Raw genomic sequence first — 72,089 nt, forward strand, 5'->3', positions numbered from 1 at the left:
CGCGGGTGGGGCAAAAACTAGTTAACTATAAAACTCTCGAATTATATTATATTATATGGGTGGAGATACAATAGGAAGTTTATTTGGCTAGGAAGGATAGGAAGTGATCTTGACCATCCATTAAGTTAATCAAGGGCTAAGATTAAATCAGGGAAATTGAAAGGAAGAAAAGAGGCGCGTGAGTTTGTTCAAGGGCATTCTAGTCAATCCAAGCCAATAGTTTCTCTCTCCTCCAATTCCCCCCCATTTTTTAAACGTTAATAACTCTTTCATACGACATTATTTTTTTATAAAAATTGCACCAAAAAACGAGCGTTTTTTTATCTTTAAAACGAGTATACTATTGCTATATTAAAAAAAAAAAAATTAAAACCCAGTTGCGTAAAACGCAATAGAAAACCACCAGTTACGTAAAACGCAATGAAAAAAAAAACCTAAAAAATGACATTTTTCTAAAACACAATGCACCAAAAACACAAAGAAATGACTTATTTGTAAAACGCAATGGCCAGAAAACACATAAAATGTGTTTTACCTAAAACGCAATGCACCAAAAACACAAAGAAATGACTTATTTGTAAAACGCAATGACCAGAATACACACAGAAATGTCTTATTTGTAAAACGCAATGGCCAGAAAACACATAAAAAAGTGTTTTACCTAAAATGCAATGCACCAAAAACACAAAGAAATGTCTTATATGTAAAACGCAATGGCCAGAAAACACTTAAAAATGACTCATTCTAAAACGCAATGGACTGAAAACACCTAAAAAATGTGTTTTACCTAAACGAGCCAATTTATGGAAAATTAATTTTTCTGATGCGTTTTTAGTACGGCTCTGCCCCTGGGACCCCGCCAGGGGCTGCCGCCCCCGGACCCCCGCAAAGATGGTAAAACGCAATGACTAAATCAAAAACCCAGATCATGAAAATGAAATTAAAGAATTTCTTACATGGATCGAAGCCGATTTCTTCATCAATTGACAAAATTTGAATGATAGAAACACTTATCAATGCTCGAATCGAACGAATCGAGTGATTATCTCCAAAATCATCGGAAAAAACGAGATTTTTTTATGAAATTAAACTGGGTTTTCTTCAAAAAAAGCTGAAGAACACGTTGATCGGATTCTGAATCATTGATTGGTGATGAAAATCGCACTATAATGTAGTGATTATTGAGATAGAAAGTGAAGAAATAGTTGAAGATGGTGAGTTTTGAAAATGGTGGGTTTTTGAATTTACTAGATTTTGAAAAAGGAAGAAGAAGGAGTTGGATTAACTAAAATACCCTTTCTCTTTATTTTAAAATTTGGCACATGTCATAATTCTATGGCTTCCTATCCTTCCTAGCAAAAATTAACTTTCCCTATATTATATTATATTATAAAAAAAGAACAATTGAAAGTTGGTATAACCGAAAAGAAAATGAATTTGCGTGTAGCTCTGAAAATGAATTGGTGAGTGAAACTTAAAAGAAAAAGAGATTACAAACAAGAAATGATGCAAAATGTACAAGCAATTGGCAACCGGGAAAAGAAAGAATGAAGACGACACACTTCCAGCTCCCTCCAACTACTACCACGTGCCGGAGGTCTCTGCGGGCCCCATCATCATCAAGACTCCACTATAAACAACAACACAGATCTCACCACTCCAATATCACTGTTGTTCACAACATGGACGCCGGCGATGCAGCAGCAGCAGCAGCAGCTAAACTCCGTTCTCAGTTCCTTCAACTTCTTTCCACTCGCCGTTCTGCTCAAGGTACTCGCTTCTTCAGTTACATTTCATACCCCTAACTCAGTTTGTTTGTGCAATCAACTCAATTACTATCAATCTAGTTTTAAACATTAAAGCAACTGCAATTCGTTTGATATAAAAAAAGACGCAAATCAAATGTGGATAATAGACTTTTGAAACTAAAAAAAAATTAGTTTGAACCCTAGAGTTATGTTGCTGTCTTGACATTATGATTAATTAATTGCCAGAAATCCCTATTATTATGAATTTATTAGTTAGGGTTTATTGTAATCTTGTTATCATAATTAGGCTAAAAATCATTTTGTTAGGATTCCTTCCTCTGTAATTATCATCATTGTACTTTATACACAATACCTTATGGGGTTTTAATTGTTCTATGGATTTGTGATATGATCATCGTTGTAAAAATCGCTAGGCGCACTAGCGCTTAACCGGGATTAATATGATTGGAATTTAAAATGTATCGTTTAAAAATTAAATATATATTTTTTCATAATTTATTAATTAGATTGGATTAATAAGTATAATTTTTCAAATACTTCAAAGATTTTGACAAGGTTTGACCGATTTTAACTGAAAGTTGACTGCCATTGACCGACGACTAGGTGAAATTGAATCTGTAAACTACTGATTGCTGATTAATCACGATTTTTACAACACTTAATATGAAGATTTCATTGAAGATTTGAAATGTGATTTCATCTCTTTGTTTGTCAAATTATTTGTTCATGGTCATCATATATATTATTGTTTTTAGTTCCACTTGAGGTGAAACCTGCAAAGCCTGTAAAGGAACCCTTATATCAGGGAACACCACCACCGCCATCTAGTGAGGTCAGCATAACGACGGTTATAAGGCATGTTTTACCTTAGTGTTTGTAATCTTTGTCAGAAGTTATCTTATTTGAACGTTATTCATAGGCAATGGAAGCATGTCCTAAAGCCGATATTCCCAACTTCGAACAACTCCTTAACGAAGAAAACTTGTACTTAACCACCGAGGTAAACCACTTTCTCACCTCAATCTGATGAAGAAATTAAGTTTACACGACGTAACTTGTTATTGTATTCAAATTAGGAAGGAGAGCAAGGGCATTTGCCTGTGCTCATCTTGAGTATGAAAGAAAGTACACGTTCAAGACGGCCAGCTACCGTTTTTCTTCATAGCACAAATAAGTGCAAAGAGTGGGTACGCCCGTTACTTGAGGCGTATGCTTCACGTGGATATATTGCAGTTGCCATTGATTCTCGTTACCATGGAGAACGAGCCAAAAACCAAACTACATATGAAGATGTGAGCATTAAATTTCTTTTTAATCTTAATTGAAACTGTAATTAAATTCTGTATATTCTGGATGCAGGCTCTTGTTTCATCATGGAAAAATGGAGATACAATGCCATTCATATTTGACACGGCGTGGGATCTTGTAAAGTTGGCTGATTATCTTACGGCTAGAGACGATATAGACCATTCCAAGATAGGAATTACCGGGGAATCACTTGGAGGAATGCATGCATGGTTTGGTGCTTTTCTTGACACGCGTTATTCGGTGGTTGTCCCCATAATTGGTATTCAGGTATGTCAGAAGGGTGGGTCCATTCGTGTATGTTTTCTAATAGGTCAAATGGGTTTGTGAAATGGGACGCACAATGTTTATTTAGTTAGTTAGTGCATGAGATTATTTTTAATAAAAATATAATTCATTATTGTTATATCATGAGTTTGTGATTATATTTTAGCAAACTAATTATTCATAAATAAATAAATTGTTATGGGTCAACTCAATACACCTTTTGCAAGATTTTACTCTCTTGACCCGTTTTCCGCCTATTGTGAAAAGCATTCAGTTGATGAGATGAGAATGATACTAAAGGAAGCTGAATGTGATGTGGTTGTGTAGGGGTTTCGCTGGGCCATAGATAATGATCGATGGCAAGCTAGAGTGGACAGTATCAGGTCTGTATTTGAAGGTAAGAAGCCATGCTTTCTAAAAGAAAGATAATTTTTTTTTTTTTTTAATATTTCCACTTCCATGTTTGATAAATTGCTTCTTCCGTTTATGCCACGGTTTTTTCTTTCTTAATTTGATTCAAGTCTCTTTACAAATGAGGGCTTATGCATTTTAGCGTTGGCTTGTTGTTTCAGAAGCACGGATTGACTTAGGGAAGAGTATCATCGACAAAGAAGTAGTGGAAAAGGTGTGTTTCCATCCTAATATTTTTTTCAATATAAATGGTTATCATAGCTTCAAAACGTATCATTAAAATTAAATTTCTTGGATAAAGAGTTATTTCTCAAGTACTTTTGTGACCAGGTTTGGGACAGGATAGCTCCTGGGTTGGCAAGGGAGTTTGATTCAAATTATACAGTCCCACTCATTGCGTCACGCCCTTTATTGATTTTGAATGGTGAAATGACTGATCTACCCTTCATATTCATGCGAAATGTATTTTCTGTTGATTCGTATTTTGTTTTGAGTTGACATGGGTAAACTGTGTAAAACACACGCAGGTGCAGAAGATCCTCGTTGCCCAATGACAGGTTTGGATGTTACCATATTAAATACATGCAAGGCTTATGAAGAAGCCAATTGCTCAGATAACTTCAAGGTATACTTGACCAGCAATTCTTGTTTACAAGATAAGAAACATGGGCGGGTTAGGTAATGAGTCAAAATGGGCAACTTCGTTGTTAAACGAATACAAAAACTTTAATATTTTGAAATAAAATGATTTAAGTGGTTCTATACATTATAAATACACTCATTTGACCTGTTTATTTTTGCCCCTTTGACTGATTATGAATGTGTTAACCAAACCGAAACAGTAAAGTGTTTATGGTTAGTTGGGTTAACTTAATGTATTGTTGTGAGATGCAGGTGATAGCAGAAGTAGGAATTGGGCATCAGATGACATCGGCAATGGTTAAGGAAGCTAGCAATTGGTTTGACAAGTATCTCAAACCATAGAAATGAATTTGTTATGCCGATTAAATAAAATAAATGTGCATTTGATTTGTGTATGCTTTGTTGTTATGTATCATATGTTTTGTGCATGCTTCACTAAAGCTGTATCAACTTATTTGTATTTATAAAACTTTGTTATGACACCCACCAAAATGCCTTGGATTAACACTAAATCACTATGACCAATAAAAAAGTAAATAGCAAGGCTATGGGGTGTCGAGGGAATGAGTTTAGACAATATTTGTCACATAGGATCATTAATCAAATGTTACACCATCTCCTTCTTGATTGATGGTGGTTATTTGATGATTTTGAGACAAAAATATATTAAAAAAATAAAGGGATACTGGGTTGGGGTCATGACCCCACACCCTTAGACCACACGGTATGGGAGGACATAAAGAATGGGCGTGAAATGCCATGTGGCAACCAAGTCAACATTGTGGTGTGGAGAAAAAAGCAAAGGGTGGGAAATGGCGTGGAAGAGGAAAAAAAATAATAATAAACATCAACTAATCAAAACAAAACCAAACTACACCCATCAATCAAAAGGCTCCATCTCACCTACACAATTGCCCCAACGCCGGTGGAATTCCTCTCGCCCCTTTCCCTACGCCAGCCACAACGCCATCTACGGGGTGGTGTTCCGGCGTGGTTGTGGCTTCCACGCCCACACCGTATGGTCTTAGAGTAGTGGTTTTTGATGGTGGATTAGAGGTGGGTAACATAACACCTATGTGGAGGATCATGGTGATCATGAGGGTCATGACCTCACGTCCTCACCCTTTAGCCTAATAGAAAGAAGCCAACTAGTTGTCATGATTCATGGGGTCGTCTTAAGAGGTCATGCGTGGCGCCCTTGTCTTTCGAGAGCAATCAATTCCGTCTCATTTATTGATATGGGTTAGTAGGATATTTATTTTAAACTATCATCGACTCATGAGGGGAGTGGTACTAGAGGTGCACAAAAAACCCGTACCCGAACTGGACCCGAGAAAAAAAACCAGATTGCCTATTTTTGTACCCATGTATTCTATACCTGTAACTGAACCCGACCCTACCCGCAGGGTATGGATAGGGTATACATTTTGAACTTAATACCCGTATCCGAAATCATACTAGTTTTGAGCTTAAAACTAGTAAATAGCCTCGCGTGTTGCTACGACGTTCTGAAAAAATACATCAAAACGTAGGCTAGCTGAAAACGTACATAAAATAATACAAAAACATATTATATTTGACCCAACCCATTTTCAAAAAAATGAAATTTACATCAAAACATAGAACAGCCGAAAACAGACATAATAATAACATAAGAACATATTATATTTGATCCGACTCATTTTCGGGAAAAATTTACGTCAAAAGGTAAATCAACTTGAATTTATACCCATATATGTACATAAAAAAAACACTTAAACTCGATTATAAAGTCTTTAGAAAGTTAAGTTGTAGTTAGTGTCAGTACGAAAAAGTTGAGGGGTAAAAATATAAATAAATCAAAAACACCAAAAAAAAAAGCAAAAGAACAAAAAAGAAAAAAAAAAACAAATCTCTTTTCAAGCCAAGTTGACAAAACGTAAATCAACTTAAATTTATATTCACATGTACATAAAAATAAACACTTTAGACTCGATTACAAAGTCTATGAAAAGTTAAGGTGTTATAAGTGTCAGGGTAAAAGTATAAAAGATACAAGAAGACAAAAAAAAAAAAAAACAAAACCACAAAAGAGAGAAAAAAACAAATCATTGTTCACACCAAGTTGATAATTGTATTATATATATATAATATATAATAATAACTAGGTTATCCCCCATAAACTTTATGGGGTTGAACCATTTAAATTACATATACAACAAATATAAAATAAAAGGCTACTTGAACTTCCCGGGCGGCAAAAATTAGTTTATATTAATCTATTTATGTCGTTAAATAAAATAAAACAAAATGTTTCACCTTTGCCACCACTGTCACGAAGATGTGGTTATTTAATTAGGCTTAAAAATTTTTTTGATAGGTTACATAGGGTTAGTTGGGTTAATAAAAAATGAGTTTAAATTGGCCAAAACTAAATAGGTTAATGAATTAAAAATCATATCGGGTTGTAAATAATATATTATTGGGTTTTAAATTTTATAGGCTTTTGTTTGATTTTTGTTATATAAAATATATAACAAACTAAAATTTTTGGGCTCACAGGAAAGTGGGACCTTGTCGATACTTCCAGAGAGTTCTTGAAGCTGACTTGACTGAAGACAATATAGTTACCAAAATCTGAACGACGACCATCCAACGAACAAGGGAATTTGTGACAACAGATTGATGAAGGTGTAAAGGCGCCGATGGTTTTTGAAATTAGGGCGACGACATGAAATTACGGTAGAGATATTGATGAGTTTAAATTTGACATTTTTTAAGAGTAAACTGCCATTTTGGTCCCTGTGGTTTGGCCAGTTTTGTCACTTTAGTCCAAATCTCAAACTTATTACATCCAGGGCCCTGTGGTTTGCATTTTGTTGCCATTTTGGTCCAAATTTCAAATTTGACCAGATTCTCCTACTTAAACCCTTCTATTTTGTCTTTACTCTCAGGGGCATTTTGGGTATTTTAAAAATTATTATATTTAATTGTATATATTTAATACCTAAAACAATTATATATAATATATATACACTCACACATACTGAAGTCAGAACTCTCTCTCTCACTCATCTTTCTCACTCTGCTCTCTCTCTCTCTCTGAACTACCACCACCACACCACCACAACCACCATCCCCACCACCGTATCATCACCACCACCATCTCTGCTCTCTCTCTCTATCTGAACTACCACCACCACACCACCACCACCACCACCCCCACCACCGTATCGTCACCACCGTACCTACCACCACCACCACCACCTCCTCCACCGTTCTCAACTACCAGCACCACACCATCACCACCCTCTCTCTTTTTTTCTCTCTCTCTCTCTCTCCTCCTGCCGCCACAAACCACCACCACCGTCTCCAGATTCAATCGATTGATTATCAGAGGAATCGAACCAGTCATCTGTACCGGAATCACCCACCACCACCGTCTCCAGATTCAATCGATTGATTATCAGAGGTGGTTTCTTTGATACAGCGGCGACGGAAGCGGATGGTTGAGGGTTTCTTTTTGGGTGGTGAGTTGAGGCAGTAGCTGCCATATGAATTGAAAGGGGGGGGGGGGGTGGGTGGGTTTTTTTTTGTTTTCGTTAATTTGGTATCAAAGTTGTACAGATTCGTCAGATGGTGTTGCAGGTTTAGGTGATGGTGGAGGCGGTGGCTTTTGATTTAGGGAAGGGTGGGGATGGTGGTGGTTGAGAGGAATCCAGGGGAGTGGATGTGGTGGTAGTAGGTGGGGGTAGCAGTGGTGCTGATGAAGGAGGTTTTGTTGATGAAAATGGTGCTGATGAACTGCAGATTGAAGATGGTGCTGATGAACTGCAGGTTTTGTTGATGAAAATGGTTTTGTTGATTGCAGGTTTTGTTGATGATTGCAGATTTTGTTGATGAAAATGGTTTTGTTGATTGCATGTTTTGTTGATGAACTGCAGGTTTTGTTGATGATTGCAGATTGAAGATGGTGCTGATGAACTGCAGATTGAAGAAGGTGCTGATGAACTGTAGGTTTTGTTGATGAAAATGGTGCTGATGAACTGCAGATTGAAGATTGAAGATGAAGAATCGATGAAAATGATGATGATTTGACTTTGTATGGTGCTGATGAACTGCAGATTGAAGATGAAGATTGAAGGGGTTGAAGATGAAGAACCGATGATGATGATGATTATTGATATGGCGGTGGTGGCATTCGATCGGAACCGATGAAGATGATGATTATTGATTTTGTGAATGTCTGTATGTATATATATATATATATATAATATATAATTAATTTTGTGTTAATTTATTAAAAAAAGTAAAGGAGGGTGGGGTGGGGTGGGGTGGGGTGGGGTGGGGTGGGGTGGGTAGTTGGGCATGCAAAATGACCAAAATGCCCCTTTAGAAAAGGACAAAAAAACAGGTTGCAACAGTGAAAAATTAGGGTTTTTGAAATTTGGACCAAAATGTCAACAAAATGCAAACCACAGGGCCCTGAATGTAATAAGTTTGAGATTCGGACTAAAGTGGCAAAACTGGCCAAACCACAGAGATCAAAATGGCAGTTTACTCTTTTTTTTAATGAAAAATATGAAATTTGTGGGCTTTTTTTTTTTTTTTTTAACATAAGTACATGTTCTATTATTTATAAAGTAAAGGACATCCACTTAAAAATAGTACAAACATAAAAGATGAAAACTGAAAATTACTCCAAAAATTAAAAAAAAAAACATCAATGAAAACAGATTGATATTCTCAAAATATCAAACACCACTAGCGCGCTGACTCTCGTCACCTTTTCCTTTCTCTCTTTAAAAAACCCACAACCTACGCCTCCGACAACGATCACCGCAACCACCACGGCAACCATCCTCACTATCTGCTACATCATCGACCAGCATCACTCTTTATTTTCTCTCCCTCTAAAAACCCTAATTTCCACATTCTCTCTCTAAAAACTACCTTTATTTATCAGATTCAGTCTCCAGTGATGGTGGGTCCCTATGTTTGTACTCTCTGCAACCATCGTTGTACCCACTAATGCTTTGTATACACTAATTTTGAAAAGAAAAAAAAAAACCTATATTTGTACTCTCTGTTTCCATGTTTGTACCATAATTTTGGGAAAAAAAGTTACGAACCAATAATGTACTACATAATACCATTATTGATATTGAGTTAAATGTAAAATCGAAGAATACCGTATCATATATGTTCGGTTAGTACTATTAAGGTACAATGGTGTTAAAAGTCACGAACCAATAATGTACTACATAATACCATTAATGATATTGAGCTAAATTTAAAATCGAATACCGTACTATATATGTCTGGCCAATACTACGGTACTAGTACTGTAGAGGTGTTTTTTTTTTTTTTTTTTTTTTTATTTCTGTATCCCTGGTAAGGTGTGGTTGGGAAGTTGTGGGCATGACACGTGTAAAGAAACAAAATTCTGTTACAATGTTATTATAAAACGTAGAGAAAATATAAAATTTTCTAGAATATTTGGCAATTGTTATCTGGTTGTGTTTATATATGAGCTTCTTGCACAAGTTTTGGCGCTTACCTTACCTTGTTAACAGTAGTTAAGCTCTGATCTACTCAAAATTAGTGGGTTTCTTTCAGGTATTTATTTTCTCTTTCCGTTTTAAGTAAAAAATATTTTGATGATTATTGTGTTCTAGATTATGTTTCTGGTTACTCAAAAAGGGGAAACTTTAATCGATTAATGAATGTTGTTGGGTTTGACTGCTCTGCCGGCTCTGGGTTTAATTTATTTATGTTGAAATTGGTACATGATCATCTAATTATCTGTTAATCTCATTTAAAGTCCTGATTTTATTGTTTATGAATAATGTGTGGATTGAAGATGGGTAGCTATTATGGTTCATCAACTACTAGAGGTTTAACGAAAAATCAACTTGGTGGTGTAATTTTCGGTACCAATAAAACAACAATCAAAGAATGCCTTTGCAAGAAACTCTTCGGTCAGTATTTGGATTCGAATTCGAATTACTTTTTTTTTTCTTGTGTAAATAAATAATATAAGTTACCACATTGTGGCAGGTTTACCAAGTTCCCACTTTGTGTATGTGAAAAAAATCGACCCCGGTCTACCTGTGTTTCTTTTCAACTATAGCGATAGAACACTATCTGGGATCTTTGAAGCTGTAAGCTCGGGTCAAATGAACATTGACCCGTGTGCTTGGACTTGTGAAGGTTACAAAACACCATTCCCGGCTCAGGTACACCACAAGTCTCTTGTGACATGATTGACTTTTCATTTTGTTTTGACTAAAATTCATGATTTGCCACTCACATTGACTCCTAGGCTGCGTGAATACGCATTTAGAACTCATAATCTTATAATTAGGCTAATTGGATAGACAACATTTCGTTCTAACTATATAATTTTTTGTCAAATAATTGGTTTTGGATAATAAGCTCGATATAAGCTGCCACAAAATTGATTATGTACATTAACTAAAGAAGTAAGAACTACTCATTTACTCCTTTTAACCTAATTATAGAGACTTGCACTCTCATTTGGCCATTTTCCAAAATGTCCTGTTTCTCAGTAATCATATTTTTCAAACACTCAAAACACTAATTTCACCACCCAATTTATTTTCTGATTATTTAATTAATATTGTATAATAACTTTCAAAACATAAATCCAAACCAAACACACTTAAGGTATGGTGCTTAAGAGACAACTTATATCTTTGGAACTCTTGACTTCTTAAAATAGGTTCAAATACGAGTGAAGCTGCAATGTAAAGCATTAACCGAGAATCAATTTAGGCCCCTAATTAACGACAACTATCATACTTCGAATCATTTCTGGTTTGAGTTAGACCATGCCCAAACAAATAGTCTGTTGTTCTTATTGGCATCTCAAGCATTGTCTTGTCCACGCACAACACTTACTGCTGAATGTAAAGATAAGCTTGTTGTGAACAACAACACTATGGAGAAGAAGAAGAAGGGCCCCAGAAACTACCCCATGATAGATAAGGTTATATAAACTTATAAATATGAGTGTTTTGCGCTATGTATGGGTGGCAATTTGGACCTATGAGTGAGTTGATTAGTGTTGCATTTCCTTCTCAAGGGAGTTGAATAGAAAAGTAGCTAAAAGGAATGGGTTAAACAGGTTGAAGGTTGCCAAAAGTTTACTATTATGCATACAATAACCTAAATCATTTATTCAAGATTCTAATTAATATTCTTTATCAAAATAAAAATGAACAAAAAGTGATTGCCGGTCAACCCATTTCAACCTGTACTAAAAGCAACCCAAGTTTACTCCTTAATCATCCTTTCCTGGCCTTATTGCCATCTTTCATATTATGTATTTTCCTTAATCTTTGTATTAATATATTCTGTGTTCTAGCTAATTGAAAAACTTGAAGAGTTGATGGCATTTAAAGTGGCGCAGAAGGACACGAATAATCATGTGGAACAGAAGATCAATTTTTTGGAGCAGAATTTGGTATGATTTTCTATAGTCAATGTTTTGATTTTTTTTTTTTTTTTTGGACTGTAGTTTTTGATCTATGTTTATATAAAGCTAAAGTGCATACTTGGTGTCATTGTGTGTGCTGCTCTTGGGTCTTACCGTCGGATAATACTGATCCAGTTTTGTTGAGTCAATGGGCAGAATAAGCCTACGTCTTGCTAGACGTTGAGCCCAATCTCGAGTATATAAGTCATTAGTATGCTATTATGGATCTAAACTTGCCAATAATCGATGAAACCACGGAAGTGTATTTTCAACCAAACTTATAAAAAATACTGCAATAATATAATTTTTCTGATAAAATCTAATGCATTATTTATTTTTAAAAAGTAGTAAAAAATTTGACCAGAAAAAGTTGGTTGGGTCTACCCAACCTGAACTAAACCCGCATTAAGAAACTACCCATTTGGATCGGTTATCTAACTTACAGACCCACCTATATTGTCACATGTAGTTTGGTTATATTAACAATTTTTATTTTGGCTTTTCAGGCTAAAGCACAAGCAAACATCAAGAACCTACAAGGCCTGTGTATCGTGCCAGAGTTAGAAACTTGTGTGGGCCCATATGAAAACAAGGATATAAAATCAAATGAAACTTGTTTAGATGATGATCAGATACTTTTGGTGGGAGGATATGATGGAGGATCATGGTTGTCATCATTGGATTGTTACTTGCCTTCACAGAATCTCACTAAATCTCTTAGTTCCATGAGTACTGAAAGATGCTATGGAGCCGTTTCAAAGTTAGATGATGAGCTTTTCGTGTTTGGTGGTGGGACCTGTGGTCAATGGTTCGATACAGGTAGTCCCTTGTCATTTTTGTTTCATACCAGCTGCAACAAAACTGATCGTGTAAGGGTTAAACAAATATACCAAGTTATCCTTTCGTTAAACCTATTTCGAGACTTGTACTCCCTTTTTATATAACATCTCTTTCTAAAAAATGTTTTTATTGGTCATTTTACATATTTATTATTCTATAAACAAATAGAATGTGTCAAAACTCATAAACATTTAATTATATCGAGTAGAAACAACATAACTATATCCAAACAGTAGTTTCAATAGTCTATTAATGTTGCAGCCAGTTAACTCTCAATGGTTATCTCAATTTTTTAGTGTATCACATAAATAATTTCCAAACACCCTTTTAAGTAACATTTGTTTCTTTTTTTTTTTTCTTTTGTGAAGTTGAATCTTATAATCCAGCAGCGGATCAGTGGACAACTTGCCCTCCTCTAAACAGGAAAAATGGGAACCTTGCAGGAGCCACGGTGAATGATAAAATTTATGCACTCGGTGGTGGGAATGATGCAGATTGCTATTCAACTGTAGAGATGTTGGATTTTGATGTTGGCGCGTGGATTCCAGCACGCTCCATGCTTGAAAAGGTTAAATGCCCTATTTAAAGCTAGAATATTTGGCTTCACATATAATGTCTAAAATACCCTTCACTAACTACATTAGAGGAATATATGTAATTTTTTTATGGTTTGTGTTGTGGCAGCGGTTTGCTTTAGGTGCAGCTGAGCTCAATGGGGCACTTTATGCTGTTGGTGGCTTTGACGGGACATACTATCTGCGGTATTTGATCATTGGCCTTATATTATATATGATCTTAAAGCTTGTCGAAGTGTCGTATGACATCATCCCTTTAACTTGATGCTGATATGGAAATCATGTTATTGTCACAGGACTGCTGAACGATTTGATCCAAGAGAAGGTTTCTGGAAGAAAACTGAGAGCATGAGTACAATGAGGGGATGTTCATCAATGGTCGTTTTGAATGAAAAACTGTAAGCGTAATATCTATACTATATAATAAAAGAAACCACTTTTTGGACACTTGTCATCATATTAGGGCATCTCTTATAAATAATTATTATTTTAATTTAATATTTTCTAATTAATTATAGATAATCCTTCTACTAAATATTATTTAGTTTAATATCTTATGGATAATTATTATTTAGTTTAATATTCTTTTCATTTATAATATTTAGAGTAAATTACGCTTTTGGCACCTATGGTTATATCACTTTTATCCTTTTAGCTCAAAAAAGAATTTTTTAACATCTGAGCCCCCAACATCTTCTTTTCTAACATTTTTTGCCTCTAACACTAACCTCATCCATTAAATGTTATTTTTAACATCTGAGCCCCCAACGTCTTCTTTTTTAACCCTTTTGGCCCTTAACACTAACCTCATCCATTAAATGTTAGGGGCCAAGAGGGTTAGAAAAAAAGACGTTAGGGGCCAAAAAGTTTAGGAAAAAAAAGACGTTGGTGGTTTAGATGTTAAAAAATTATTTTTCGGGCTAAAAGGGTAACGAAAACCAAACTTTGTGTAAATATATTAAATTTTTTTATTTTCACTCTACAAAATTACATTTACTCGACCCATGTAATACATGAGGTTTTTTAAGATGTAACTTTTATTATTTGATATATAAAATTAGATTTATTTAATTCGTACAATACACGGGGTTTTTTAAGGATATATATTTTTTTATTATTTATTACAGAAAATTACATTTGTTCAAACCGTGTAATACGCATATTAAATATTATTTAGTTTAATATCTTATGGATAATTATTATTTAGTTTAATATTCTTCTCATTTATAATATTTAGAGTAAATTACGCTTTTGGCACCTATGGTTATATCACTTTTACCCTTTTAGCTCAAAAAAGAATTTTTTAACATCTGAGCCCCCAACATCTTCTTTTCTAACATTTTTTGCCTCTAACACTAACCTCATCCATTAAATGTTATTTTTAACATCTGAGCCCCCAACGTCTTCTTTTTTAACCCTTTTGGCCCTTAACACTAACCTCATCCATTAAATGTTAGGGGCCAAGAGGGTTAGAAAAAAAGACGTTAGGGGCCAAAAAGTTTAGGAAAAAAAAGACGTTGGTGGTTTAGATGTTAAAAAATTATTTTTCGGGCGAAAAGGGTAACGAAAACCAAACTTTGTGTAAATATATTAAATTTTTTGATTTTCACTCTACAAAATTACATTTACTCGACCCATGTAATACATGAGGTTTTTTAAGATGTAACTTTTATTATTTGATATATAAAATTAGATTTATTTAATTCGTACAATACACGGGGTTTTTTAAGGATATATATTTTTTTATTATTTATTACAGAAAATTACATTTGTTCAAACCGTGTAATACACATATTTTTTAAGATGTAATTTTTTTATTATTTGGTATATAAAATTATATTTATTCAACCCGTGTAATAAATGAGGTTTTTAAAGATGTATTATTCTTATTATTTGGTAAACAATATTACATTTATTCAACTCGTGTAATACATGTGTTTTAAAGATATAACTTTTTTATTTGGTATATAAAATTACATTTATTCAATCTGTACAATATTATTCTTATAGATAGAACTTTTTATTATTTAATATATAAAATTATATTTATTTAACCCATGCAATAAAGAAGGTTTTTAAAGATATACTGTTTTATTATTCAGTATATAAAATTTATTTATTCAACCCGTGTAATACACGGGGTTATAACCTAGTTCTAATCATATATAAAAAGAGCTAGTACTTTAAGGCTGAAAGATTGTTGATTTGCAGGTATGTTTTAGGAGGCTATGACGGTAACGCAATGGTTTCAACCGTAGAAATATATGATCCACGACGTGGATCATGGGTGTTTGGAGAGCCAATGAACATTCCTCGGGGATATTCGGCTGCAGCAGTGGCTAAAGATTCGATTTACATTATTGGAGGGCTCAAAAGTGGTGATGAAATTAATGATACTGTAAGTGGCATAAAGGTTACTCTTTAATACTCATTTGAAACTCTAGATAATTATTCCAATTCTACCATTTCCGTGAACATATTTTCATTAACAATAGTTTGACAAAAGTGTGGGTTAACACAAATGAGCCTGGTCCGTTTTGCATGTACTAAATGATTGCTCGTTTGACCCATCACCCACCCACTCACATTGCCACATCCATTATTGATTTTAGTTCTCAACTTGATCTTCATTCTTTTAATCATTTATTTAACTCACAATATCATTTTGTTAATGATAGGTTGAATGCTATAAGGAAGGTCGAGGCTGGGAAATGACAAAAACCAATGATGCGTATCGAAGGTGCTTTTTATCCGCTATGGCTCTATGAACAAGTGAAGGCTAAATGTCAATAAATATTATGAAAAATTATTTTCAAGTTATTGTATGCGAATTATTGAATGAATCTTTTTTACTAGAGTAACATGTTGCAAACAGTTTACCGTATTATGTTCTAATATGATCAGCTACTCGCTATTTTAACTTTCACTTTGGACATATTAGTGATACTCGGTGACTTAGTTAAACCATTATGAAACTTGATTACCGTTAACAATCATTTTCGAAATGAATTTAGGACTGAACAAGATCACCACCTGGAGTTGAATTTCAAAGGGACAAGTTTACAAACACGGAATTCACATAATATATACATGTCAAAATCAATTATTTTCCATTAATAAGATCTGGTTCATGATACGAACTCAGATTGATCGCTTCTTCTGAGGCCGACTTGGCTAGCAATCGGCTTTCTCTTTAAAAATCATAAAACAAAAGTTGCAATCATCGATTTTCAAAGCCGTGATAGGGTTTCGCAAGAAGCTAGAGGAGGACGGAAGGTTACGTAAATTTCTGGATGTTTGTTTCCAGAGATTCATTCACAATAAATAACATAATCCAAACCAAAGTTCCAAAACAAACCCACAAAAACATAAAAAGGCCATAATGGTCCCTGTTACAAGCAAACTAAAATTAAAACATAAACTTAAAACTTGAATCGTATCAAGGCTCCCTCCTTAGCCACTTTTGTCCTCAAAAGTGAGGTCGTTGAAATCCGGGAAACGCAGCTTCAAATCATCCAAGAACTCCCAGGTAGCGTCTTGAGTTGCTTGATCCTTCCATTGCACTAAAACCTTCACCGCCGCCCGATTACCACGTTTAACCATCTTCTTATCTAGCACGGCCACTGGTTGCAAATTAAATCGAGCTTCATTAGGTAGAGGAATAACCTTCTCTGGCGGTCCACACGGTCCTTTCAGCAACGAAACATGGAAGACCGGGTGGATATGAGCTTCCTCCGGTAAATCGAGCCGATACGCCACCATCCCAATCTTTTCTGTAATAAAAAACGGCCCAAAATATTTAGGAGTAAGTTTGGAATGCCGATGTACCCGTAACAAATTCTGCATGTATGGCTGGAGCTTGAGATACACCCACTGACCCGCTTCGAACTCCCTTTCAGATCTCCGTTTATCGGCCTGCTGCTTCATCCTATTTTGGGCCTTCAACAGTGACTGTCTAAGCACCCCAATAGCCGCCTCCCGATCCCGCATCACCTCATCCACCTCGTTATCAGCGGCGTCCCTTGGAATGTACGGAATGTGGAGTGGGGGTCGGTAGCCATATAAAGCTTCAAAGGGGGTACGTTCCAACGATGAATGAAACGAGGTATTATACCACCATTCCGCCGTCGCTATCCATTTAACCCATGTGTGAGGCCGCTCCATAACCATACATCTCAAATAACCCTCCAAGCATCGATTCACCACTTCCGTCTGGCCGTCCGTTTGCGGATGGTAAGCCGTGGACAACTTAGCCTCTATACCTTGGAGATGCAAGAACTCCTTCCAAAAAGAACTCAAGAAAATCGGATCACGGTCGGACACAATGGAACTCGGGCACCCATGCAACTTGAACACGTTGTCAAAAAACACTTGTGCGACCTCCTTAGCCGAATAAGGATGGCCCAATAACATAAAATGCCCATACTTCGTGAGCCTGTCAACAACCACGAATACGGTGTCCTTGCCCTTAACTCTCGGTAACCCCCCAATAAAATCCACCGAGATATCCGAAAAAATCATCTGCGGAATCGGTAACGGTTGCATCATACCTGGTGACGCCACGTTCTCAGTTTTAGCCCTCATGCATACGTCGCACCTACGGACAATTCGCCTCACCATTTTATTAATTCCCTTCCAAAAAAATAATTCCTTTACCCTTTGCGCTGTAGCTCGGACTCCCGAATGGCCCCCTACCGGTGACTCGTGACACAGTTTAACCATTTCCTCCCTTAATGCGCTGTCGTTACCCACCACCATCCGATTTTCACGAGACAACCACCTGCCGTTCCACTTGTATTTGGGCTGCCCTTCACCCGTTGCCATCTTGCTCGCTATCTGTTGGAGGTCGATATCATTTTTTTGGCTTTCGATTATCTTCTCTAACAGCAACGGTTCGAGCTGCGAGACGGCTGACACAAATAATTCTGATCCTTCCACTCTTGATAGCGCATCGGCTACCACATTCTCACGGCCCTGTTTGTACTCAATGGCATAATTATATCCCATAAGCTTCGCTAACCATTTGTGTTGTAAGGGGGTGGTAACCTTTTGTGTGAGGAGGTGTTTGAGGCTTTTCTGGTCCGTGCGAATGATGAAGGGTCCGGTGATAAGGTAGTAATGCCACTGTTTTACCGCTAGCATGATTGCCAATAACTCCTTCTCATAAACGGAGAGTGCATTCTGTCTTGGTGACAATGCTCGTGATAAAAAAGAAACCAGGTGTCGCTCTTGCATCAAAACCGCACCTATTCCTCCGGCCGAGGCATCGGTCTCAATCACAAATTGTTTGGCGGGGTCGGGCAATGTCAAAACCGGTGCTGACGTGAGCGCACCTTTGAGACGTTCGAATGCATTTTGTGCTTCCTCACCCCATTTAAACGCATCCTTTTTTAGCAAGTCGGTGAGTGGTCGTGCAATCATGCCGAATGAACGTATGAACCGACGATAATACCCCGCCAGTCCCAAAAAACCGCGAAGTTGCTTGACCGTTTTCGGAATGGGCCATTGTTGGACCGCTTCTATTTTTTTCGGATCCGTACTAACTCCCCCTTCGGTTATGATATGGCCCAAGTACTCAATTGCTCGGCCTCCGAATACACATTTTGACTCTTTAGCGAATAACTGGTTATCTTGCATTATTGAGAGGACTTGTTCCAAGTGTTTCCGGTGGTCCCCCTCGCTTCGGCTATACACTAGTATATCGTCAAAAAACACCAAGACTCCCTTCCGTAACATCGGTTTAAAAACATGGTTCATGAGGGCTTGGAATGTAGCGGGGGCGTTGGTTAAGCCAAAGGGCATGACGAGGAACTCGTAATGACCCTCGTGTGTACGAAAGGCTGTTTTTGGGACGTCCGCGGCTGCCATTCGCACTTGGTGGTACCCCGATCTCAAATCCAACTTGGAAAAAAAAGATGCACCCGCTAATTCGTCTAAAAGTTCATCAATGAGCGGAATCGGGAACTTATCTTTAACTGTCGCTTCGTTTAGACGCCTATAATCCATGCACATTCTCCATTGGCCATCTTTTTTTTTAACGAGGACTACCGGTGCCGCGAATGAGCTTTGACTGTTCTGAATGACTCCCGAATCCAACAGTTCGCGTGTGGTTTTCTCGATGACGTCTTTTTGGACAGCCGGGTACCGATACGGGCGCACGCTAATCGGGGCGGTACCCTCCTTTAATACTATTTTATGATCGAAGGCCCGGTTCGGCGGTAGCCCCGTGGGTACTCGAAAAACATTCGGAAACCGAGCCACAACCTCTCTCCAACGTGCTGCCCCCTCCTGGTCGTACGGAGCGCCTACCACCCGAGTATGGTAGTTGTCCTGTTGCTCGTTGTTGGTCAAGTATAAACTGAATAGTTGGAGATCCCCCGTTCGAGCATGTTTACCCATCTTCTCGAGAGAGCACACCGCAAACAAGTTATTTTGCAACCCTTTTAATTCGTACTGCTTACCTGCTAGCTCAAATTTCATAGTCATGTTTTGAAAATTCCATAAGATATCGTTCAACGGTAACAACCATTGGACCCCCAAAATCATGTCGTAGTTCTCGAGTGGCAGCAATAAGACTTCCGTTTTAAACCAGTTTCCCTGCATATTCCACTGAAAATCCCGGCAGACCTGAGTACTAGTTAATTTCTTTCCATCCGCTACCCCCACAGTGACCGGCGCCATACTCACGGCTTCACAACCCAACTTTTTTGCCAATTTTTCTTTAAGGAAATTATGAGTCGACCCGGAGTCAATAAGTATGTGTAGTTGACGAGTCCCCATCGACCCGCTCACCCGCATAGTGGAGTAAGACGGAATACCTGTTAACGCGTGAATTGAAATCTGGTGTTCTGTGGCCTCGTCTTTGTCGGACTCTTCGTCGTCCCCCGGTCTCTCATCCTCGTCTTCGGCCTCAATAATATATAGTTGCTTCCGGGGTTTCGCACACACATGGCCCGGCACAAACTTCTCCGTACACCAAAAACACTCGCCCTTCGCCCTTTTTTGTTCCAGTTCCTTACTTGTCAAACGTCGTCTCTCGGTGGATGGTTTATTCAAGGTGGCCACGGTTTTGGTAGGGGTGGGCAGTAGGGGAAGTTTGGCTGCATTAGAGGGTGGTGTAATTTTCGTGTTAGCAAGTTTAGAGGCTCCCCCGTTCCATTTTCCCCCGGCAAATTTTTCTTCCAGGTGCTCGTTGTTAAGGGCTTGAGTTTTGGCCAGACCATATGCTTCATGCAACGTTCGTGGTTTAAACATCTTAACCGGTCCACGGATGTCCGGTTTGAGAGCCTTGAGGTAGAGGCTCACAGCTTGTGGTTCACTTAGGTTAACCTTATTCAACAGGGAGTCAAAAGCCGTGTTAAGTTCCTGTAACGAACCTGTCTGAGTTAACGAAGCCATCTCTTCCAATGGATCTTCAAATAGGGCATCCGAAAAACGGGCAGAGATCGAACGGACATAGTCCGCCCACGGAACCTCGGCTACCGTGGCATTCCGGGTCTTCATATAGGCTCGGTGCCACTGAAGGGCATCGCCTTCCAGGTGAACAGCAGCACATCGGAGCTTCAAGTCATCGGGTGTGTCATCCATGGAAAAAAAATGTTCACAACGGTAAACCCATCCCTCAACATCGTCCCCCGAAAACTTAGGGAACTCGATCTTACCGATGCGGAATGGTCTGGACGATTTGGGGTCCCCATCTGGGCCGGAGAAGGACCCGAAGGAACTATCACTCGAATGCACGCCTTTGTCGCGCACGACCTTCAAGAGTTCATCCTGTTGCTTCGCCGACTGTTCCTGTTGTTTCAGTATCGCGGCGAGGGCGGCTTGGATGTCCGAGATCGCCTTACCGTGGGCCTTGAGGGTGTTGTCGACTTCGGTGTTGCGAGTGTTCGTCATGGCAGCTGCAGCAAGGTGTTCCGATGAGGAGTCGGAACGGCTCTGATACCCTTGATAGGGTTTCGCAAGAAGCTAGAGGAGGACGGAAGGTTACGTAAATTTCTGGATGTTTGTTTCCAGAGATTCATTCACAATAAATAACATAATCCAAACCAAAGTTCCAAAACAAACCCACAAAAACATAAAAAGGCCATAATGGTCCCTGTTACAAGCAAACTAAAATTAAAACATAAACTTAAAACTTGAATCGTATCAAGCCGGGTACCTGTGTCTCCAAGCTATCACTGCATAATCAACTACAAATCTTGCTGCCATTGATCTCTTTTTCACTGACCCAACAATATATCCTCACCACTTCAACATTTATAAGCACACCCCACACCTAAGTAAAGACAAAACAATTTTAAAACAGTATTCTAAAAGTATTCTTGATATCTAAAACAGATATTGACTAAGAGATCTTACTCCATCAGACATCAGTTGCTAAGACCACAATTCATCTTGGTCTGTAAGTTTACCATAATATACATTCAGAGTCTATACAAGTCCACAATTCACCCCCCGAAAATATTTGACATTGCAAGTCTAGAGCAATCTGTAATTTGTTATAATTGCTTGAATATTATTGATAATCCCAATGGTTTAAATACACATTTACAAGCAATACAGAAGGAAACAAGATCTCCTTAAAAGAGGGAATATTCACAAAATAAATACAAATAATATGGTCCGCTAATAGACCCCCACAGTCGAAGCAGTAGCCGGCCGAATGCAAACACTGGACTTGAAACGATCTAACAATAGACGTTGTAACCCCTTAGTGAAGTTGTTATTCTGTTGGAACGTGCAAAACGCGAACAACACCGAGTCGAACTTTCTCACGAACAAAGTGAATGTCAATCTCCACATGTTTGGTGCGCTGATGCTGCACCGGATTCTGAGATAAGTACATGGCTGAAATATTATCACAATAGATGATAGACGCTTGGCAAATTGGAACCTGCAACTCAAGTAGAAGATTACGTCCATGAGAGCTCGGTAGTAGTATTGGCAACCGCTCGATATTCTGCTTCAACACTTGAGCGGGAGATGGTAGGATGTCGTTTTGAGGACCAGGAGACTAAGTTATCACCAAGAAAAACACAATAACCCAAGGTCGAATTACGCGTATCTGGGCATCCCCCCAGTCAGCATCAAAATATGCAGTAAGTTGAGCTGATTTAAAGGGAGAAAGGTGAAGACTGTGATCAGCAGGACCCTTGAGATAGCGCAGAATGCACTTAAGATAATTAAAATGAGATTCTCGGGGGGCATGCATGAAGAGACATACTTGATGAACAACAAACGAGATGTCAGGTCGAGTAAATGTTAGGTACTGTAGAGCACCTGCAAGGTTGCGATAGAGAGTACCAACAGGAAGTAGATCACCTGCTGTAGCACTGAGCTTGGAAGTAGTATCAGTAGGCGTGTTGCAGGGCTTGCAGTTATCCATCTTAGCACGAGTGAGTATGTCGTGAACATAAGAGCGCTGGGAGAGAAATAGGCCGCCATTCTGATGTTTAACTTCAACGCCCAAAAACTGATGTAATCTGCAAAGGTCAGACATAGCAAATTCCCTAGACATAGCGGAGATAAAGAGTAAATTGCCATTTTAGTCCCTGAGTTTTGTTCAAATTTGCCATTTTAGTCCAAATAGTTTTTTTTTGCCTCTAGGTCCCTGACTTTTCCCTTTTGTTGCCATTTTGATCACATACACTAACTCCATCCAAAAACTCCATCTTTAACCAGGGGTATTTTGGGGATTTTCATTTTAAATGTTTTCAATTGCCATTTTGATCCAATTCCAAAAAATCAAAAACAATCCACAAAATCAAAAAAAATCCAAAAAATTCTTAAAAATAATAAAAATTCTAAAAAATAATAAAAATTCTAAAAAAATACAAAAAATCCGTTTCGGCGCGAACCGTTTCGAACCCGAAACGTTTCGAGATGAACCGTTTCGACGCGAACCGTTTCAACCCGTACCGTTTCGACCCGAACCGTTTCGAGCTGAGCCGTTTCGACGCGAACCGATTCGACCCGTACCGTTTTGACCCGAACCGTTTCGACCCGAACCGTTTCGACGCGAACCGTTTCGACCCGTACCGTTTCGACGCGAACCGTTTCGACGCGAACCGTTTCGACGCGAACCGTTTCGACCCGTACCGTTTCGAGCTGAACCGTTTCGAGCTGAACCGTTTCGAGCCGAACCGTTTCGAACCAAACCGAACCGTTTCGAACCGAACCGAACCGTTTCGAGCTGAACCGTTTCGACGCGAACCGTTTCGACCCGTACCGTTTCGACCCGAACCGTTTCGAGCTGAACCGTTTCGACCCGTACCGTTTCGAGCTGAACCGATTCATCTCGAAACGGTTCGGGTTCGAAACGGTTCGCGTCGAAACGGTTCATCTCGAAACGGTTCGGGTTCGAAACGGTTCGCGCCGAAACGGATTTTTTGTATTTTTTTAGATTTTTTTAGAATTTTTATGATTTTTTAGAATTTTTATTATTTTTTAGATTTTTTTGGAATTTTTTTGATTTTTTGGAATTTTTTTTATTTTTTGGAATTGGATCAAAATGGCAATTGAAAACATTTAAAATGAAAATCCCCAAAATACCCCTGGTTAAAGATGGAGTTTTTGGATGGAGTTAGTGTATGTGATCAAAATGGCAACAAAAGGGAAAAGTCAGGGACCCAGAGGCAAAAAAAAACTATTTGGACTAAAATGGCAAATTTGAACAAAACTCAGGGACTAAAATGGCAATTTACTCGGAGATAAAATACTGTAACAGTGCATCCGAAGATGCTGTAAGGATGATGTAATCTGCAAAGGTCAGACATAGCAAATTCCATAAAGGGATTTCTTTAACCTACACACAAACTTCGAGTTCTGCTGATTCACAAAACCTAGTGATTGAAACATATAAACGGTTTCATGTAAGTCACCATGTAAAAAAGCATTTTTAACATCCATTTGGTTAAGCGGCCAAGACCGAGACAACGCCAAACTCAATACTGTGCGAATAGTGGTGGGTTTAACCATGGGACTGAATGTCTCATTGCAATCAACGCCAACCTGTTGAGATTTACCATTAACCACAAGGCGAGCCTTGTAGTGTTCGAGGGACCCATCTACACGAAACTTATGGCGAAATAGCCACATACACCGAATAACGTGTGCATCATGCGGCCGAGGCACGAGATCCCACATGTTATTATCCATTAAAGCTGTGTATTCGTTTTTCATGGAACCTGACCAGTGCGGATCGTACAGGGCATCAAGGTGGGATTTAGGTACGGGTGAGATGGTGTCGACATTGAGGTTAAAAGGTGTTTTTGGTTTGGACGTCCTGTTATGAGACCGAGTAACCATGGGGTGTCGTGGGGGAGCCGGGTGAGGTACGGGTGTGGCAAGAGGGATGGCTGAAGGTGGGTGAGGAACGGTGGGAGGAGGGTTGGCTGGGGCTAGTGGACGTATTTGAAAGGTGGGCTTTTGTGGTCTGGGCCGTAGGCATAGGAGGAGGTATGGGTCGTGTGGTACGTCTGGAATAGGTTATTGGAGGCTGAGGTGGTTGGGCAGAAGGTTGGGAGTTAGTTTGAGGGGAAGTAGAGTGGGTGGGACGGTGGGAGGTGAAGGTGCGGATATAGTAGGCATAGGTTGCGTAAAAAGGAGGGGTGAGGGTTCGGAGTCAAGGAAAGTATAGGAGGATTGGTCAGGTTTAAAGGTTTCGGATAGGGGAAAGTCAACCTCATTGAAGGTGACATGGCGAGATAAAATAATTTTCGCAGATGAAAGGTCTAGGCGTCTATAGCCACGATGATCAGAAGGATACCCAAGAAATACACAAGGGGAGGATCGAGGGGCGAGTTTGTGTGGACGGGTGTCAGATTGATTAGGAAAGCAGGCACATCCGAACACACGAAGGTGTTCATAGTCTGGGTTTTTAAGATAGAGGGCAGCAGTGGGGGTGCGAAACCCAATCGGTTTGGCAGGGAGTAAGTTATGTAAGTATACTGAGGTATGGAGGGCTTCCACCCAGTAGTGAGGTGGAAGAGAGGCATATGTGAGGAGAAACAACATGATTTCGTTAAGACGACAAATCATGCGCTCGGCAGTCCCGTTTAGTTGGGAAGTATGAGGGCACGAAAAACAAAATTGTAAACCATGTGTGGTGGCAAATTGCTTAAATTGAAAGTAGTCGAATTCTCCACCCATGTCACATTATGTTTTTATATTTAAGTGGAATCGGGTGGAAACAAATTTATGAAATTAGGCAAATTTGGTGTAAGTTTCGGATTTGAATTTTAGCAGGTATACCTGTCACACCCCAACCGATGGCGGAATCATCGGGGCATGGCACTGAGCGAAACAGATTGTCCAGAGGTTTCCACAACAACTATCATTACTACTTAGTTTAATTAACACGTCCCATACCGTATCCCAAATAGTAAAACAAATTATTACAAATAATCAACTAGTCAAATGTTCTGTTCCGACAACTCAGATTCAAATATAAATGTTGATCAAATACTTCTAGAGACTCGATCTGCAAGATCTACAGACAACTATGCTCTAGACGCTTATTCTAAGCTCGCCTTCCTAGCAGTTAAGCATCCTAATTGCCTGTCACATACGTTAAAATAAAGTCAATACATAAAATGTAAAGGTGAGCATACAAGTTTGATATAGCATATAGAGTTCGAAATAGTTTACGCATAACCAGCACGTACACAGAGGAAAACGAAGCATGTTAATTACCGACATGGATCTATCGATACCGAATGTTAATTACCGACATGGATCTATCGATACCGATGACTGCGGGTTGACTGCCCGAGGCAGTTTGCAATACATGATCACCACCGTAATCCATGCAAGTAATTGTCCTTAACAACTCCCGTGTGAACGGGTGCTGAGTCCAAACTATAGTACTATCGTCGTTAAGGTAGGTAGACAACATTCCATGTGTAAACATAACAACAAGCATTCATTTAGTCACGTAATACATGCAGAACGGTTAGCGTTTAAAGTAATTGAGTAGTGTGTTCGATTGTGATTTAGATAAATAACGTATGTAACACCCAAAAGTGCTAAAGCAAAAAGGGTTCGAGTATACTCACAGTGATTGATTAATGGATTGAAGGGAGCGCTTGAGAGTAGGGCCCCATGAGATTGAACTTTAATCCATTTGATTGAACTTTAATATTGTGTGTTACAATATTAAATATCCTTTTTAGTACAAGATTAATGAGAAATTAAACCCTATTCATTACAAGGTTTATTATCTTGTTTAATTGTCTAAATTATGAAAAAATTGATTGGGTTTTAGTTAGCTCTTTATGTGTATGACTATAAAAAGAATGAATACTCATTCTAAAAAATGAGAGATATACACACAAAAGAGGTCCTTTGTTCCATCAAATTTTAGAGAGGAGCACTCTCTAAATTATCCTTTTATCAACTTCATCATTTTCCTAATTTTATAAACACCAAATTATACCCGGTGTAATCTCGGGCATGAGAGCCATCTCCGGCAGTACAACTACTGCTTCGGTTGTTGTATCCTGGAAACAGACCGTCTGAGAGGAGGCGTAATCTGTTTTAAGGGCCCCATGTCAAACACGATCCTCAACCAAAACCATCAACGTTATTTTGCTTGTCTTGCAGGGGAGTTTCGTACAAGAAGGTGCGGTTGAAGTTTTCCAAATATGTCGACTTGAATCAAGATTGATACAATGTATTTGTATTTTATTTATTTTTCATATAGTTTTGTAACCGGATTGTACTATCATATTTATATTTCCTACGAATAACGAGAGTCTCGTTATCATATATATTGTAATATATTTTAATAAAAAGTGAACCTAGTTACTACAATAAAACTTGCATGTCTATAATACAATACTTTTGTGATATATGTTTTGTAGTTAGAAGGGTTATATTCTTATAATATAACCGTTCAATTATATTATATTATAAAACATGTAACACAAACTCAAGCATTATTCTCTGCAATACTCATATGGTGGGAAACTACTTTTGGCGAGTGCAGAAATAGGAGATCCTGGAAGGTGCTCGTTGTGTGGTGAAGCACTATGAACTATAGCTCATGCCTTCGTTGTTGTATTATTTACTGAAAACACCTAACAACTGCTCCCTTAAAAACTGTAACCAGATGATAGTAATAGAATATGGTTTTAACTACAACTTTCATAGCACATGATACAAATGAGTCAATGACTACAACATTACTCCACAACAAGGTTCACCCAAGTGTAAAACACTAGAAAACACAAAATCCATTGTTAGAAACATGTACTTTGGTGGTGAGGGCCGAAACTTCGCGTAAAAACTACTCAAACTTCTTAATTAACGACATCATTCAACATTTTGTAATTCCATCGTGGGAGCCCTTAATTAGTTTTTAATTTATATTTGGTTATTGGATTTTAATAATCCAATGTTTCACCCATTGGTCGCTAATAATTCCAACTTCAAAAATTCCCTGTGACAATCCCAACTTGTAAGATTTTGGCCCCCAATGATCCTTTGCTAACTGGGTTATAACCCAGTTAGTTTTTTGCTGATGTGGCTGATGACGTGGACACAACTTTGTTATTTGTTGACTTGGCTGCTTATGTGGCACCATCGCCACCTCCACCTCCTCCACTGCCACCACCATCACCTCTGACCACCACCATCTTCTACCACCATTACCTCCGACCACCTCCACCTCCATCTCCACCGCCACCCACAGTCTTCCAGCACCAAAAAAACACTATCACCTCCGACCACCTCTATCATCTGCCACCGGAAACCTCTGTCACCATCACCACATCCACTCTATCATCATTAAGCTTTACCACTAATTTATATTGATGAATTCTTCAATCCACCCATGGTCCTGCTTCATGATAATTTCTTAACCTGTGCTAATTTATGTTTTGTTTTCTGGTTCATTCAAATACAACAGGTGCAACATCCTTCTTATTCACAGAGTATCAATACGTAGGCATTTTCATGGTTGTTTTCGCAATCTTGATCTTTCTATTTCTGGGTTATGTTGAGGGACTCAACACAAAAACTCAACAATGCACCTACGATGTTCACCGAATGTGCAAACCTGCACTCGCTACCGCTTTATTCAGCACTGTATCCTTCTTACTAGGAGCCATTACATCCGTCCTCTCAGGTTTTCTCGGTATAAAAACCACCACATATGCAAACACAAGAACGACGCTAGAAGCAAGAAAAAGTGTCGGGAAAGCGTTTATTACCGCGTTTAGATCCGATGCTGTTATGGGTTCACTATTATTCGGTTCGGTTCATTGGTTGAGTGAATCGGGTTTTAAAGAATCCATGGGTGGATTTAAGAATTCATCAATAGAAATTAGTGGTAAAGTTTAAATATGATGGAGTAGAGTGGGTGATGGTGACAGAGGTTTCCGGTAGCAGATGATGGAGCCTGGAGGTGGTCAGAGGTGATAGTGTTTTTTCGGTGGTGGAAGACTGTGGGTGGAAGTGGAGGTGGAGGTGGTCGGAGGTGATGGTGGTGGCAGTGGAGGAGGAGGAGGTGGTGATGGTGCCACATAAGCAGCCAAGTCAACAAATAACAAAGTTGTGTCCACGTCATCAGCCACGTCAGCAAAAAACTAACTAGGTTATAACCCAGGTAGCAAAGGATCATTGGGGGGCCAAAGTCTTATAAGTTGGGATTGTTACAGGGAATTTTTGAAGTTGTGATTATTAGTAGCCAACGGGTGAAACTTCGGATTATTAAAATCCAATAACCCATTTATATTTGTGTTAGTGACTCTTATATTAGTATTGTCTATTATAATGTACATTTATATTTGTGTTTTATTTATAAATTCATAACATTACTAAACGAGTCGATTTTTTATATTATTTTTATTTAATATATTTATTAATCCCGCGGCAATGCGGCGGGGATTCTTTAGTTATAACTAAGTCGATTTAAGACGCGCACGTTATGTTGAACCTGTCAAACGGGAAAAAATAGACGATGTAAAAACGTTCACCCACACACGCATGTTGTGTCGTGTTAACTCGTAAAATTTAGAACGAAACGTAAAAACGTTAAACCAAAGACGCACGTTCCGATGTGTTAAGTCACAAAATTTAGAACGAAGTATAAAACGAAAAATTTGCGGAAAACAAAAACTATAAAGGACCAAAGGTGAAAATAAAAAAAGTTGTGAGGATAGATTGCAAAAGATAAAAAGTTTTGTGTTAAAAGTAAAAAAAAAAAAAAACAAATAGTTTTGAGTTAAAAGTAATTTATGAAATACTTTTGGGTGAAAAGTAAAAAAAATTAATTTTTTTAAAAAACCCCCAAAAGCCAAGGTTTGAACAACCATATGCATAACCATTTTTTGTTTAAAAACCCCCCAAAAGCCAAGATTACAACACATAAGTAAAAAAAAATCAAAGTGGTTAAATTGCAAAAGATGGAAACTTTTGAATTAGAAGTGAAAAATCAAATTAATCAAAGTGGTTAAATCGTATAAGATAGAAACTTTTGAATTAGAAGTGAAAAATCAAATTAATCAAAAGGGTTAAATTACTAAAGATTAAAACGTTAAACTTAAATTGTCAAATATTAAAACTTTAGGGTTAAAAGGAAACAAAGATTAAACTTTAAACTTAAATTGTTAAAGATAAAAACTTTAGGGTTAAAAAGAAAAATTCTAGTTTTTTTTTTTTTTTTTTTAAAAACTCCCTAAACACATGTTACAACACATGTATGCATATTCAAGTTGCTTATTTATATGTTAATAATAATCGAGCCGATTCCAAGGCGAGCTCAAGAAACTACTAATGAGCCAATCTCGAGCTCTCATAAATTAATGTTACAAGAATGCTCGGGCTCGTCTGAGCTCGTTTGCACCCCTACTTATGATGTATATCTACTATAATAATCTACAATAATGTTACAATAAATGTTATACGAATAAAAAAACCACTATAAAATAGTACCGTAATACAAAGTGTCACTCCCGCTGTGTCACTGGACACCATAATACTCAGGCTCGGCTGGGCTGGTTTGCACCCTACTAGCATAACATGTTTGGAAGTTGGGGGTGTGCCACGTGTAAAGAACAGATATTCTATTTATTTTTGGCATGAAATTCTATTAGAAACGTAGATTCTTTTATAAAAAGTTGAAAATTTCTAGAATATTCTGTAATTGTTCATTGGAAAAATGTCTTAGCATGCGTACAATCTTTCAATACATAACTCTTCAGCTTCTTCCCCAAGTTTTCGCGCTTCCCATCCAAGTATGGATTTTGTGGGTGGAAACTGTAAATCAGTTTCTTTTATTTTCAATCAATTACTTTTTGTGGGTTTAGCGTTATCGATATACAGAGGGTTTTATTCCAAAGGGTTTTTATGCATGCGTCTGATAACATGTTTTGTGATTTTGGATTATGTTTTTGGTTGGAAGTTTACTTGAAGTGGTAAAAGAAAAGTGTTCATGATGCAGCTACAATCTTTGATTGATTAGTGTTGAAATTGAATGTGTATTGATTGATTATATGATGATCATCATATAAAGTGTTTGTTAAAATGCCTGAACCAATTTCAATTCTGCATTATTTAATTCTTATTGTTAATGAATGTGTAGATTGAAGATGAATGGTTCATCAAGAACTACTAGAGGTTTATGGAAAGATCAATTTGGTGGTGTAATTTTTGGTTGCAAGAAAACAACAATCAATGAATGCCTTTACAAGAACCTCTTTGGTTTACCAAGTTCACACTTTGCGTATGTGAAAAAGATCAAACCCGGTCTACCTGTGTTTCTCTTCAACTATACAGATAGAACACTGCTTGGGATCTTTGAGGCTGTAAGCTCGGGTCAAATGAACATTGACCCGTGTGCTTGGACTTCTGAAGGTTACAAAACACCATTCCCGGCTCAGGTACACCACAAGCCTCTTGGGTAAAATGCTTGAGTTTTCTTTGTGTTTTGACTATAATTGTTTGTAGTGTAGAAACGATAAAAAATGGAGGTTTGTTAATTAATTGTTATGGTAGTGCATACTTTGATTGAAAATCCATGATTTGCCCACTCACTTTGACTTTAGGTTGTTTGGATTTGCATTTAGAACTCGTTATTTGATAATTAGTTTTGGTGTTTGGATTAGGAAATTTTGGTTTTGATTATATGATCTTTTTAGGGGTCCATATAATCATTTTTAGATATAAGTTTTAGGTCCGCTGCAACAAAATTGATTATGTACATAGGGTATGGTTAGTCCTTGGTTTTAAAAAGCGCGCCCTAGGCGCAAGGCGCAACAAGGCGCAGGGCCTGGGGCTTTTTTGCTTCTCGCCTTGTGTAATTACAGGAAGCGACCAAAAGGCGCATTTTTTGATGTTTTTTGTGGGCTTTTTGGCATGAGGCGCGCACCTCATGTAACTTAGGCGTTTTACTGCATAAAAATGTTGTACCTTGGGTTTTTTGACTTGTAGATGTAATTAAAATGGTATAAAAGCCTTACTTATAGCTATATATTTGTTAAAGGAAGCTAAAAACCTATGGGATATGTATGGGATATATAAAAAAATTATATAAACATCATGCGCCTCGGGTACGAAAAGCCCACTGCTTTTGCGTTTTGCGCCTCAATTTTAGACCTGGTCACTTTTGTGCGCCTCTCGCTTTTTAAAACCAAGGGTTAGTCTACAAACTCCATTGTGTTTAAGAAGGCTATGAAGCCATGTGTGCTGTTGGATTAGAATATTAGATGGATGAGATTAGAGTATTAGCATTTATGTAATATGTGATTTATTTTTAATGATTCATTTGATAGCATATGAGTAATTACACCATAATAACAGACATTTTTTTTTTTTATCTTTAATATGAGTAGATATTGCTATACAAAAAAAAAAAAAAACTACCTTTTAACTGGGTGTTTTTAATCCATGATGTTTTTGGTTCCATTCATGTGATACCCGTCCGAGTCAAGGCCTTTTTGGATACGGGTTATTTCATCAATCATTCTGATTTGGAATGGTTTTGAAATCATTTAACCCGTTACGACTAGTTTATTTATGTCCGTATAACTAGTTATGCGTGTAAAAGCATGTTTGGGTGGTATGATGAGTTCGATAAGTCAAAACACATTTTATAATGTTATATAATTGATCTCATGGTCAAAACACAGATTGCATAGGCTTATATTTAATTTATTGGCTTTTATGCCCAAAAGGGCATTTTGACCTTTTAAGTAATATATAGTTGACTCGTCAATTTACCCGTCTAAACGCGATGACCCGAAAGTATAATCACAGGGGATTATTCTCTATATTATAATGATCGCGTAGTCGGGTTTGATTGGGTTTTAAGGTCGACCAAACGGGTCAAAATCAAAAGTCAAAGCAGAAGTCAAATTGTTTGACTTTCGACTAGGAATTGAGTGCTAAACTGAGTATGACGAGTTGGACATGTTAATATAAGTCTTGTAATGCTATATAAATTGTTATAATGTCAAAACTTATGGTTATAATACTTAAAAGTCCATTTATCGTAAAAGGCATATATTACGTTTTTGACTTTTATTTAACACATGTTTGACTCGTCATTTCGCCTACTAAATGTGATGGTCAGAGGGTATAATCGTAGGGGATTAATACCTTCATTATTACGATTACGTAGGAAAGTTCAATTCGAACTTTAACTTGACCGAAATGGCCAGAATCGAAAGTCAAAGCAAAAGTCAAACTGCTTGACTTTCGACTAATAACTAACTAATAAACTGAAATCGACTCGAAAGAATACTTACTAGTGTTATAAGGAACACTTGAACTTAGAAGAGGAGGCTTCTTTAGATCAGACTCAACTCCAAAAGGTTTTAGAAGTGATTTGAGAAGGTGTGAATGGAAATTCGCACAAAGAAGGCCTATTTATACCAATCCTCAAGTCCTAAGAATGTGCCAAGTGTCCACAAGTGTTGCTTAGGAGCTGATTAGTGGCAGGGCATGTGACAAGATGTGGTCAAGTGTGGCAACAAGGTGGTTAGGTGTCACAAAAATGCAGCAAGGCTGCTGCCAACCATTTTCTTGCTGTCAGCGTACCCCTTGTGGACCGTCAGGCGTAAGGGACCTCAGGCGTGCATTGTTTTCAAAACACCCTTGCGGACCACAAGGGTATAATGATACGCAGCAGATCAAAATTTTGCCTTTAAGGCAGATTTAGCCCCTCAACTTATATCTAATATTTTCCACCCTCTCCTTCATCAATGTGAATTATGGAGGGTTTTTAGACGTGTGTCCCTATAGGATTTGATAAAAAATATCGGGGGTATTACAATTCATGGTGTTATCGGTCTGTACAGATGATCACTGTGTTTAAATTTCATAACTGAATCTTTTGTTCTAATCGAAAGTTTGTGTTTATACAATCGTTTATTTGTAGCAGATACAACGTTTTGTGGGTACAGCGTTGTTTTATTTGTAGCAGTTACATGGTGTTTTATTTAACTGCATGATAGTTACCAAACATAATCCATGATCCAAATTACTCTTATACCCTTGTTGCTGAAAATTGAGAATTGCCACATGTCATGATTCTATGGTTTCTTAGCCTTTTTAGGAAATTGGCCTTTGTAGCTAAACTCCAACCTATGTACATATATTGTAGTATTACTAATACTAATACACTCCTTTTAACCTGAAAGACTTGGATTCCCATTTCACAAAATGTTCTATTTACACACTATATCTCAACTAGTTTATTAGTAATCGTAAATTTTCTAATACTCAAACAATTAATTATCAAATTTTTACAACTTTGAATAACAGAAACACATTCAAAAACTATTTTCATGACCTGCTGTTGTTGTTGTTGTTTTTTTTTATAGCTGGTTATCTTATCCTGTTTATTTAATCATATAGTGACTTTCAAAACACACCCTTACATCTATGGTGCTTAAGTGACAACTTATATCTTGGAAACTTTTGATTTCTTATAACAGGTTCAAATACGAGTGAAGCTGCAATGTAAAGCGTTAACCGAGAATCAATTTAAGCCCCTAATTATTGACAACTATTATGCTTTGAATCATTTCTGGTTCGAGTTAGACCATGCCCAAACAAACCGTCTGTTTTCCTTATTGGCATCTCAAGCGTTGTCTTGTCCACGTACAACACTTACTCCAAATAATACAACTAACAAGCCAACTTTATCTCCATCGGTGGAAGTTATTAGTAGTCACTTAAAGAGTGACGAGAGTTCGCCTATCAATATAAAACAAGTTGACAGTGAGAAGGATGTTATATGCATGAGGATTAAAGAATTGGCACTAAAGCATAAACTCGCGGCTCCGAGCCCACCATCTGATGAAAATAATGTGTCGCCTAACCTTGTTGACCAGGCCCCGCTTTCTAGTGTTGTTTTGAATGATAAGAATAACACTATGGAGAAGAAGAGTCCCAAAAGTGATCCCATGATAGCTAAGGTTATATAAACTTATAATTATGAGTATTTTGCATTATGTAGAGGTGGTAATTTGGACCCATTTACCTATGAATGAGTTGATTAGTGTTGTTTTTTTCTCAAACGAGTCAAATAAAAAAGTAGTTAGTTAAACAGGTTGAAAGTTGCCTAAAGTTTATTATTATGCATACAATCTCCTAAATCGCTTTATTCAAGACATTTATTAATTATTATATTGATAATTTTTTGTTTAATCAAAATTAACAGTTTGAACATATTTTTGTTTATACAAATGGACAAAAAGTGATTGTTGGTCATCCCAACCTTGACCTGTTTCAGCCTGTACTAAACAACACCCGTTTTCGCTCCTTACTCATCCTTTCGGGACCCTTATTGCCACCTTTCATATCAGGTATTTTCGTTGTTCTTGGTATTAATATACAAACAATTTTTTTTTTTTTTTTTTTGTGCGCATATTAGCTGATTGAAAAAATTGAAGAGTTGATGACATCTAAAGCGGCACGGGACACAATTAATCATTTGCAACAAAAGATCACTTTCTTGGAGCAGGATTTGGTATGATTTTCAGTTGTTGATGAATTTTTGAAATATTCAGTTTTTAAAGATCACTTTCTTGAGTGTGTGTATGTCATTAGTATGCTATTATGGGTCAAAACTTATGGTAAGTCAACCCAAAGTGTATTTTTATGGCATACAACCTTTATTATTAAAATAATAATTAGATTGTATTAATATATTTTATTTATGCGATAAAACATTTATGCCCCGCTTTCGGTATGCGCATATAATGTATATATGTGTGGGCACTTGGGGGGCAAAAGTGAAAGTGCACGAATTTTAATGTTATTTTACTAATTTCGTGAAAATAACGTTAAAAGAGGTGGATGGTTAATCATGCATCATGTGGTGGCGTTGATAGCCGAAAGACAAGGAGTACATGCACTAATCGGCCTTTGTCTTAATTGTTGAGTGTTATGTGCCTTATGTCCAAGGCTTGATGCAAAACTACTATCGAGCCGGGGGTCTCATTGGAAGCAGCCTCTCTATTCCTACAGGGTAGAGGTAAGGCTGTCTATATCTTACCCTCCTCAGACCCTACCTTAGCTTTGCTATTGGTGGGATTTATTGAGTATGATGATGATGATATGTGATAAAACATGATGCCGTAATTATCTTTTTAAATTGTGTAAGATTCGACAAATAATAGGTTGGGTTAACCCAACCCAAATCGACCTGCATTAAAAACTACCCATTTTGCCACGTTATGTTAGCCATCTTTATTCTGTTGAAAGAAAAGGAAATTATATTATTCTTTTTTGTAGATTTAAGTGGCTTTTGACTTTTTTCAGGCTAAAGCACATGCTGAAATCAAGAACCTAAAAGACATGCGTAACACATCAGTATTAGAAACTTGTGTGGGCCCACTGGAAAATAATGATATAAAATTAAATGACATTAGTTTACCTGATGACCCGATACTTTTGGTGGGAGGATTTGATGGTGGATCCTCGTTGGCATCTTTGGATTGTTACTCCCCTTCACAGAATCTCACTAAATCTCTTAGTCCCATGATTACTGAAAGATGTTATGCAGCCGCTACAAAGTTAGATGGCGAGCTTTACGTTTTTGGTGGTGGGACTTGTGGTCATTGTTTCGATACAGGTAGTCAATTGTCCTTTTTGTTTCATACCAGCTGCAACGGAACTGATTGTGTAAGGGTTAAACAAAGTTACCTATTTTAAGTAACATTTTTCTTTTCTTTTTTTGGTGCTTGAAGTTGAATCTTATGATCCAGTAGATGATCGATGGACAACCTGTCCCCCTCTAAACAGGAAAAGAATGAGTCTTGCAGGGGTCACGGTGAATGATAAGATTTATGCCATCGGTGGTGGGAATGGTTTAGATTGCTATTCAACGGTAGAGATGTTGGATTTCGATGTTGGAGCCTGGATTCCGTCACGCTCCATGCTTGAAAAGGTTAAATGACCCGTTAAAAGCTACAACATTTGATTTGACAAGATATGTAAACCTTTTATGTTTTGTGTGATGTTTGTTGTTGCAGCGGTTTGCTCTAGCTGCAGCGGAGCTTAATGGGGCACTTTATGCTGTTGGAGGCTCTAACGGGAACTGCTACTTGCGGTATTAATCATTGACCTTATATTATACATGATTTTAAACCTTGTAGAAGACTATTACTCTAATTATTTATAATAAAAAGTTAGGATATAAATAAATTGTTTTGGGTCAAGTTGATGCTGATATGGGAACTTGTTATTGTGACAGGACAACTGAAAGATTTGATCCGAGAGAAGGTTGTTGGAAGAAAACAGAGGGCATGAGTACAATCAGGGGATGTCCTTCAATGGTCGTTATGAATGAAAAATTGTAAGCCTAATAGTTGAACCAAAAATAGAAGAAATACTTTAAGACTGAAAAGTTGTTGATTTGCAGATACGTGTTAGGAGGTTATGATGGTAAGACAATGGTTTCAACCGTAGAAATCTATGATCCAAGACGCGGATCATGGGTATTTGGAGAGCCTATGAACCATCCTCGGGGATTTTCAGCTGCAGCAGTTGCTAAAGATTCTATCTATGTCATTGGTGGGCTCAAAGGTGGTGATGAAATTAATGACACCGTAAGTTTATACATTATTACGCTATTTGAAAATTCAGATCATTATTCCAATTCTATAGTTTCCATAAATATAAATAGTTCGTATAGTGTTTTAACAAAAAAATGTGTGGGTCCCGACCCGTTTTAGATTTAGGGGTTGTTTGGCAACTTCTAAATGATTAAGTGCTGAATCAGTAAGAGGTCTCAATCATTAAGTGCTGAACCAGTAAGAGGTTTGAATCATTAAGAGCCGGTATAATGCTTAACTGTTCAGAGGCAAATGTATGACCAATTCAGATTAGAGGTCTTAAGCATTCAGACTCAGTATAATGCTTAACCATTCAGAGACAAATGTCTGAATCATTCAGACATATGCTCGCGAAACAACCAGTCTGAACCATTAAGTGCTGAACCAGTAAGAGAGAGGTCTGAACCATCAAGAGCTAAACAAACAGCCCCTTACTAAATGATTGGCCGTTTGACCCACATTGAATACTATTTTTATCTCAACTTGATCTTGTTCATTTACTCATAGCTCACATTTTCAACGATGATAGGTTGAATGCTATAAGGAAGGCCGAGGCTGGGAAATGACAGACACTGATGAGGCCTATCGAAGGTGTTTTTTTTCGGCTATAGCTCTATGAACAAGGAAATGCCAACTGGCAATAAAAATGTAATTTATGAAGCATTATTATTTTCAAGGTATTTTATGTGAATTATTGAATAAAGCTTGTAGAACTGTAAAATATTATAGACGCTTGACTACGTTATCTTCTAGTATAACCATTCTCTCTTTTCATCCGTCAATTTGTTCATATTAGTTATACACTATGAAACTTGATCATCACTTTTTATTATTAATATGGAAACAAACAGGAAATTCGTTTAGATTGATTGGTTTTGGGGCTGAGTTGGTTATATAACAATTGCTTCTGGGGCCTTGTAAAATCATATATCAACCATTCAATCATCGATGTTTGAAGCCATGTACTCGAGTCTCCAAGCGCACTGCATAATCAACTAGAAATCTTTAAGCACATCCTATTATACCCATAAGCCAAAACAAACTTAAAAGATTGTTTTAAAAGTGTCTTTAAATCAAACAAATGTTGACCAACAAATCTCACTCTGTTGGGTGCCAAGACCATGAATTCAGCTTGGTCTAAAGTTGATACTAGTATATAGGTTAGGACAGTTTGAATAAATGTAATTTCATATACTAAATAATAAAATAATATATCTTTAAAAAACCTATGTATACACAAGTTGAATAAAGGTAATTTTATATATTAATTAAATAATAAAAAAAGTTATTCTTTAAAAACCCCTTCTATTGTTCATATTAAATAAATGTAATTTATATACCAAATAATAAAAAAAACTTATATCTTTAAAAATCTCGTATATTACAAGGATTGAATAAATGTAATTTTGTATATTAAATAGTAAAAAAAGTTAAATATTTAAAAAACCTCATGTATTACATTTAGGATCATGAGTGAACAACATCCTTGTTTGTGAACAGAGTGAACTAATCTCAGCCATCCATTTGTTTTTTAATTAAAAGGATAAGATTGTAAATTTACCTTTAATTTTCATAAATTAGATTTAAATCATTTTGTTTTAATTCTTGATTTCAGTTACACGTTTCCTATTTAAATCATTTTGTTTGAATTCTTGATTTCAGTTACATGTTTCCTATTTTGTAGAGATCATACCTTTTCTCATGACGTATTTACATATATGTACTTTTTAATTTACATGTGTATGTATGTGTATAAAAAAGATATACATATGTGTATAAAACAGTTTGGTTAAATAGAAACTGTGTATAAAATATACATAAATAGAACTAATAAATGGTTTATACACATATGTAATTGTATTGGATACTCAAAGTACACATATGTATTATTCAAATTACATATGTATGCATGCGTATAAAATGGATATACATATTTGTATAAAACAGGTTGGCTGAATAGTAATTGTGTTTATTTTTAAATTAATAAATTAGTTAATTGATGAGAGAATGTAATTAAATATTTAATTAGAAAGAGAACTAGTTAATAATTTACACTTATACCCTTTTCATTTATTTTCTACACATAAATAATTAGGAAATTGTCATTATTATAAATCTCAAGATCTCCTAAACCAATGGACAAGATTTGTTCATTTTGTTCACAAAAACAATATGGTTCACTCTTGAACCCTACCCTTACATGGGTTAAATAAATCTAATTTTATACATCAAATATTTAAAAGTTGTATTACATGTCACCTCAGCGTCATGTCAACGCCACGTCACACAGGGGGCTTTAAAGCCTATTCCGTTAACTTGTAGGGTGTGGTATAAAGCCCCATCATCATTACCTAATTATTATTTTTATTTATATATATATATTTTTAAATGAAATGCCAATTTTAATAACTGGAAAATTAAAAAAAAAACATAATTTCATTAAAATAAAAGAAAACATTAGAAAGTCCTAAAAAATGCAAAGTTAAAAAATAAAGTACTAGAAAATAAAAACTACATATATTTCGCTCGAATGTGTGCCTTACGAGCCTCCAAAATGACTCGGTCCTCCTCTACTAGATGTGAAAAGTTTTTCGCGAGAAATTCCATGTCTTTCTGGATTTGTTTCTCCGTTTTTAGTTTTTGCTCCTTTTCTTTCATCGAGATTATTTTGTTGAGTCTGTTTTCGACCTTCTTAGGAGCATGTGTTTCGGTCTCACCCTTCTTACGATACCTTCTCGGTCGTCCACCTTTTGAGGAAGTGGGTTCGGCTTGGGTTTCGGGTACGGATTCGGTTTCGGGTGTGTTTTAGGTTTGGGGTATGTTTTGGGGAAAAATGGAGGTTGGGAATAATATCCGTAAAAATTGGGAATCGGTGGAGTTGTCGGATGAGGAGAAGTTGGGGTGCTAGGTGGCATCGGATAATATCCAAGCTCACACATCTGCGAGTCTCTTCGATAACGGTCTTCTTGCTCGTTGTTGGGATTGTTGGCTCACTTTGCCAAAACGGATGGTTCGGATCCACTTGAATGCTCAATTGATTGCGTGATCTCGTATCTTGTGCGGAATCCAAGTACGAGAGTGGATTGAACAAGAACAAGTAATTATAATCAGGTTTCTATTGATTGTATAGAATTACAAAACCACGAAACCACTTTGACAGGGTTTCACCTCTCTAGCCAAAGATCTACAAATGAAATGACAAGACACCTATTTATATAAAATCCAGATCCGCACCAAGCATATAATCACGGATGGACTTCATGCGGATCTACTAGTCTTGCATGGATCAACAATATCTGCAGACCAGCCTGCGCCGGTTCGTGCGGATGCGCAGAACACACAAAACCCTAATGGTGCGCCTAGGTTCGTGCGGATCGACCTTCTACATCTGTGCAGACCTATGATTTGCATATGAATATGTTTTACACTTCAATACCAAGTCTTGTTTCATCTGTTAGCTACGATACGTGATTGACGGAAGCGATAGACATAGTGCATTCACAGACTCCCCCTTGGATATTACTGCAGTCAATCTCGTAGCTAATCTTTATTAACTCTGAGTCTTTAAAAATCTTTGACACTTCAGAATCACAGACTCCCTTTTACATCATGATTCATGAGCTCCCCCTTTCATCAAGCTCTCTCTTCAGCTCCACTTGCTTTGAGCTTTCTGAATCTGTACCTGGTTCACTATCTTATCATTTGACAACTCAAAACACTTGTAAGATTTTCTTTCAATTTCAAAATCATAAACCTGGCTCTCTCTAAACTTTATTTGACAATTAAAGTTTAGTTGAGATTTCCAGGATCAACAACCTAGCTCTATACAAGATTCATTTGACAGTTAAAACTATTTGGGGTTTCAAGGATAACCTGACTATAAACACAAATGATTTAACAATAAAACCAAGCTTGTGAATTCAAGATCAGAACCTGACTCAACTCCCTCTATCGAATAACTTTATATTTGACATTAAGCATCCAACTTCATAAACATCAATCAATTTTGTATCTGTGAGGGTTTTTGAAAATTAACAGATAATCAAGTTCAATCTAATGACCTTGATTTATCTGATTATCTACCAAGTTCAAATTAATGACCTTGGAGACTATCACAAATTGTTTTTGATTTTTCATAAAAACCTCAAATTTCAAATTAATGAACTTATTATTTTCTGAGACATGTTCAGCATACTTAGATTTTGCAACTCAGCTTTCCAACATCTGTTGTCGAAACATAAAGTGGAAACAAAATCTTTTTTGTGTTTTTCAAAGTTTATGCTAAAACACTCAAATTATTTTTGTGATTTTTCTAAGACTTTAGGAGTGTTTACTGAAATGAAATAACAACGTATTTACAAATATATTTTTGTTGAGTTTGCGTCCGAAGATCATATCAGCTTATGACATATCACTAGCACCGTTGATCTATTTAAACTGTAAGTTCTAAACGATTCACTTAGATTGTCAGTATAGTGATCCACTTAAATTTTCACACAAACTTCAATTGATTCAAGATATAAGATTAGTGTTTTAAAAACTTACCTTAATAGCGTGTCCCATCTCAGAATATACTCCTGTATCAAGATTCCCTAGATTCAGTCTTACAGGTGAATATACCTAAATGATATCTGTCTCTAGGTTAGTGCAAGGCCTCGAGAGCTCAGGTTAGAACTTCCGTTCAGTCAAAGAGATAAAGGCTCGGCTTAAGGTATATTCCACTTAGGAATCTTCTTTACAACTGCACTTGATATATATCTTTCGATATTTTCTCAATATGTATAAAGACCTAGTATCTCAGAATCAGGATACCTATCAAACGAAATTTCGGAGTACTAAGTCCATATATCTGAGAGATGTTCCCCATGAATTAAGAAAGTTATAGATTTAGGTTTATATCCCGAAATCAATTTACTAAATGTGTAAAAACCTACTTGCATATCATCAGTGAGACCATTTATCACATTTTAACCTTCTATTTCTTTGGCATGCCGTAACTGTCTTACTGATGTACTATCATTTCCTCTTTTTACACAAAACTCTTTTGATTTTTTTCATGTTTTTGACTTTTTCAAAATTTCAAATGTTTTTGTATTTTTAAAATTTTTACTCCCCCTAAAATCCAAAACATTTTAAAGAAAATTTGACAAACCGATGTAGATAGCTTTATCTCGCCATCCGTTTTCTGCTTCACATTATCTGTTTAGAATAAGGCGCCCCCATGATTTATAACACATTGATATTTTAACATTTTGAACCAATTTTTTCAAACTTGTTTTATCATGTTTGTTCAGCTGTGAGGGTTTCAGCGTATTCCTTCACCATTTTTTTTTCAAAAATTTTGATTTTAACAATTTAAAAACAAACATTTTTTCATGTTTTCATTTTTATGTTTTTCTATTTTTTAGTTTTTATTTTATTTTTATTTTTATTTATTATTACTAAAAACCAACACTTCCTGTTTTCAACCACATGAATCCTCCTCCTGTGCCAGGCTATTTCATTCTTCATGTAGATCTTCGGTAAACTTCTGGAACACCTGCACATTCAAACAACTCAATTACTTGAAATACCTTCATGTGTCTTTTGAGACATAGGAGGTGTTTTCTCCTTTGCTTGTGGGATAACAATGATCACTGAACTTGCCCTAGTCACTTGTTGAAGTGTACTCTATGTGATTTGTTGTTGAGCGAAACTAGGTATGCGTAAGTCAGATGTATCAATTGCATCAACCATTTCTTGAAGTGATGATGGAACAGATGTAATGGGTGGTGGAGTGGAAAGAGAAGCAACCCTGGGAGAGGGGCTCGAGTAGAGATATTCTAGCGATATATCACCCCTTGATTTATGTCCCCTATGTTTACAACACTATCCTTTTGTGAGGACGAGTAAGGAGTTTGGATGGGTGGAGATGTTTGCATCTGTTGTGAGGAAGTAACAAAAGATGTTAGCTGCATTTGTGTTACAAGAGGTATCTCTGGCATCTCAACCTCAAGAGATCCTTTCTGTTTCGTTTTTCTTTTGGATTTGGGGATGGAGATGGAAGTGGTTTGTATGGAAATGTCTAGCATGGGTTCCATAGTGTTAGGTTGTGCACCATGGTCACCAGGAGGAGTGGGCTTAGTAACAGATGTTTCAACAACTGTTGCTTGGTTTAGTAAAATGTTTTCTTCTAACACATTTTCTTGGCTTTTGGCCATCATGCATGTAAAAGTTTCATTTGATAGGCTATTCATTTTGAATGAATTGCCTTTTTGTTAGAACTTTGTTGTTTTAGTACCTTTTGAAGGTTTGAAACATCTAATTTGGTTTAGTAATCTCTGTTTTCTTTAAACAGAGGTTAGGTGAATTGACTTTTGTCAAACACCGAGTTTGTGACCATTTTTGCCAAACAGTGGATAAGAGAACCTTTTGTGACCCTTTTAAACAATGTTTTGACCCTTTTGATCAAAAAAAGTTTGGGTTTTGTAAAATAGTGGTTTGGTGGATCAGAGGATACCTTTGCAAATAGAGTTTGTTTTTAGTCAAACAGAGTTTGATATTACTGAAACAGGGTTTTGACACTTTTAAACAGAGTTTTGCGTGGAGGGTTTTATAAACAACACTTTTTTATGTTGTTATACTCAAAATTTGAATTTTGTAATTAAAGAAAACATTTTAATGTTTCTTTATTGACAAGAATTTGATATTTTTGATAAAAGATTTTTCAAATTTATTCAGGATAGATATGTGTAGAGTCTAACTGTTGTTTGCACCTTTAAATTGCAAACAAAGGTTATATTTTCCTGCACACCAGTACATGGGTTAGTTCAGAAATGAGTCCAAAGCCTTATCAGCATTGGTTTTGTCCTTCCCATTTACTGTGCTAACTTTTTGAGTTTCAGTGAATTCAGGGATACAACATCCCCTGCATCAATCTTTTCAGAAACAAGTGTTTGTATTAGATTGGTTGCTTCCTCAACATCAACACTTGAATCTAACTTTTTAGTCAGTTTTTCTGTTAGGAATTCTTCCTTAACATTACTGAAAATCTCAAGCTGTTGATTGGGAATTTTGAGGATGTTTATCATTTTTTCCTGAATTCTCATTTTATAATAACCCATAACATTTTTCCTCTATCATCATGTAATAGATTAGCATAGATTTCGTTTGGTAGAGCAGTTGAAATATTATTGAATGCTTTTGCATCTGACTTAAACATTTGAAGATCTAGCTCGGAATAGTTTTCCGGTTCCTTTGGCTCACAGACATTTGGAATTTCGGTATTTGATACCATTGGACTATGTGGTCCGAACATTACAGACCTCCAACATCCTGTGTTCTTTTGAGCTAGCAAAGAAGCGATTCAATGTTGCCAGATATTGTGTGACAACCGTCAAAAATCCAGGTATCCATACAATTAATTAATATTGATTAGTGATTAATGACTGTGCTTAATTACAACTGATGACTTAAACCGCTTTCTGATTTCCATATCATACATACATGTGCATCACATTTCATATTGTCACATCATTCTTACATACAAACTTTAGTGACATAAACGATGCACAAAGCACAACTAGCACAGTTAGCGGATAACTCAGAAAAATGCTGACGATGTCCAGTACATAGACAGACAGTGTTTTGAGACCCTGTATGGGCCAGAGACAAGGTACTACACTAGTATGGTGTATAGGGAAGTAAGGACCATAAAACTGCTTCACTAGGTGATAGTTTAAGTGCCGGAAAGTGCCTAAAACCCACTTAAAGTGCTGAAATCAGCACATTTCAGCAAAATTAGCATTTTAACAAGCTAGTAACATGCAAAAATATGGCAAAATAGTCCTGAATGCTTTCCTAAGTGTCGGGAATTAAAAGTGTCACAAAAAGGGTACTTAAAGATCACTAAACAGAATAGTATGACACTTTAACGAACCGGTATCTAACCAAACAACCGGACACTACCCAAAACACCAAAATTTCACTAGAAGCATTGTTTTATTATTTCTAAGCTAGTTATGATCCCCGAACATCATAACACCCCACTAAAAATATCTAGTAAATAACACTTACAACTAACACTTGAAATGGAACCTTAATCTAACTATATGGTTAAAATTTACAACTAGACCCCCCATGCTAGTAATCGGTCACCAAAGGTGGCCCACCCTTGATCTCCTTAATCTTCCTAAGATATGCTTAAGTGATATGTTGTGTACTATGAAGACATATTATACATTGGTTAAAAAGCTTAGGATGGTTATAAGTTCAAACCTTGAGGTCATAACCTCACATCTCTCACACACTTACACCCACAACCTTCTCCTCCTCCCTTGCCCTCCCTCTCGGCCGTGAACACCCACCACCACCATCAGCACTTCCATTTCATTCTCAATCATTTCCAAGTGCACTCAAGGTGTAAGGAGCCATATTAGAAGGTTTGGTGGTCTTGGATCTTGAAGGACCTCTCCCGATTGCTTTTATCCAACACTTTTGTCATCACTATCATCTTGTGTTCTTCCCTAGCCTTTGTGCTAGTTGTAAGACTCTCATAATCCTTATTTACTTCATATGTAGTTGGTTAAAAGATGTAGTATGTTGTTAATCACAAGAACACCAAAGAACATAAACATGAATCATGAACATAATCTTGATGTATGATGAAACTATGTTGTTTAGTGTATGAATGATACTTGTTTGTTCTTTACTAGAGATTATGATGTTGATCATCATAAGGGGCTTGCTAGATTGTGATTAAACACATGATCTAGCAAGAGAAAGGATGATTATGTGATAAAACAAGATGACCATCCTCATGTGTTAAGCATGAGCTTGAAAAATAAAGTGATTTCTTGAAAAATAATAAACAAAGTGAGTTAGTAATCTTATGGATCTAAGATTTATGAATGGTTTTTCAAAAGAACCAAGTTCAAAATATGATTTTTAGAAGATCTTGGTTCTTACTTAAATATACACTATTTTTGGTGATAAAACAAGTATAAGAACACTTTGTTTACAAGAAAAATTCAAAAGAATGATTTTTGGAAAAATCATCTAACAAGTTGTAAACACTCAAATCTTTCAAGAATGAGATTTTTAAAGAAATAAACACACTTTAAAGGGTAACTAAGTCTACTAAACATACTACCAAGTTACTACAAGTTTTTATGAAAACTCAAGTTCATGATTATTATGTAGATAGCTTTGTTTTAGCACTTGGTAAGTGTAGATTGATTGCTGATTGCTTATGATGATTTTTGAAAAGAAAATGATATGCTTTAATAGCATGGACACCTCCATTTTTAGGGGAAACTATGGAAAAATTTTCTAAAAATGCAAACACTTAGAAAAATATTTTCTAAACAAGTATTTACAAGTGAGTTTTAACCATGGTTTTCAATATAAACTTTGGCATAGATTTTGTTACAAAAGTACAAGTATCGGAGGTTGGTTTTTATAAATAAAAATGGATAAATATGAATTTAGAATATATATTTACATTAATAACACATTGTGTGTGATTATTTGTATACTTTGTGTAATAGTTATGTTATTTTAGATTTAAAGTAATATAACTTAACAAAATACCAAGAATTTACAATTCAAAATAATACCAAAAATCACAAGGAATGAATATATAAGTTACACACTTAATATTGTGAAATCGAACGCAAGAACGTAACTTACAAATATTCCGGAAAGTACCATTATAAATATATTTTTGGTAAATACTATTTTGGATGCAAGAAATGAAAATATGATTTTTGTAAATATTACCAAAGTATATTGTATTTTCGACAAGGAGAAAATATATTATTTTTGGGAAGTTCAAATACATTTTTCTAGAATATTTAGAAGCTATATGATTTTTGAGAAATATATATTTTCTTGAAATACATGATTTTTGGACAAAATAAGTATATATATATTTTCTAAAGTGAGACTTGAAAATATATTGTTTTGGAAAGATATTATTTTGAAATACAAATACAAGAATACGAAAATACATGTATAAGATACCCCCATCCTTGGGAAGGAAATACGGAAATAAATACTTGAGAAGTATTAATACAAAGAATATTGTTTAAACAATTATTCCAAAATTAAATATAATTTAAAGTTAAAATAATCATTATTTTGACAAGAAATTATAACTTGTGATAATATTAAAAGAAACGTAGCTCAAACACGTGAATACTAAGGCAAGGCATGGCCCGTTAGTCTAATAGACCCTAGTACATTGTAGGGAGTTGTGTTTGCTGAGAAGATTTGGGTTACGAGCACAGAAGACGCAAAACCGTGAGTTCATGTCCCCCTTTTCTTTAAACTCTTTTGTTTATTAACTTCGGGGGTGAAATACATGTTACAAAAGGATTACATACAAACGCAATTGGTATGGTTAGCCTAGGAAAGTACCATAGATCATGTGAATGGGTAGGCGGATACTTGAGACCATTAATCCTCGTATCAGGACCGAGGGGCATGAGTGATAGATCTATTTGGATGTAGCGAGCCCACACCCATGAGGACCAGGGTGGCCCATAGGGTGACTATCACCCGCCGGAAGCCCGGTACAAATTTGCTAGGTTTGAGTCTTCCTACACCGTCACACATATCAGTGGCCGTGCAAACCACTGGTGATCTTTTCCTTGTTTGCTTTCATACCGGGATTTAAAGACATACATACTTACACTGTTTACAAAGCTTTACACATACTTATACAAACACATGAACTCGCTCAACTTTTGTTGACGTTTTCAAATTACATGTATTTCAGGGAACTAAGTGGATCTGGCAGGTGTTGCATGTTTTCAAGCTGCGTCATGAATAAAGGATGTCATCCAGAGTCGTATGGTTTAGGAGGTGTATCCTATTCCTGGACGGGATACATGTTTCTAAACCCGGGTTTATTTAAGGTCTTTTGTTGAGTCTTCGTGAACTCATTTAAACATGTTGTGGTTGTAACTTAAGATTTGGCGTCTACGTTTCAGACAATTTATGTTATGTTATTTTCAAACTTAATCAATGGATGAACATCTTATGGTTATATCATATAGCGTTGTTATGATTGAATGCTATGGTATTAAGAAAGTCACACCAATAATCACGCTTCCGCAAACGTCAGGGTGTGACAGCTTGGTATCAGAGCTTCGATCGTAGCGAACTAGGATTCTTTCTCGAGTCTAGACTACGATCATTAGGGCTCTCACGAAAATGTTTTCAAACATGTTTACATTGCATGCACAAAGTGTCCAGATCCAGGGAACAAACATTTTTACAAACAAAAAGGCACAAAACACATTTCAAAAACTTATGTTCATAATTGAGTCTAAGAGACTGGGGAAGTTTAGTCTGAGAGACTGGGGAGTCAGTTTGAGAAACTGGGAAGTTAGTCTGAGAGACTGGGTAGTTCAGTTTGGGAAACTGGGGAGGTTTAGTCTGAGAGGCTAGATAGTTCAGTCTAAGAGGCTGGGTGGGATAGTCTTAGGAAGACTAGGATGCATACATGCTTACATTGTTACTACTTACATGCTTATTGGATGATTGTGATATATGTGCATATGTTGTGATTTTTTTGTTACAGACACCATGTCCTCTTCTGATAGTGGAGTATCAGATACCGTAGACTGTCACACCCTGGCTTTTGCGGAAGCGTGAGTTTATTTGGTGTGACTTCTTAATACCATAGCAATTATCATAACAATGCTATATGAAAATAAAACACATGATGTTCATCCATTCATCAAGTTTAAAAAGTTACTATGACAACATTGTTTAAAAAGTCAACACTTAAAACAAGTTACAACATGACATAATTTAAAATGTGTTCACATGACACAACCAAAAGACATGAATAAAGACACAGTTTAAGACTTGTAACCTGTCCAGGCAAGGGTCACATTTCCTAAAATCGGATGACATCATTATTCCTTACGCAGCTTGACGAGATTGCACACCTTGCCAGATCCACTAATTTCCTGAAATACATGTAGTTTAAAAAATCAACAAAAAGTTGAGCGAGTTCATGTAAAAGTGAGTATGTATAAACCTTTAAAGTATGTATAAAAGTCCCTGGTATGTAGCAATAAGGAAAAAAAGATCACCAATGGGTTGCAAAGCCACTGGCATGTGTGAGAAAGTGCAGGGAAACTCAAACCTAGCAAATTTGTTACCGGGCTTCAGCTGGAAGACAAAGTCACCTCTATGGGCCGCCCCGGCCTCACGGGTGTGGGCTCGCTACACCCAAATAGATCTATCACTCTTGTGTCCCTCGGTCCTAACTACGAGGATTAATGGCCTCAAGTGTTGTACCCACCCCTCACATGATCTAGTAGTATAAACCCTCCCTACGCTAACCATACCATGTAAATAAATGTTTGTAATAATTGTCGCATGTATTTCACCCCCGAAGTATAAAACCCCCGAAGTATAAAACTAAAAACAGTAAAGAGAAAATGGGGACATGAACTCACAGAAGTGCGTATCCTGAAACGTCAATCTCCAACTCAATCTGCTGCGTGACGACCTACACGTACTAATGCCTATTAGACGGATGGCCGTGCCATGGCTTAGGGTTTAACGTTCTTGGAAAAATAGTTAGGTAACTATTTCGTATTCACACTTCTTAATTATTTTATAAGTGTATTTCCTTCCCAAGGATGGGAGTTTTTATACATGTACACGTTCTAATTCTGAAAAATATATTTTAAGTCCTACTTAGAAAATATATTTTAATCACTTGTCTGAAACGTTTTAATTCCAATATATATATATATATTTCCCAAAAGTATTATATTTTACTTCATACATTTTCCAAAATAATACTTATCAAAATATACATATAAGAGTATTTTTCAGAAATACTACATAAGTTACGTTTTAAAGTTCACATTGTAATAATGATACTTGTGTAACTTAAATATTTATTCTGTGAGAACGTTGGCATTATTTTGGGGTCGTAATTTTATGGTATTTTCAAGTTATATTATTTTTACCCTAAAAATAATATATATCTAGTTCACAAAATAATCAGATAATCACACAAGCGTTTTATTATAAAATATATATTCTAAATATATATTTAATAAATTTTATTTACGAAAATCAACCTCCAGCACTTAGTATTTTTGTAATAAAAATCACGGCGAAGTTTATTTTGAAAACCAAGTTAAAAATATAATTGTATACACTTGTTAGAAAAATATTTCTAAGTGTTGAAATTCTCGAAAAATTTTGCTAGAGTTTCCTTTGTAAATGGAGGTGTCCATGCTTTTTAGTATATCATTTTCTTTTGTAAAATCATTCAAACAATCATCATTCAACAATATACAATTTCTAATCATCAAACTTAACAAAAATAAGCATGAATCATAAACTCATGAACTTGAAAGTTTATAAAAACAAGTAGTAACTTACTAGCGTAATTAGTAAGTCTTGTTACCTTTAAAAATGTGATTAGTTTCTTAAAAGCTTTATTTTTAAAGGATTTGAAGATTTACAACTTCTAGTCATGATTTCCAAAAATATTTCTTTGTTAAATTTTCTTTCTACACAAGTGTTCCTACACTTGTTTACCCACTAAAAATGTGTTTATTTCATGTAATATCCAAGTTTTAACAAAACTCGTTCCTTTCAGTTGGTTCTTTCGAAAAACCGCTCATAGATCTTTAGATCTACAAGTTTATAACTTTATTTTTCAAGAAAACTTATATTTATTCAAGTTCAAAGTTCATGTGTAGATGGTTTCATCATCCTTCATATCTTTAACCTTCACATATTGCTAGTTCATGTTCTTAAACATGATCTAGCAAGTCTAGGTGATGAACCATCTTACTTCTACTAACAAACAATATTCGATAATCATAACAACATAAGAATAACATGATTTCTTCATTATTATAACACTACTTCATCTCTTTATCCACTCTTTATCCTTTATGTTTCAAGACTTGTTTAAGTTCTTTAGAGTTTCTTAATATTTATCGTTCTTTCATCTATTAACCACCAAAAATAAGAACAAGATGAAGATTTAAGGCACTTACTACTAGCACAAGGCTAGGGAAGTTTCAAAGCGTAAAAGTGATGGATAAAAGAAAACGAGAGCGGTCCTTGAGCTTCCGAACACACCAAGCTTGATTGTAGGATCTTTAACACCTTTGAGTGTATGGAAAATTCTTGAATGAAAACTTGATGGTGGTGGCATGGTGGTGATAGGTGGCGGCCGAACTCAAAGAAGGAGGAAAAGAGAAGAGTTTGTTTGATGTGTTGTTTGTGAAATGAAGTTCAAGACCAAGGTGCTAATTTATAATCCATTTTCAAGTTTAACCAACATGTAATGTGTTCTTAATCCACCAACACTAACCATTAAAATAATCAAAAGAAAGTGAGGGTGTCCCACCCTCTTGTAACCGTCGAGTGGGGAGGGGGGGGGTATAGGGTTGGGTTTCAATCCTTGGTTACATATTTAGTTAGAATTTAGTTAGGATTTAAAGGTTAAACTTGTATGTTAAGGTGTGTTATGTAATATAAGGTGTGTTAGGGTGTTCGGGGACCCTAACTAGCTCAGTAAAGTAAAAACAATGTGTTTGACAATATTTTTATGTTTCGGCTAAAGTCCGGTTGTTCGATTTGGTGTTGTTCCGTTAAAGTGCTAAATTAATCTATAAAGTGTCTTTTATGTTACTTTTAAAGACACATTAAATTCCCAACACTTTGGAAAGTGTCTAGGACTATTTTGCCAAGTTTTTGCACTTTACTAGCATTGTTAAATGCTGAATTTTGTTTATTTAGTGCAGAATTCTGCACTTAAAGTATGTTTTAGGCACTTCCGGGCACTATAACTATCACCTAGTGACGCAGATTTATGGTCCTCACCTCCCTACACTCCCTACTAGTGTAGTATTCTATTCCTGGCTCACACTGGCCTCAAAAACAATGTCTCTCTAGGTGCTGGCATTGTCAGCATGTTTCTGGGTTATCCGCTCACTGTGCTAACTGTGCTTTGTGCATCAAGTTTGTCACTATTGTTTGTGTGAAATAAATGGAGTGACAGTAGTAAATGTGATGCATATGTATGTATGTATCAGAAAACAGAAAGCAGTTTAATCATAATTGAAATCAAGCACAGTTATTAAGCATAAATTAATTATTAATTAATTGTACGGATACCTGGAATTGTGAGGGTTGTCACATTCTCCCCCCGTTAAGAAAATTTCGTCTCGAAATTTTAAGCTATGCTTCTAGTTGCAGGGGTCTTGGGAAATAAATGGGGGTACTTTTCTTTCATACGATCCTCACGTTCCCATGTGTATTCTGGACCATGTTTTGCATTCCATCGAACTTTGACGAGCTTGACACTACTCCTGCGTGTTTTGTTTATCTTCCAATCAGTAACCTTAACTGGTTCCTCAACAAAGTGGAGCGTGTCGTCAATATGAACTTCGTCAGCAGGAATAACAACTGTCTCTTGTGTTGGACTCTTCTTCAAGTTTGATACATGGAATGTATCATGAACACCGTTAAGTTCAGTGGGTAAGTCCAACTTGTATGCTACAAGCCCAATCCTTTGCATGATTCTGAATGGGCCAATGTAGCGCGGATTCAACTTTCCACGCTTTCCAAAGTGTGCCACACCCTTCCAGGGTGAAACTTTCAGCAAAACCATGTTTCCCACCTCGAATTCTAGAGGTTTCCTTCTTCGGCCCGCATAACACTTTTAACGATCACGAGCCGCCTTGATGCGCTCTCGGATCTGTGCAATCTTGTCGGTGGTTTCCTGGACCACTTCTGGGCCAACTAGCTGTCTATCACCTGCGTCAGCCCAGCAAATCGGTGATCGACATTTGCGTCCATAAAGATCTTCGAACGGTGCGGCTTGAATACTTGCGTGATAACTGTTGTTGTATGAAAATTCGACCAATGGTAGGTGAGTATCCCAACTTCCACCTAGATCCATTACGCAAGCTCTCAGCATATCTTCTAGAGTCTGAATCGTTCGTACACTCTGTCTATCCGTTTGCGGGTGAAATGCTGTTGTTGGACCCAGTATGGCCTTAACAACTTCTTTTTACGTAATATGGCAAGTGATTTCAATATATGTGAAAAAGATGTGCGGAAATGGAAATCAGACTTTCAAGAAACAAGACCTACGGAATTATCAAGTTTATATCACTTTGAAACAAATTAGTTTAACAAGGTGATTGTAAGATTATTATCTAATACAAATGAATCTTGATTTCTGTGGGTGAGAAGAGCAGTTGAGTTTGAGTGTATGTATGTGAATGCTAAGCTTCAAACTCAAGTATCTTCTACCTCTCGAGCCTTCTATTTATAGACGGCTGTGGGCATGAATAAACAATTGTTTATTCATGCAATAAGTCCTGCATAAAGTAGCAATTTGACATATTCATTGAATCCATCGTTCAAGTTGCATTAGTAATCATGAAAACCAATAATGTCATGCTTCGGTCGTGGGTGGCAGGATAGAGTTGTGATTTTAGACAAGTGGGTCTGTCATCAGAATTTCTGATAAGCCACTTCATCAGAAATTCTGGTGAACAAATCATCAGAAAATTTGATGATCAGAATTTGTCAGAAACTGATGATATTTCATCAGAAATATCATCAGATCCATCAGAAACGACCTTCTCTGATAATCCAAATCAACTCTTTTATCAACTTGAGATTCTTTGTAGTAGATACTTTGCTTTTTGGTTGTCCCAACTGTTTTTCTTCATCTTGCTGTGTTCTTCAGGACTGTTATCTTCTTCAGAGATCCAGTTGATTGAGATTTTCTTCAATACTTACAGATAAAGTTTCCTAACAGTTTCCCCCTAAGTATTGTAAGAAAATGAACTATCTCTATGTCAACATGTAAACAACTTTTAACTAATTCTTGAAAAAGAAAGATTAAGTGACTATGTCCCACAAACATAAAGCATAAAACATAAAAATTAAAGCATAGACCATCCAACCATTGTAAAAGAAACAGAAAAAAACTTCTAAATATTGTTCAAAAGAAATTTCTATCTTATCAATTCATTCAATTGATCTTCACTCCACTTTTGTGTTTGTCTCCTGGTTTCAGCTTCTTCTTGTGATCAATTATCTTTTGAGTTGCCTTGTACATTGATTTATACCATTCTCTTGCTTCCATCCAATCTTCAATGCAATCTTCTATTTTCTTTCTCAGCTCCTCATTGTTCTTTCCCTTCATCTTGAGTTGCTCTTGTTTCTCATTTATGCAGTTTCTTATATACTTTAAAGTTTGGTTTGAGTACCTGCAGATTTCACTGATTTTGAACAGAGCCTTCTCATTATGAGCATCTTTGAAGACTGCACAGATTTCTGGTGTGTCAAAGATTGCACCAGTTCTTGCCAATTTTGAAGGGATTTCAGCTGGAATAGTTGTGTTGGGTGGAGGTATTAACACCTTAGTGCTATACTCGAAATTTATACATAGATCAAAATCTGCTAATGCTGCTCTTTTGTATAATTTTGCTCCTGCATTTTTAACACTGTCAAGGGGTCTTCTGATCACTACTGAACCACCTTTCCATTCATCAATGATGTTCTTCATCTTGACTATGTCCATTGGATGAACTTTATCAGCCAAGTCTGCATCAGTAACTTTTTGAACATCTTTGTCTTTTCTGACTAGGGTGTATTTGTTTTGACTTTCAATCCCTAGTAAGCCTCCTCCAGTAGTCAAAGTATCAACTCTTTCAATTGATACTATTGGATTGGTTAATTTGTAGTGCAATATCACCCGTCTGCCATTCTTTCTCTCTTCATAAATACGTTCACTCACTGGTGAGAGTGGCCTTGTTGGGTTGTCTTCTGGACCTTTCCAATAGTAGTGCTTCAGATGTTCTTCTGGATACATGATTGTGTGTAGATCACCTTCCAGCACTTCTGATTCTTTGATCTTGCCTTCTGAGTCTTCTCTCATTATTTTTCTTGGCCTTTTTGAAGAGGTCACTTCATGTTCCATTCTCCGCTTCTCTTTTGTGTCCATCCTTATACTAAATTCTGTTTCTCCAGTGATGGTTGTAGTTGATGGATGAGCTGAAGTGTATTCTTTATGTTGGAAACTTGAAGTGTCTGGCTTTGATATTTTTGGTGGAGGACCCATGGGTAACTTTTGTTTATCTAGTGGTGGACCCATGGTCTGTTTTTCTTTTTGAATTGTTACAGCTTCTGTTTGCTTTATTTGTTCTTGTTGGATGGTTTCTGGTTGATGTTGGGGACTTTCTGACTCTTTTGCTTGGCTTTCTTGTGGAATTGGAGTCTTTAGTTTATGAAGATCAACTTTTGCCAGTGTGGCAACATTGTATTGCAATCTTTTTACTAGCAAATGAATGTTAGTAAGAGTTTGACTATTTGTTTCTTCTTGTTCCTTTATCTTCTGAAACTCCTGATTTTTTTTACTTCTTTGTTCACTTAATTCTAGTACCAACTGATCAAAAGCATCAGTTAGACTGCTGCCGTTGGCTCTAAGCAGTTGTATTTCTTCAAGAAGCCTTCCTGAATTTGAACTTTCTCCTGCAGTTGCAATTTCTGTCATATTTTTCTTGATATCACGCAATTCTTTAAGAGCTTTTTCCATTTCTGAAGAAGTTCCTTTGTTTTCTGATGACTTTTGTATTTCTTTGAGAGCTGCACTATTTTCTTCAGTTTGTTTCTGCACAGCTTTGACAGTCTCTGATAGAGCTTTGACTTCTGATTTTTGATTTCTGATTTCTTCCAGTATCAGATCAAGTTTTTCGTTCATGACTGTTTTCTCAGCAGCTGCTTCATCTTCAAGTTCTTTATGAAGTTGTTTTGGAGACATAGATGGTTGTTCTTGGGAAATAGGAGAAACAACAGATGTTTCCCTTCTAACACCACCAGAAAACACATTTTCTGATGTTCTGAGGTTAAGAGGATTGGAAGTATCCAAATTCTCTGTTTCCTCACCAGACGTTTGAAACACATTCAAGTCCTGGTTTTCCTCACATCCTTGAACTTTTTCAAGTTCTCCATGAGTTGTTGAGAAACTTTTATTTTTCTCATCCAGGTTTCCTTGATCAGTGAACTGATCTCCACCTGTTGTTACCACATTTTCCTCCTTAGAGTTTGACTCAGAAAATGGGTCGTTTGTTTCACTCACATTTTGTTTTGTAAAAATAGTGCTTCTGTGTAATATTTCATATCTTGGTTGAATTGATTCATCAGAATCACTTCCAGAAGTATAAAATAAATTGAGTTTAGATTTTGTAGCACCTGTTTTTCCAATATGTGAGCCTTCAGCATGATGTTCTTCTGTTGCAAGAGTCATATGCACATCTTGATCAGCAAGATGTGGATCAGATTCATCCTGCTGCTCTATTCTTGGTGCCGTTGATTCTTCAGCATCATGCTCCATGGGTGACACCTTTTCAAATCCTTCTTTTGTTTCTGCTTGCCTGCTTAACATTCTCATGTATTCTGCTCTGTATGATGAATTTTTGGTACAAGATCCATCATATTTTCTGGTAGAACAGGTACATCAAAGTCTGACTTCCAAGACCCTGCAGCACTCCAGGGTCTCATAATTTCTGATCTCCACATATATTTTGATTTTGGAGTTTGCAGATTTCTTTCAGAAAAAGCATCAGAAATTATGATGGATAAAAATCTGGGAAATGGTAGATGTGAATCTATCTTTCCAGTTTTGGTCAGAATTGATCTTTTGATCAGATTAAATATTTCTGTTCCAAAATCAATATTCAACCCAGTTATAAGGCTGAACATGATTGTTAGAATATTCGTATTTATCTGATCCGTACCTCCGATCTTGGATGATAAACATTTATTCAATATTTCCATCAATACTTGCCAGAAGGCAGGCAGCTTGTTCCTCTTGAACTCGTTGATTTTTGAAATCTTCGCCTTGCATCCCATTACAGCATCAAGTTGTTCAAACATGTCTTCTTTTGGAGGTGCATCTTCATACTCTTGATTTAAGGGTAGTTCCAAACATTCCTTTATTTTCTCTGGTGTGATTCTGATGAAGATATCTTCCCATACATGTGCTGTGAGCTCCATATCTGTTCTATGAGCTTCGAGAGTGTGTACAACCTGTTGTATCAATCTTTCTGGTACCTCTCTGGTCTTTGTAAGAGCATGAGCTATTGGGCTTCTGATCAGAAACTCAATGAGAATTTGACACTTCACATCATATTGTTCGATATTGGTGTTCATTGCTTCATTGTTGTTTTTCAAAGGAAGATATTCAGCTTCAGTGATTAGGGGAACAGAGTGTTCAGCTGGAGGTGGACTGTTGTTTGAGGCAGCCATTAAGGATTTGTTTTTTTTGCTTTTGAAAAGGGTTTTTAGGGTTTTGAGAATTGAGGTTGAAGATGGACGTCTCTGTTGTTGGAGGGGATATTTATAGGGAGCTGAGACAGAGATTTTTGAGTGTTTTTCGTGGGTTGTTTGTATTCAAGGTGTTTTATGACACCTTAATGATGTTTTAATATTTTAAAGACACAACCGTTTTTGAAAAACCCTTGGGTTATCTCTAATTTAATGTATATCTCTTTTAAGATAATTAGAGATTCCAACGAATTTTTTTTAAAAGATAAACACTAGTATCCAACTTGCACCTTTTTAGGTGGGACCCTTTTTGATTTCAGAATAGGTCCAATCAAAAAGCCTTTTCTTCAATTGAGTGCTTTCCCATGTTGTTCTTTTGATGATACATATATTGAACGATCTATATGTTTCTTAATGAGTTGAATTTTCCCATATATATCATCAGAAGATATTTTGATTCATTTATAGGAGTTTGAATCAATTTTTTTTTAAGATGAGAGGGAATGAGTGGAGTTTGATAAAATTTCTTACCTTGATCTTGTGAACTCCGCATCTTTGTTCTGATGTTATCAGAAAGTCTTTTCATATGGCTTGTTCCAGTCCCCAGAAAAAAATTGAAAGAAACATATCTAAAAATAATTTAGTTTGTTTCTTGTATCAGATTTCTGATGTTTTAATGAAATTTATGATAAATTTCATCAGTTTCTGATGATTTATCATTTCTTATCAGATTTCATTTTATTCTTACCAGATTTTCCTTGTTATCATCAGACAAGATTTCTTAGTTCCCCCTGGACCTATTGACATATTTAACTAATCATTTAATTAAGAAAACCTGAATATATTACTGAGCAAAAGTGGGTTAGAAAAAAAACTTAACAAGCTAAAACAAACACATATAGACCTAACTACTCATCATCTTCATCCAACACGTTATACATGCACTTCACGTATAACCAGAGACTGGTTATTCTCCCTGTATGAAAGGTTGATGGAACCAGGGAAGCAACTCTTAAGTTTTCTTGAAGTGCCAGCTCAGCTCTTGTATAACAACTTCTCACACCACCAAAGTCAAGTTGACTTGTGGTTACTTTGGTTACGAAACGAGGGTAGATCAGAAAAGGATTACGGTCATGGACGTTTCCTTCTAAGTCTCTCATGAGAAACTTAGCATAATTGTAAGGTTTTTCTTGTACAATAGCATGCGCCACTTCCATCATCCTGTAAGACAGCTCATTAAAGTGTCCTGTCTTTTTCGAAAAGCAGACACTTAGCTGTGTTACCAAATATTGAAAAGGTGGTATGAACCCAGATTTGCAAATTTGCCTTGACACATTGCTTGAATTGTAGCCCATTTCAGTCAAGGTCCTTTGCACTTCTGCTTTTTCCAATATAGTGATCCTTCGACTGTCACACCCCCAAAATCCACCCGCGGAGTACCACCGCTTGGGAGCGTGACATGACCAGGATCAAGCCATCAATCATATCAAACATAGCATTTATTACAAATAGTAGATACGACTGATGTTCAAAACCAAACGTTGTATATGTAGCGGAAGCATTAAATGTAAAACCCAAAACATAAGTATCAATGTGTGAATGTAAAAGCGTTTAATAAGCATTCACATGTTCTTGTCCACAACGACCCGCTTCTCCTCTGGTGCAAGCTCCAAGTATACCTAAGGTCCTGCAAGGCATGCAGCAAATAATCAACAAACTAGTTGAGCGAGTTCACAGAAAGTAAGTTCATAACATAGTGCGTAAGTTTAACTAGTGGGGGCTTCCCATACTAGTGTGTACTAAAGGTGGGGGCTTCCCAAACCTTGTGTTCTTATTACTGGTGGGGGCTTCCCACGTTTATCCTTGCTAATGAGGGCTTCTCATTAACGGTACTTACTAGACTACTTCCAACCATGTGTTCTTCTTTACCGAGAACAGGAAAACGTACAGGGTCACGTAGGCTTTACGTGACGTGCCCTTCCCCGAGGACATGGTACGCGTGGGGGCTACGTAGGCTTTACGCAGCGTGGCCTTCCGACCCGGAAGCCAGTAGAAGGTATTGGGTTACGTAGGCTTTACGTAACGTGTCCTCCCGACCCGGGAGACAAATGGCAAACATACTGGGTTACGTAGGCTTTACGTAACGTGTCCTGACTAACCTGAGGACGATGGTCTATAGTCTAGAGTATGCGTAAGTACGAGTAATCCTTTTCCAACATATCCAACCCAATTCCCAACCCGGGAATCCCATGCCTTGGCTGTGTGAACTCACCTTGGTTTGCTCGGCAGATACACAAAGAGTACAGGTAGCAAGTAAATGGTCAACCACGTCCTATCATGGTTATTAATCAAGTCAGGTTTTGACTAAGGTAGTACACGTATGCATCACATAAACTAACACGTTACTATCACGTATGCATGTGAACAGGTAAGAGCATAGCATTAACATTCATGTGCGATCCAATGTCTTAGCCCGAAATACAAACCATCAAATAACATTTCGGCCCAAACAGATAAGCAGTCCAATAACCTAACAGTCATAAGATTGGGCCCAAACGATTGGGCTCATGATAGTGAAAGCCTAAAACAATGTACGTGCAAAGGTGGTCTCGAGTCGCAACCGGCGATCTCGAGTCGCAACCGAGAGTTACGAGTCACAGCAGGAGATTACGAGTCGCAACAGGAGGTTGCGAGTCGCAATGGTGATTTCGGCTCATCATGGTCCGGTTACGAGTCGCAACGGGACTCGCAACCATGGTTCCGGCTGATGTTGTTGTGTGGTCTCGAGTGGGGTACCGACTCGCAACAGTGTGTCGCAACCGATCATGTAACGGATCATAACAGTTTCCTTATTTCATTTAACAAAATCCCGTAATTCCAGCAAACAGATTTGGCAGTTTCAATAACAGATCAATCACAGAATTTATTAACAGTTTCATATTAACAATAGATCATATTCATAGCAAATTTCATATTATTAAGAACAGTAATAATTCATTCAAACAACATGCAATCGGATTACCATACAAGCCTTATACCGAATCCTTAACTATCATGCAACCTAGCCGGTTAACAACATATTCTCGGACCAATTAGTGCACATGCAGCCGGTTATTCCCATTCACCCAATTCGATTTTTAACAGGAACACTAACAAGAACAATAGCCTTCGACCCGGATATCATGTATTCATAAATCACATTCTTATGAACCGACTTGCAAAGACAATAAATCATATAGCAACAACCCTAGATTACTATCATGCAAATCGAATACTAACAAGATCATATAAGCACGAATTCATTAACTCGATACTAACCGAGACAAGGAGAGAAGGATTCCGAATTCAAAAGCTTGAATGGGTGTTCGGCGATTCTTGGTTCCGACTCGAGAGAGAGATCGTGTGTGTGTAATCTTGGTTGTGTGTAAAGTGAGAAGTAAAAACCCTAATGGTTTTGTGTATGCCTACGTATAGGATGCAAGTGGGCCGAAACCCCCCCACTTGGGCCATGGTCTCGAGTCAAAGAGTGTGGGCCGCAAAAGTTGTGAGATTCAATTTAATGTTCGGTCCACTAAACATAACATCTAGACGCACAAACACGTAACACGTAACATTCATTCAATTATTAACGTTCTCGTAAACACATATCGTTACACAAAGTAAGTATAAGGTTCGAGTTGTCACATTATCCCCAACTAATTGGAAATTTCGTCCCGAAATTTGGTATGCACTCACTGAGGAAGCTAGGTAAACTGTATTGTTCACTGATTTTCCTGGGGTGTCACATCCTCCCCCCGTTGATCTGGAATTTCGTCCCGAAATTCCGAAGTAGTAGCTTCATCCTCAGTAGTGGTTGCATTGGTTTCGAATAACTGGGGGTACTTTTCTGTCATCCTGTCTTCGCGTTCCCAGGTGTACTCTGGACCACGTTTGGAGTTCCAACGAACTTGAACAAGAGGGATTCTCTTGTTTTTGAGGACCTTCACATCCCGGTCCGTGATTTCAACTGGTTCCTCGACGAACTGCAACCGCTCGTCGATAGTGAGTTCCTTAAAAGGAATGATGAGGTTTTCATCTGATAGGCACTTCTTTAAGTTCGATACATGAAAGACATTGTGAACTGCCCCGAGTTCAGCTGGTAGGTTTAGCTTGTAGGCTACTTTGCCAATCTTTTCTATGATTTCGAATGGTCCGACGTACCGCGGATTTAGTTTGCCCCGTTTGCCAAAACGAACCACACCCTTCCAGGGTGAAACTTTCAATAAAACCCGGTCCCCGACCTCAAATTCCAATGGCTTTCTACGCTTGTCCGCGTAGGCTTTCTGACGGTCGCGGGCTGCCGCCATGCGTTGTCGTATCTGTGCAATCTTTTCTGTGGCGTCCACTACAATCTCTGGACCCGTAATCTGACTATCCCCCACCTCTGCCCAGCAGAGGGGTGACCGGCATTTACGCCCGTACAATGCCTCAAATAGAGCGGCTTGAATGCTGGTGTGATAACTATTATTATACGAGAACTCCACCAAAGGGAGATGCTTTTCCCAGCCGTTGCCGAAATCGATAACGCATGCCCGAAGCATGTCTTCGAGAGTTTGGATCGTATGCTCAGACTGCCCATCCGTCTGAGGGTGATAAGCTGTGCTCATGTCTAGTCGTGAGCCGAAAGACTTGTGCATCGCTTGCCATAGCTCTGACGTGAATCGTGCATCGCGATCCGAAATGATAGATGTGGGCACCCCGTGCCTCGAAACAACTTCTTTAAGATAGACGTCTGTGAGAGTGGAGAACTTATCGGTTTCCTTTATAGGTAGGAAGTGTGCAGACTTAGTGAGTCAATCCACGATCACCCATATCGTATCGTTCCCACGCTGGGATCTAGGTAGGCCTGTAACGAAATCCATGGAAATTTCTTCCCATTTCCACTGAGGTAGCTTAGGCTGTTGAAGTAGGCCAGCTGGTTTCTGATATTCGACCTTGACTCTCGCACAGGTCAAGCATTTTCCAACGTACGTAGCAATGTGGGCCTTCATACTAGGCCACCAATATGTAGTGTTGATGTCGTGGTACATTTTATCCGACCCTGGATGTACCGAGTAGCGAGACTTGTGAGCTTCATCCATTACAAGTTCGCGTAAACCGCCATAGAGAGGGACCCAAATCCGGCCCGTTACATAATAGGCGCCGTCTTCCTTTTGTTCCATTTGTTGCCGTGAGCCGTGTAAGGCTTCAGCCTTGACGTTTTCGGGCTTCAGTGCTTCTACCTGAGCATCTCGTATCTGTGCAGGGAGGCTAGACTGAATCGTAAGCTGTAGCGCTCGCACGCGCCGTGGTAAAGTGTCTTTCCGACTGAGGGCATCAGCCACAACATTGGCTTTGCCTGGATGGTACTTGATGGCGCATTCGTAATCGTTAAGTAATTCAACCCATCTTCGTTGACGCATGTTCAAATCCTTCTGCTTAAGGATATGCTCGAGACTCCTGTGATCGGTGTAAATCGTGCACCTGGTACCGTACAGGTAGTGTCGCCATATCTTAAGCGCGAAAACGACAGCTCCCAGCTCTAAATCGTGCGTCGTGTAGTTGCGTTCATGAACCTTTAGTTGACGAGAGGCGTAGGCAATAACTTTATCCCGCTGCATCAATACGCAACCCAGGCCCTGTATTGATGCGTCACATTATACTACGAAGTCATCTGTGCCCTCTGGCAATGAAAGAATAGGTGCGCTGCAAAGCCTATCCTTTAGATACTGAAAAGCAGTCTCCTGGGGCTCTCCCCAGCGATAGGTAACACCCTTCTGTGTCAGTAACGTAAGCGGCTGAGCAATCTTCGAAAAGTCTCTAATAAACCGTCTGTAGTAACCTGCCAAACCCAAGATTTGGCGTATTTCTGTTGGCGTACGCGGTGCAGGCCAGTTTCTGATCGAATCCACCTTGGACGGATCGACATGGATCCCATCCTTGTTCACTACGTGGCCTAAGAAATGGACTTCACGAAGCCAGAAGTCGCATTTCGAAAACTTAGCGTACAGCTGTTCCTTCCGAAGGAGTTCTAAAATAAGGCGAAGATGCTGCTCGTGTTCCTCCTGACTCTTGGAGTAAATCAGAATGTCGTCGATGAAAACAATGACGAACTTGTCAAGATAGGGTTTGCACACCCTGTTCATAAGATCCATAAATACAGCAGGCGCGTTCGTTAACCCAAATGGCATGACAAGAAACTCGTAGTGACCATAACGAGTTCTGAAGGCTGTCTTGGAGACGTCCTCATCCCGGACTCTCAGCTGATGATACCCAGATCTCAAGTCTATCTTCGAGTAGTAGCACGACCCTTGCAACTGGTCGAATAAATCGTCGATGCGCGGAAGAGGATAACGGTTCTTTACCGTTACCTTGTTGAGTTCACGGTAGTCGATACACATCCTGAACGTACCGTCTTTCTTTTTCACGAAAAGTACTGGAGCTCCCCAAGGCGATGAGCTTGGACGTATAAAGCCCTTTTCCAAGAGCTCTTACAGCTGTTTAGACAGCTCCTCCAATTCCGATGGAGCTAAACGATATGGTGCGCGAGCTGTAGGTGCTGCTCCTGGAGCAAGCTCGATCTGAAATTCGACCTGACGATGAGGCGGTAAGCCAGGTAAGTCTTCAGGAAACACCTGAGGAAAGTCACGTACAACTGGTATATCCTCCAATTTCTTTTCCTTTGCTGATGCGTCTGTAACAAGAGCCAAAATGGCTGTGTGACCCTTACGTAAGCATTTTTGAGCCTTCAAGAAAGAGATGATGCCAACCACAGCACCACTCTTATCGCCTTGAACTTCGAGAGGTTCCTGACCAGAACGAGGAATGCGAATAACCTTCTCGCTGCATAAGATTTCTGCCTGTTGTTGGGATAACCAATCCATCCCAATCACGACGTCGAAACTACCCAAAACTATGGGAATGAGGTCGATAGAGAAAGCTTGGCCAGCAAGGATAAGATTACAACCCTGAACTACGTGCGTGGCTTCTAGACTTTTACCGTTAGCTAACTCTACTACGTGTTTGGTGGGTAAAAGTGTTGGTGCACGTTTTAGCAGTTGACACATTTTCACAGACATATAGCTTGTATCCGCACCCGAATCAAACAAAACAGTAACGTAAATATTGTCGAGGAGAAACTTACCCATAACCACGTTGGGATCGTTCACTGCGTCGCCTCGACCTAGTACGAATGCACGACCACGAGCTTCATTGCCGTTGTTGTTATTGTTCCCACCGTTGTTGTTCCCGTTGCCCTGGTTATTGTTGTTGTTGCGGTTCTGGTTCTGGTTCAACTGAGGGCAATCGCGTTTGAAGTGACCTTCAGCCCCACACTGGAAACATCCCCGGTTTCCACGCTGTGGCTGCTGCTGCTGCTGCTGGTTTTGTGGAGCAGGTTGCTGAGGCTGCTGATTCTGATTCACAGGCCGTGGACTCCTACAGTCTTTGGCCTCGTGACCCATCTTAAGACACCTTTGACAACGACCCTTGTTACACGGGCCATTGTGATGTCTGTGGCAATTATAGCACTTAGGTTGACTTCCCTGATATCTCCTCTGTCTGTGACCACCAGAGGATTGCTGACTGGGACTCTGATAGTGGTCAACCTTCTGCTGCTGAGCTTGTGGCTGAACAGTCGCTGAACCTTTACTAGAATCTCCATCCCATTTTCTTTTGCTTTCGCTAGTAGTAGCAGGAGTAGCTGAAGGAGTGACTGTAGCAGTGGCGTTGACACGCTTAGGCAGTTTATTCTGATCCACTGCCTGGTCGGTGATACGGTGAGCGAGACGCTGGATTTCCTGAATGTTGTCGAGATTAGCCGAGGTAACATGGCTCTGGATCTCTGGCGCCAATCCCTTGAGATACATCTCAATGCGCTTGTATGGAGGGTCCACCATAGTTGGACATAGAACGGCCAGCTCATTCGACCGTTTAGTATACGCTTCAATCTCTGATCCAACCATTTTCAGGTTATACAGCTCGTCTTCCAACTTGTGAATATCTTCGCGCGTACAATACTCACGCTTGATGAGTTCCTTGAAATCGTTCCATGGGGTGGCGTTAGCAGCTGCCAACCCTAGAATTTGCACCTGCGCGTTCCACCAGGTTAGCGCGATTCCTTCCAAGGTGCCGGTGGCAAACTTGACCTTGCGAGCCTCAGGGCACTCGCACATTTCGAATACTGATTCTAGCTTTTCAAACCAATGGAGGAGTCCCACTGCCCCCTCGGTACCGCTGAAAGAATTTGGACGACAGTCCATGAAGTTCTTGAATGTGCAGACAGGCTGCTGCGCGTGTTGACCTATTGTGTATGAATAGGACGAAGTTAAATACGGGAGTTAATGTAGGATCTAAAGGTCCTAGTGTGCCTATACTGCAGGATATACTACCTGCTTGAGCTGCTGCAACTGCCGCAGCAACTTGAGCTTGAACGAGAGCCTCTAGCTGGGCTTGTGTCATGTTGATTCTTCACAGTAACAAGTAGCATAGGTAAGAATGGTTCGCGAATAGGGCGATGACAGAAAAGTGTAAGCACGTAGGGATTCTCATGCTATAGTATCATGTGTATCTAAACGTAATGCGAGCAAAGTTCTAAGCAGTTCTAGCAAACAGGCAATAAACGTAAACCTTATTACCTAGGACGTCGAGTCTTGCACGTGGAGCGAAGCGTCGTTGTGGATCGTTGAGAGCACTGTTCTGGTTATAGTCCGGTTTTAATAAAAAACGTTTTCCCATATTAAAACCAAGTTCTCTATAACCAATGGCTCTGATACCAATCTGTCACACCCCCAAAATCCACCCGCGGAGTACCACCGCTTGGGAGCGTGACATGACCAGGATCAAGCCATCAATCATATCAAACATAACATTTATTACAAATAGTAGATACGACTGATGTTCAAAACCAAACGTTGTATATGTAGCGGAAGCATTAAATGTAAAACCCAAAACATAAGTATCAATGTGTGAATGTAAAAGCGTTTAATAAGCATTCACATGTTCTTGTCCACAACGACCCGCTTCTCCTCTGGTGCAAGCTCCAAGTATACCTAAGGTCCTGCAAGGCATGCAGCAAATAATCAACAAACTAGTTGAGCGAGTTCACAGAAAGTAAGTTCATAACATAGTGCGTAAGTTTAACTAGTGGGGGCTTCCCATACTAGTGTGTACTAAAGGTGGGGGCTTCCCAAACCTTGTGTTCTTATTACTGGTGGGGGCTTCCCACGTTTATCCTTGCTAATGAGGGCTTCTCATTAACGGTACTTACTAGACTACTTCCAACCATGTGTTCTTCTTTACCGAGAACAGGAAAACGTACAGGGTCACGTAGGCTTTACGTGACGTGCCCTTCCCCGAGGACATGGTACGCGTGGGGGCTACGTAGGCTTTACGCAGCGTGGCCTTCCGACCCGGAAGCCAGTAGAAGGTATTGGGTTACGTAGGCTTTACGTAACGTGTCCTCCCGACCCGGGAGACAAATGGCAAACATACTGGGTTACGTAGGCTTTACGTAACGTGTCCTGACTAACCTGAGGACGATGGTCTATAGTCTAGAGTATGCGTAAGTACGAGTAATCCTTTTCCAACATATCCAACCCAATTCCCAACCCGGGAATCCCATGCCTTGGCTGTGTGAACTCACCTTGGTTTGCTCGGCAGATACACAAAGAGTACAGGTAGCAAGTAAATGGTCAACCACGTCCTATCATGGTTATTAATCAAGTCAGGTTTTGACTAAGGTAGTACACGTATGCATCACATAAACTAACACGTTACTATCACGTATGCATGTGAACAGGTAAGAGCATAGCATTAACATTCATGTGCGATCCAATGTCTTAGCCCGAAATACAAACCATCAAATAACATTTCGGCCCAAACAGATAAGCAGTCCAATAACCTAACAGTCATAAGATTGGGCCCAAACGATTGGGCTCATGACAGTGAAAGCCCAAAACAGTGTACGTGCAAAGGTGGTCTCGAGTCGCAAGCGGCGATCTCGAGTCGCAACCGAGAGTTACGAGTCACAGCAGGAGATTACGAGTCGCAACAGGAGGTTGCGAGTCGCAATGGTGATTTCGGCTCATCATGGTCCGGTTACGAGTCGCAACGGGACTCGCAACCATGGTTCCGACTGATGTTGTTGTGTGGTCTCGAGTGGGGTACCGACTCGCAACAGTGTGTCGCAACCGATCATGTAACGGATCATAACAGTTTCCTTATTTCATTTAACAAAATCCCGTAATTCCAGCAAACAGATTTGGCAGTTTCAATAACAGATCAATCGCAGAATTTATTAACAGTTTCATATTAACAATAGATCATGTTCATAGCAAATTTCATATTATTAAGAACAGTAATAATTCATTCAAACAACATGCAATCGGATTACCATACAAGCCTTATACCGAATCCTTAACTATCATGCAACCTAGCCGGTTAACAACATATTCTCGGACCAATTAGTGCACATGCAGCCGGTTATTCCCATTCACCCAATTCGATTTTTAACAGGAACACTAACAAGAACAATAGCCTTCGACCCGGATATCATGTATTCATAAATCACATTCTTATGAACCGACTTGCAAAGACAATAAATCATATAGCAACAACCCTAGATTACTATCATGCAAATCGAATACTAACAAGATCATATAAGCACGAATTCATTAACTCGATACTAACCGAGACAAGGAGAGAAGGATTCCGAATTCAAAAGCTTGAATGGGTGTTCGGCGATTCTTGGTTCCGACTCGAGAGAGAGATCGTGTGTGTGTAATCTTGGTTGTGTGTAAAGTGAGAAGTAAAAACCCTAATGGTTTTGTGTATGCCTACGTATAGGATGCAAGTGGGCCGAAACCCCCCCACTTGGGCCATGGTCTCGAGTCAAAGAGTGTGGGCCGCAAAAGTTGTGAGATTCAATTTAATGTTCGGTCCACTAAACATAATATCTAGACGCACAAACACGTAACACGTAACATTCATTCAATTATTAACGTTCTCGTAAACACGTATCGTTACACAAAGTAAGTCTAAGGTTCGAGTTTTCACATCGACAGTCACCCAATTTGAGGACATCTCTGAGTGTTTCCTCTTTTAGGGTGATCTCTACCTCCATAACCTCACTTCTTATCCACATAGAAGTGCCACTCATAACAACTTGAGCATTCCACCAGAACTCCTGAAGAATTTCTGGATATATGGTGACATGTGTAGACATGGCAAAGCCCAAGGGCTTCTCATGATCATATTGTACACAAACCTGCAGTCCTCCCATGCTGGTCCTTCTAAGTTGGATCTTAGTCTGAGATTATGATGTTCGTGAAGTATGAGAGGAAATTGGTTGGATTCCATTGATCTTGGGTGGTTCATTTTGAAAACAAGAAGTTTTTCTGATGGTAGGCTTTTGAAGAGAAGATTTTGTTGTGAAGAGTGTCTTTTACAGATTGTTAATATTTATAGGTGAAAGTGATAGTTTCATATTAACAAAAAAATTTCTTCTCTTCATTTAAGACGATATCTATTGCAGTGAATATGACAGTCTACTAAGCCTTTTGTGTGAGTAAGCATTCAAATAGGTGGGCGGCTACTTTCATAGCTTCTAATGATATTGGTGCTTACGTGTTTCTGTTAAACTCCTTATAACCGAATGACGTTGCATGTTAAAAAAAAATCCCTTTTTCCTTTTTTTTTAAATTTGTGACGATTGAATTCTTTGGATATAATTTTATCTTCATGCATGACATGTTTGCCTTCCCCCCACTTTTTTTAAACAACAAACAAACAAAAATAAAAAGAAATTTATACAAATGGAATATGTATGAAGATATGAACTTTTGATGATTACTGATTATTATCCACAATTAAAAAAAAATTCCTGATGTAAATCAGAACTTCTGGTAAATCATCACATTTTATTGATGATTTATTAAATTTTCTGATTTTTCATCAGATAGATGAATTTCTGCATCAGAATTTTGTTTAATTGTCCTTTCATTCTCAGTAACTTGAAGATTATCAATTTGGTTTTCATTTTATTTTGCTTTTATTTCTGAAACATTTTCATCTCTTATGTTGACCATGCCAAGTTTGCTGATTAAAAAATTATGTCTCATTTCATCAAGAGGTTTTGTGAATATATCAGCAATTTGGTTTTCAGTTGGAACAAAATACATTTCAATGTTACCTTTCTCCGCATGATCTTTTATTAAGTGATATCTGACATCTATGTGTTTGGTTCTTGAGTGATGAACTGGATTTTCTGTTATTGCAATTGCACTCTTTGAATCACACAAAATTGGTATTTTTGTTAGATTTACTCCATAGTCCTTCAGTTGAGTTTGCATCCACAACACTTGTGAACAACAGCTTGCTGCTGCTACATATTCTGATTCTGCTGTTGATGTGGCAACACAGTTTTGCTTCTTGCTTCCCCAACATACCAATTTTTCCCCCAAGATTTGACAAGCACCAGATGTGCTTTTTCTGTCAATCTTACACCCTGCATAATATGCATCTGTGTATGCAATTAATTCAAGGTTTGTATCCTTTGGATACCAGAGACCAAGTTCTGATATGCCTTTTAGATATTTGAAAACCCTTTTTACAGCCTTTAAATGAGATTCCTTAGGGTCACATTGATATCTGTCCAGAAAACATGTAGCAAACATGATGTCTGGTCTACTTGCAGTTAAGTATAACAATGACCCTATCATCCCTCTATAGGTTTTAATATCTACACTTATTCCATCTTTACCAGAATCCAATTTGTTCCCTGTTGCCATGGGAGTTTTTGAAACTAAGCAGTTTTCAAGTGAATATTTTTGTAGAATTGTTTTGACATATTTTGATTGACTAAAAAATATTCCATCAATTCTTTGTTTGACTTGTAACCCTAAGAAAAAGGTTAATTCACCCATCATGCTCATTTCAAAATGGCTGGTCATTAACTTTTGAAACTTTTTGCAAAATTTTTCATTTGTTGATCCAAATATAATGTCATCAACATATATCTGAACCAACAAGGTATGTTTTTTGTGTGTTTTGAGAAACAGTGTGGTGTCAATAGTACCTTTGGTAAATCCAGATTTGAGTAAGAAGTTTGATAATGTTTCATACCAGGCTCTTGGAGCTTGCTTCAATCCATACAAGGCTTTGTTTAATCTATAAACATGATTTTGAAATTTTGGATCAACAAAGCCTTCAGGTTGTTGCACATAAACTTCTTCTTCAATTTTACCATTTAGGAAAGCTGATTTTACATCCATTTGATAAACTTTGAAATCCTTGGATGCAGCATAAGCAAGAAAAATTCTTACAGCTTCTAATCTAGCTACAGGTGCAAAGGTTTCATCATAATCAATACCTTCTTGTTGACAGTAACCTTTGACTACTAACCTTGCTTTGTTCCTTGTGATTATGCCATTTTCATCAGATTTATTCCTGTATACCCATTTTGAGCCTATGACAGATTTGTCTTTGGGCTTGGGTACCAGATCCCACACCTTGCTCTTTTCGAATTGATCCAGCTCTTCTTGCATAGCTTGTATCCAATTTGGATCATTCAGAGCTTCTTTGGCAGATTTGGGTTCTATTGTGCTTAAGAACCCAGCATATGCACATTCATGTGCAGTTGCAGATCTTGTTCTCACACCATCAGCTGGATTGCGAATGATATTAGAATGAACATGCCCTTTGATCCATCTTAACCTATTTTGAACACCTGTTGGTTCTGATGGATTTGAAGTTTCCCCCTGTTTAGTTACCTATGTTTCATGTAAAGCACCAGAATTTTGATTTTCTGTTGTGCTATTTACTTGTTCTGCAGGGTTAGTACATGATATTTTTGATGATTTAAATGTATAAGCTTTATCATGTTCTAAAAGATCTTCTGATATTGTTTCAAAGAGATGCTCATAATTTTCTTGTTTGTCAGAAAAGTTTATTTCTTTCATGTATTCATCAGAAACTCCAGTCTCTGATGAATCATCAAATGAGACATATAAACTTTCTCTGATTGTCCTTGTATTAAGAATGAAAATTCTATAAGCTTTAGAGGACAATGAATATCCAAGAAAAATACCTTTTTCTGCTTTTCTGTCAAATTTTTCAAGGCTTTCAAAATCATTGAAAACAAAACATCTACAACCAAATGTATGTAAAAATTTTACACTTGGAATTCTATTATTTATTATGTTGTTGGGTGTTTTGTTTAGCCTTTTGTTGATGAGAGTTCTGTTTTGAGTAAAACATGCATTTGCAATTGCTTCTGCCCAAAAGTGAGAGGGCATTTTGGCATATGCAAGCATTGTTCTGGCAGCTTCTACTAAGGTTCTATTTTTTCTTTCAACAACCCCATTTTGTTGAGGGGTTCTGGGAGCAGAAAAATCAT

General features: G+C 37.6%; 3 protein-coding genes across 4 annotated transcripts; all 3 read left to right on the top strand.

Moving 5' to 3' along the window:
- The first annotated feature begins 1,429 nt into the window (after nt 1-1,429).
- Nucleotides 1,430-4,876, top strand: LOC110915253. The gene is made up of 10 exons (XM_022159920.2): nt 1,430-1,770; nt 2,525-2,601; nt 2,689-2,769; nt 2,846-3,061; nt 3,129-3,344; nt 3,669-3,738; nt 3,914-3,966; nt 4,083-4,176; nt 4,280-4,377; nt 4,647-4,876. Exons 1-10 carry the CDS (start codon nt 1,548-1,550, stop codon nt 4,734-4,736), a joined length of 1,218 nt encoding a protein of 405 aa, XP_022015612.1. The 5' UTR covers nt 1,430-1,547; the 3' UTR covers nt 4,737-4,876.
- A 4,980-nt stretch (nt 4,877-9,856) lies between these two features.
- On the top strand, nt 9,857-16,192 carry LOC110917238 (kelch-like protein 12). Of its 2 annotated transcripts, XM_022161827.2 has the most exons (11): nt 9,857-9,992; nt 10,237-10,354; nt 10,434-10,612; nt 11,119-11,385; nt 11,764-11,862; nt 12,381-12,693; nt 13,083-13,282; nt 13,399-13,475; nt 13,586-13,687; nt 15,501-15,687; nt 15,968-16,192. In XM_022161827.2, exons 2-11 carry the CDS (start codon nt 10,237-10,239, stop codon nt 16,055-16,057), a joined length of 1,632 nt encoding a protein of 543 aa, XP_022017519.1. In that variant the 5' UTR covers nt 9,857-9,992; the 3' UTR covers nt 16,058-16,192. The 2 variants fall into 2 exon arrangements, with proteins under 2 accessions (XP_022017519.1, XP_022017521.1); XM_022161829.2 differs by lacking the exon at nt 11,119-11,385 and having other exon boundaries at nt 15,968-16,146.
- Nucleotides 16,193-30,279: 14,087 nt separating this feature from the next.
- LOC110917043 (ring canal kelch homolog) lies at nt 30,280-38,127 on the top strand. The gene is made up of 10 exons (XM_022161661.2): nt 30,280-30,529; nt 30,877-31,174; nt 34,232-34,714; nt 35,173-35,268; nt 36,063-36,375; nt 36,491-36,690; nt 36,776-36,852; nt 36,997-37,098; nt 37,165-37,351; nt 37,887-38,127. Exons 2-10 carry the CDS (start codon nt 30,884-30,886, stop codon nt 37,974-37,976), a joined length of 1,839 nt encoding a protein of 612 aa, XP_022017353.1. The 5' UTR covers nt 30,280-30,529; nt 30,877-30,883; the 3' UTR covers nt 37,977-38,127.
- The last annotated feature ends 33,962 nt before the right edge of the window (nt 38,128-72,089 follow it).

Source organism: Helianthus annuus, chromosome 16 (assembly GCF_002127325.2).
Source record: "Helianthus annuus cultivar XRQ/B chromosome 16, HanXRQr2.0-SUNRISE, whole genome shotgun sequence".
Taxonomy (NCBI): domain Eukaryota; kingdom Viridiplantae; phylum Streptophyta; class Magnoliopsida; order Asterales; family Asteraceae; genus Helianthus; species Helianthus annuus.

Excerpts from the sequence above, each read along its gene's own strand:
- LOC110917238 (XM_022161827.2), top strand. The coding sequence starts at position 10,237 with ATGGGTAGCTATTATGGTTCATCAACTACTAGAGGTTTAACGAAAAAT. Across the intron at positions 10,613-11,118 it reads AAACACCATTCCCGGCTCAG|GTTCAAATACGAGTGAAGCT; the intron begins GTACACCACAAG and ends TTCTTAAAATAG. Across the intron at positions 11,863-12,380 it reads ATTTTTTGGAGCAGAATTTG|GCTAAAGCACAAGCAAACAT; the intron begins GTATGATTTTCT and ends TTGGCTTTTCAG.
- LOC110915253 (XM_022159920.2), top strand. The coding sequence starts at position 1,548 with ATGAAGACGACACACTTCCAGCTCCCTCCAACTACTACCACGTGCCGG. Across the intron at positions 3,062-3,128 it reads ACCAAACTACATATGAAGAT|GCTCTTGTTTCATCATGGAA; the intron begins GTGAGCATTAAA and ends TTCTGGATGCAG. Across the intron at positions 4,177-4,279 it reads CCCTTTATTGATTTTGAATG|GTGCAGAAGATCCTCGTTGC; the intron begins GTGAAATGACTG and ends AAACACACGCAG.
- LOC110917043 (XM_022161661.2), top strand. The coding sequence starts at position 30,884 with ATGAATGGTTCATCAAGAACTACTAGAGGTTTATGGAAAGATCAATTT. Across the intron at positions 34,715-35,172 it reads GTGATCCCATGATAGCTAAG|CTGATTGAAAAAATTGAAGA; the intron begins GTTATATAAACT and ends TGCGCATATTAG. Across the intron at positions 35,269-36,062 it reads CTTTCTTGGAGCAGGATTTG|GCTAAAGCACATGCTGAAAT; the intron begins GTATGATTTTCA and ends GACTTTTTTCAG.